The sequence below is a fragment of the Dendrobates tinctorius genome, unplaced genomic scaffold, assembly GCF_039654945.1.
Source record: "Dendrobates tinctorius isolate UK_male_01 unplaced genomic scaffold, ASM3965494v1 ptg000028l, whole genome shotgun sequence".
NCBI lineage: Eukaryota > Metazoa > Chordata > Amphibia > Anura > Dendrobatidae > Dendrobates > Dendrobates tinctorius.
The window spans coordinates 60670933-60743021 of NW_027361696.1; the positions used below are offsets into that span (position 1 = coordinate 60670933).

Here is a 72089-nt window from a genome sequence, read left to right on the forward strand (position 1 = left end):
CAGTGTATAATGTATAGTGTCAGTGTACAGGTAACACACTGACTCAACAGTGATGTCTCTATGTGAAGTCCTTCATCTTCGCTTTTAATCTTCATCCAGCAGAGACCGCCGTCACTTCTTCCAGCCAGGGCTCGTCTCTGCAGCAAATAACACAGTTATCTAGAGCAGGGTTCCCCAACTCCAGTCCTCAAGGCCCACCAACAGATCATGTTTTCAGGATTTCCTTAAAATTGCTCAGGTGATAATTGCATCACCTGTGCAATACAAAGGAAATCCTGAAAACATGATCTGTTGGTGGGCCTTAAGGACTGGAGTTGGGGAACCCTGATCTAGAGCACCACTTGCAGAACACATTACTTATTTTTTTCCCAAATTCTAAACTACACCACATGAAGAAAAAAAGGAGACACTGCAGTAATAATATCCATTAATTAGCCCCTATGGTATTAATATCCCCCATCCTGGCCCGCGTGTATCTCATTCCTTGCTTCAGCCATATGTTCTCCCATCTTGCCCCCATGTTATGTCCCATCCTGCCCCATATGATCTCCCCATCTTGCCCCATCTGTCCTATGATCCTGCCCCATCTGTCCCATGATCCTGCCCAATTTGTCCCATGATCCTGCCCCATTTGTCCCATGATCTTGCCCCATTTGTCCCATGATCCTGCCCCATTTGCACCATGATCCTGCCCCATCTTTTCCATGATCCTGCCCCCATCTGTCCCATGATCCTGCCCCATCTGTCTCCATTATATCCATCCTGCCATATAATCCTTCACCATCTGTCTCCATCCTTCCTCATGTGTCTCCATCTTGACCCATGATCCTGCCCCATCTGTCTACATCTTGCCCCATCTGTCTCCATCCTGCCCCATGATCCTGCACATCTGTCTCCATCCTGCCCCATATTCCTGCCCCATCTGCCTCCATCCTGCACCATGTCTCCATCCTGCTCCCTGTGTCTCCATTCTGTCCCCTGTCTCCATTCTGCCCCCATGTCTCCATTCCGGCCCTTGTCTACATTCTGCCCCATGTCTCTAATCCTGCCTCTATGTCTCCCATCCTACCTCCATGTCTCCAATCCAGCCCCCTGTCTCCAGTCCTGCCCTCATGTCTCCAATCCTGCCATGTGTCTCCAATCCTGCCACCTGTCTCCTTTCTGCCCCCATGTCTCCCTTCTGCCACATGTAGCCAATCCTGCCCCGTGTCTACATTCTGCCCCCATGTCTCTGATCCTGCCCCCTGTCTCCATTCTGCCCCCATGTCTTCATCTTGCCCCCATGTTATGTCCCATCCTGCCCCATATGATCTCCCAATCCTGCCCCATCTGTCCTATGATCCTGCCCCATCTGTCCCATGATCCTGCCCAATTTGTCCCATGATCCTGCCCCATTTGTCCCATGATCCTGCCCCATTTGCTGTATGATCCTGCCCCATCTTTTCCATGATCCTGCCCCCATCTGTCCCATGATCCTGCCCCATCTGTCTCCATTATATCCATCCTGGCACATAATCCTTCATCATCTGTCTCCATCCTTCCTCATGTGTCTCCATCCTGACCCATGATCCTGCCCCATCTGTCTACATCCTGCCCCATCTGTCTCCATCCTGCCCCATGATCCTGCACATCTGTCTCCATCCTGCCCCTTATTCCTGCCCCATCTGCCTCCATCCTGCACCATGTCTCCATCCTGCTCCCTGTGTCTCCATTCTGTCCCCTGTCTCCATTCTGCCCCCATGTCTCCATTCTGGCCCTTGTCTACATTCTGCCCCATGTCTCCAATCCTGCCTCTATGTCTCCCATCCTACCTCCATGTCTCCAATCCAGCCCCCTGTCTCCAGTCCTGCCCTCATGTCTCCAATCCTGCCCCCTCTCTCCCTTCTGCCCCATGTCTCCAATCCTGCCATGTGTCTCCAATCCTGCCACCTGTCTCTTCTGCCCCTGTGTCTCCCTTCTGCCCCATGTATTCAATCCTGCCCCGTGTCTACATTCTGCCCCCATATCTCTGATCCTGCCCCCTGTCTCCATTCTGCCCCCATGTCTTCATCTTGCCCCTGTGTCTCCCATCCTGCCTCCATATCTCCCATCCTGCCTCCAAGTCTCCAATCCTGCCCCGTGTCACCAATCCTGCCCCCGTGTCTCCTATCCTGCCCTGTGTCTCCAATCCTGCCCCCTGTCTCTATTCTGCCACCGTGTCTCCAATTCTGCACCTCTGTCTCCAATCCTGCCCCGTGTCTCCATTCTGCCCCATGTCTTCCATCCTGCTCCATGTCTCCCATCCTGCCCCCTGTGTCTCCATTCTGCCCCTTGTCTCCAATTTGCCCCATGTCTCCCATCCTACTCCCTGTGTGTCCATCCTGCCCCCGTGTCTCCAATCCTGCCCCATGTCTCCAATCCTGCCCCTTGCCTCCATTCTGCCCCATGTCTCTATTCTGCCCCTGTGTCTCCATCCTTCCCTTGTGTTTCCCATCCTGCCCCCATGTCTCCCATCCTGCCTCTATGTCTCCACACTGCCCCCGTGTCTCCATTTTGTCCCCTTTCTCCATTCTGCCCCCTTTCTCCATTCTGCCCTTGTGTCTCCCATCCTGCCCCCTGTGTCTCCATCCTGCCCCCGTGTCTCCAGTCCGGCCCCCATGTCCCCAATCCTGCCCCCATGTCTCCAATCCTGCCCCTTGTTTCCATTCTGCCATTGTGTCTCCATTCTGCCCCTTGTCTCCATTCTGCCGGTGAAACATATTGCAGCTTGCAGCTTTCAATAAAAACAAAAAAACCCACCTTTCTTCTTACCTAACTGTGCTCCTGCGGCAATGATCTCTCCCAGTGACGTGCGCGCTGACATCAGCTGTCAGCCTCCATTTGGCTGGCGGCTTTAACTATTGTTGTGCGTGTCACAGGGGCCCGCGTGGTAATAGAGTAATTGAACCTGTGTCTCGGACACATGTTCAATTACTGCACTGACAGAATCCTGCCACTGGGGCCCGATCAGCAGAAGAGATGGGACCCGATGTGGGCCCCCTCTGTTGATCGGGGCCCACACACCAGTCAGGGCAGTAATGCCCTGATGGCGGCCCTGTATGTAAGTACTTGGATAAAAATACAGTAATTAACCAGAGACTGCATGGGTTTGTAGCAAAGAAGTCATGCCAGACAAATCTGTTTTCCTTTGATGATAGAATCACTGACTGGGTGGACCAGAGAAATACAGTAGATATAATATATCTCGACTTCAGCAAAGCATTTGATAAAGTATATCATACTATCCTTACTGGAAAAATTAGCTAGTATGCGATTGACAAGGCGTTAGGAGGATCCATAACTGACTTAGTGATTGTACTCAAACAGTGGTAATAAACGGTTGCACATCCAATTGGAAGAGTGTTTCAAGTGCGGTACCACAAGGCTCTGTCCTGACTCCAGTGTTGTTCAACATTTTCATAAATGATCTAGATAAGGGAACTGAAGGTAAACTAATCATATTTGTAGGTGATGCAAATCTAGGAGGGATAGCTAACACTATAGAAGACAGAGAAAGGATTCAGAAGTATTTAGACAGGCTTGAACAATGGGCAATGTTTAATAGAATGGTATTTAACAAAGAGAAATGCAAGATTCTACATCTCGGCAAGAAAAACAAAAATTATATCTACAGAATGGGAGGATTAGAACTAAGTAACAGCACGTGTGAAAAAGACTTGGGTATACTAATAGATCACAGACTGTACATGAGTCAACAGTGTGATGCAGCAGCAAAAAAGGCCAATGCAGTTCTAGGATGTATTAACAGAAGCATAGAGTCTAGATTATGTGAAGTAATTATCCCCCTCTACTCCTCCTTGGTCAGGCCTCATCTGGAATACTGTATCAACTTCTAGGCACCACATTTTAAAAAAGACATTGGAAAAACTGGAACAAGTTCAGAGAAGAGCTACCAGCATGGTGAGCAGACTGCAAAGTATGTCCTACGAGGAACAGTTAAAGGATCTGGGAATGTTTAGCTTGCAAAAAAATGGCAAAGAGGAGACTTAATAGCTGTCTACAAATATCTTAAGGGATGTCACAGTGTAGAGGGATCATCCATATTTTCACTTGCACATGAAAACACAAGAAGCAATGGAATGAAACTGAAAGGGAGAAGATACAGATTGGGTATTAAAAAAAAATTTCTTTTTGACAGTCAGGGTGATCAATGAGTGGAACAGGCTGCCATGAGAAGTGGTGAGTTCTCATTCAATGGAAGTCTTCAAACAGAGGCTGGACAGACATATCTCTGAGATGGTTCAGTGAATCCTGAATTGGGCATTGAGTTGGACATGATGACCGTGGAGGTACCTTCCAACTAGTGATGAGAGAGTATACTCGTTGCTTGGGTTTTTCCGAGCATGCTTGGGTGTCCTCCGAGTATTTTGGTGTGCTCGGAGTTTAGTTCTCATCTGCATGATTTGTGACTGCTAGACAGCTTGAATACATGTGTGAAATGCCAGTTTGTTAAGGAATTCCCACATGTATTCAGCCTGTCTACAAGTCACAAATCATGCAGATTAGACGACAAAAACTAAATCTCCACGCACGCCAAAGTACTCGGAGGACACCCGAGCATGCTCGGGAAAATCCGAGCAGCGAGTATACTCGCTCATCACTACTTCCAACTCTAACATTCTATGATTCTATGAAAATCAGCATGGCCAAAAATTTGTGCAAAAAATAGGTACAAATAACCTGTTCTTGGAGTTACTAGGTCAACTCTAGTGTCATCAAGCATGAGCCGCAGGTTCGGGTCAATTTAAAGCCCTGTAGGCTCTGTGTGTTGGCTGATGGTGCTCAGTCCTGGACTTTGGGCGTGGTGGGAGGAGGAGTTATGTAGCAAAGCTGTCACGACTTCCACTCTGTTTCTGTCTTTTTGTTGCTGCAATCACTTGTGTTCATTTTCCTTAATCAGGCTTCCACTTAAGCATGCTAGTTCCTCCCCCCAGTGTCAATCGTACACTTGCTGTTGCCTATGTAAAATTGAGCACTCTGCGCTCTGTGCCTGACCCAGATTGACTTGATTCTCTTCCCGGACTCAGACCCTTTGCTTGTGACCTGACTTTGCTTGTGCCTGTTTTGTCTCTCTGGCTTTCCTGACCTCGGCTCATTTATTGGACTGCCCCATTTCGTGGACCTGCCTGTCGCGGCTCCTGTGCAGGCGTACGTTATCTGCCCTGTTGATGGCAGAGCAAAGTACTGCAGTGCGCAGGCACTGGGCCTCTCTGACCTTTCCCGGTGCAAGCACACTGCAATACTTTGCTCTGCCCTAAACAGGGCAGATAAAGTATGCCTGCGCAGGAGTCACGACAGGCAGCAAGGAAGAGGACGTCATCGCATGAAGATGGGAGGCACCGGACTGGAACGTGGCACCCATCGGACCGGACCCTGGGTGATTATAATATAACTCATTTTTCTTATCTTTCAGGTTACATCGGGGGCTTTTCTACAGCATTACAGAATGCTGCTTTACTATTTTTCCCCCTCCCCTTATTTCCACCCACAGCGACACTACATTTTCATTAAATTCACATATATTATCACGTATGATGGGTCTTAGGCTATGTGCCCACATTGCAGAAATGCTGGGGAATTGTCCACAGCATTTCCGCAACTCCCTGCCGTGGGTAAAATGCATGCGGAATCTGCATGCTTTTTCCTGCAAAAAATAAGCGTTTTGCAAGCATAACTTGGAAAAGTTGTGGTAATAGCAGGTACGCAGGATACAGTGACGAGACGCGGGACAGAAATGACTTTAAACGTTAACTTTTATAGAGAAATGCCATTAGGGCTATTGTTACGCAACCAACAGGATAACAGCAGTTGTCCTCACAGGGAGCCAATACACATAAACAAGGATTGGGAGAACACGACTAATCCGACAAAGACCGGTCACTATATGGCCGCGGAATGGCCAACTACGGGTCCTTAGTCACTATGTATCACTTATCCGTCCTGACGTCCCTCGGCATTCTGTTCCATGGTGTGTCTGCTTCGCAGCCACTAGACCCAGCCGCTGAAGATCTGGCGTAGTCTTCGGGCGTTCTGATGCCCAGGAGGAGTAGAGGCACAACAGGCCCGCGGAGAGTTCTTTCGCGGGATGTCCCCCAGCGGAGGCAGCGGGATACTGCCTGGGAGTGGGAGAGGGGAGGCCACAACTCCCTGACAGGGACTGGCAGCAGCGGTGATAAGTGGCGGTTGATAGGCCACAGGCGCAGTCTGAGGCCACACTGGAGGATCCGCAGCGGGCACAGGCCCAGTCTCTACCACGGACTGGAGCGGGGCGGTGGCAGCTGCGGGCGGCAAAGGAGGAGTCCCCGCCGTGGTCAGGAGAGAAGCGGCGGTGGCTGCGGGCAACAGCAAGGAGGCCGCAGCCGCGAGCTGGAGTGAGTCTTCCTTTGTTGGTAAGCTCGGCACCGTCTCCCTGCGGTCCACCGAGAGTCTCCCTCCTGTCGCTGTCCTCCTCTCTGGAAGCTGCTCGTGGCTCTCGCTCTCTGGCCCTCCCCAAGTCCCCACCTCCTTCTCCCTTGTTCTGCTGACTCACACAGTTTGGCCCTCTCCGCCCCTCTTCTCTGGACTCCTCCCCCAACTGCCCAGTCAGTCTCAGCAGTCCATCGCCTAGCTCTGCTCCCTGGAAACAGATACCCCTGGAAGACGGTCCCCTCGGTACTCGGCGGAGGCCTCTCCTCCTACAAAGTAATTGACAGGTTGGTTACACTTGTCAAGCATAGTGCTTGACAAGTGTGACCAACTTTTTACTATTGATGCTGCCTATGCGAGACCGCTACATCATCAGAGGACATTTGCGCAATGCATCCCTGGGAACGGAAGTTGCCGCAAGCACCGCTGAGGGTCGGGAGGACTCCGGGGGCTGACAAAGGGTAAGTATAGCCCTGTTTTTTATTTTAATTCTATTTTTTACAAGAATATGGTACCCAGGGCATGGAGGAGAGTCTCCTCTCCTCCAGACCCTGGGTACCATCCGCACATGAAGCGCTTAATTCACGCATGGTGGGCATAGCCACATGCGTAAAGTGAGCGTTTCAATGCAATTCAATGGCGGCGGAATCGCCGTGATTCTGCAGAATTAATGGATATGCTGGGGATTTTACTGCTATGCGATTCCGCAGCGGAAAAATCTGCAGCATTGGCACAGCCAGGGTCGGCGTTAGGGGCAGGCAGACCAGGCAGGCAGACCAGGTAGCTCCCCCAGGGGCCCCAGCCAGCAGCACATCACGCAGCCGCTATGGGGTCCCTGTGAGGCAGGGGAGCCCGCCTGCCCCTAGTGCCGACTCCCGCCGACTGCCACCGCCGCTGCATTGAAGGAGGCAGTGATGGAGAGAGAGTCAGCTGATGCTCCCTCTCCCATCATTCCCCGCTCTGCCTCTGACACAGCGGGGGCGCGATGACGTCATCGCGCTCTCACTGTGTGCCAGACAGAGCAGGAGGAGACAGGAGCAGCCAGCAGCGCGGGCACGAGGAGAAGGTGAGGAGTGATTTTTTTTTTTTAATTCAGTGTGAGTACTGGATTGTGGGGCCACTCTGGGGGGACTATATACCATGCTTGACTGTATCATACCATGCTGGGGGGGCTATATACCATGCTGGGCTGTATTACACCATTCTGGGGGCTATATACCATGCTGGGCTGTATTATACCATGCTGGGCTGTATCATACCATGCTGGGGGGGGCTATATACCATGCTGGGCTGTATTACACCATTCTGGGGGGGCTATATACCATGCTGGGCTGTATTATAGCATGCTCGGTTGTATCATACCATGCTGGGCGGGCTATATACCATGCTGGGCCGTATTATACCATGCTGGGCTGTATTACACCATTCTGGGGGGCTATATACCATGCTGGGCCATATTATACCATGCTGGGCTGTATTACACCATTCTGGGGGGCTATATACCATGCTGGGCTGTATCATACCATGCTGGGGGGGGCTATATACCATGCTGGGCCATATTATACCATGCTGGGTTGTATACACCATTCTAGGGGGGGCTATATACCATACTGGGCTGTATTATACCGTGCTGGGCTGTATTATACTATTCTGGGGGGGCTATATACTATGCTGGGCTGTATTATACTATGCTGGGCTGTATTATACCATTCTGGGGGGAGCTATATACCATGCTGGGCTGTATTACACCATGCTGGGCTGTATTATACCATTCTGAGGGGGCTATATACCATGCTGGCCCGTATTAGACCACGCTGAGCTGTATTACACCATTCTGGGGGGGCTATATACCATGCTGGGCTGTATTATACCATGCTGGGCTGCATACCATGCTGGGCTGTATTATACCATGCTGGGCTGTATTATACCACGGTGGGCTATATACCATGCTGTGCTGTATACCATGGTGGGCTGGGCTGTATACCATATGGTGCTGGGATATATACCATGTGGTGCTGGGCTATATACCATGTGGTGTAGGGCTATATACTATGCTGCTGTGTTATATACCATGGTGGGTACAATTTACATTATATTCTATAGGGGGAGGCTGTGATATATAAAATGGGGGGCTACATTATATTCTATGGGGAGGTGAGCTGTATTATATTCTATTTGAGGCTACATTATATTCTATGGGGGGCTGTATTATATTTATTATATTCGATGGGGCTGCATTATACTATATGAGGAGTGCTACATTGTATTCTATGGAGGGGCTACATTATACTATATAAGGGGCTGCATTATATCCTATGAGGGGGTTGCCATATATTCTATGGAGGGGCTGCATTATACTATATGGGGGGTGGGGCTGCATTATATTCTATGGGGGCTTACATTATGTTCTGTGGAGTGGCTGCATTATACTCTGGGGTGGCTGCATTATACTATAAGAGGGGGGCGGCATTTTATTCTATGGATGTTACATTATATTGTATGGTGGGGCTGCATTATACTCTGTGGGGTGGCTGCATTATGCTCTATGGGGTGGCTGCATTATACTATATGTGGGCTGCATTATACTGTATCGAGGACTATGGGGAATACATTATATGAAGAACTGTGGGGTGCATTATGCTATGGGAAGTGAATTGTACTACATGGGTGACTATGGCAGTGCATTATACTATATGGAGAACTATGAGGAGTGTATTATACTATATGGAGGACTGAGCAGTGTATTTTAATATATGGAGGGTTTTGAGGAGTGTATTATACTATATGGAGGACTGAGGAGTGTATTATACTATATGGAGGACTGAGGAGTGTATTATACTATATGGAGGACTATGGGGCAGATTATATTATATGGAGGACTATGGGGTGTAAACTGAAGATGTGCTGCTGATAACATGACACTGTATGGTGATCCGTTAGGGTGTGTGCACACGTTGTGGATTAGTCTGCGGCTTTTTCTGCAGAGAATCCATATCCATATCTATCAGAAACCGCAGGGTAAAATACATGCATTTTTCCTGCGGATTCCTAGCATGTGTACAGCGGATTTGATGCAGGTTCTAGTGCGGTTTGTCAGTGCAGATGAGAGAGAGAGATTGATTGATTTGTATGTCCCAGAACGTACACTGCAGCTGGGGTTCCACAAAAAAGAAGTAACCTGCTGCGGAAAATAAACCTCAGCAAATCTGCGCGGAATTTTCCGCAGCATGTGCACAGCGGATTTGGCTATCCATAGGTTTACATGGTACTATAAACCACATGGAAACTGCTGCGGATCCGCAGGACCAAATCCTCTGCGCATCCGCAGCAAAAACCGCAATGTGTGCACACACCCTTAGTGGTCCATTAGTGATCGTTCTGTTCCCATCATTCTTTCTCAGACGGTGGAAAGAGGCCGGGAAATCAGTGTTGAACGACTTCAATATTGTCGATCACACTCATTTAGCGTCCTGAACTCAGCGCATGTAAATACAATAAAAATGCTTCTGTGTGATGTGCAATATGTTAGTATTTGGGGCCCCATTTTAAACTTTGCCTAGGGCCCCACTTTGCCTAAAACCGGCAACTGCGGAATCCCATAGGATTGCATGGGAATGCGTTTTGTTAGCGTTTTTTAAGCGTTTCCGCTGTAGCAAAAAAACGCAACGTGGGCACACAGCCTTGAGGATGATTTTACATACAGACACCCCCCCCCCCCTTTGCTTATTTGTATGGTCATTTCTGAACAAACTCTAGCCCTGTAAATTAACAGCTCAGTCATGGCTCTCGTCCAGCCATGTCTCAGATATCCCCACCATGTCATAATTATGTTCCAATAAAGTTAATTCTTATTCCTCTATTTTGTTGGTGAGGCTTCTGGCTTTTGTATACATGCACTTTATGTATCTCTCTGTACCTCTATTCTTCCCTAAAATCTTAACTGTTCTAACACCAGGCCCCACGCTACCCCCACTTTCTTTATTTGTGCCCAGGTCACTATCTGCAATATCGTCCCTTCCTATAAAATGAATACCCTCCCCCCAATCCCTAGTTTAAACACTTCTCCAGCCTTCTAGCCATTTTCTCCCCCAGCACAGCTGCACCCTCCCCATTGAGGTGCTGCCCGTCCCTAGCAAAGAACCTGTAGCCAACCGAGAAGTCAGCCCAGTTCTCCAGGAACCCAAACCTCGCCTTCCTACATCAATTCCTGAGCCACTTATTATCTCCCTAATCTCCCGTTGCCTCTCTGGTGGTACAGGCAGTATTTCAGAGAATACCACCTTGGAGGTCCTTGCTTTAAAGGGAATCTGTCACCCATTTTTAGTGATACTGGAGCGCCCGACCAGGGCTATCGGGGTACTCGGCACCGGGCCCGTTGATCTCAATGGGAGTTGTCACGGAAGCTGTGACCCGGTCTGTGGCCCTGGGGCTCCATGGCAAAAGTGGGTGAAAGAACAATGAAATAGAATTGATGAATAGTTCGTGACGCCACCTGTGGTGTTCGGCAAGGGAGATGTTAAGCCGACGCTGCATGCAGATCCTCTGGGACTGGTGGTGTGTTGCAGCCAAGATGGTGAAGCTCCCCACAGGTAGAGCTGTAGTCCCAGGACAGTGTAGATGTAGGGGTAGCTGAGAGGCGCAGGCAGTGTAGAAGCTAGTACCCAGATGTAGCGGTACCAGGTGTGTTGGCGCAGGAATGACTGGAGGACACCAGGGCTTGTAGTTCCAAAGCTTTACTCACAGTCTGTAGTACACACAGGTGCTTGCCTCCGTGCTGTGTCCTCCGGGTCAGGGACTCAGTCGACCTCCAGGCAAGATAGGACGCTCCCTTCCAACACTCCGCCAACATGTGCCTTTCTGAACGTCTCCTCTATAGCGCCGTTAAGTGTGAAAAACTCCTAGTACTGAGTTACACTGGAGTTCCTCCTGACAGATGTTCCCAAGAACTCTACTTGTACGGCAGACAGCTGTAGCCTGCTTCGGGGACTCCTTACTCATGAGTCCCGGCTCACTATCACTGTTGCTGTTGTGCCCCAAGTCTTAGATGGGAGTAGTGCATTTACAGCCCACTACTCCACCGGTGTCTGCTGCAGAACCATTAGTGTCCATACAACCTTGGGGACCGGGCCCCAGCCTTGCGCTTAGAACTTCTAGGCATGGTTCTTCCTCTAACCCACGTCCTCTGTTCCCTTTTACTCCTACGTTCTGTACTTGTCTTTCCTTTTTATGGAAGATCAGGTTTCTGTTCAATGTCTTTCTCCTTCTTTCCTTTCCTGTGCCAGCTGGCTCAGATCACTGAGGCAGCTGCAGCACTCCTTCCTCCATCCCTCTCTCAGGGATCCTCTTTCCTCGCTGACTGACTCCGAACTCTGTGAAATTCACTCTTTTATGTATTCTAAACTCCACCCGCCTCCCAGCACGTTTCATGCTCCAAGCAGGGAGCCACCAAAGGTTCTCTGCTACACTCTAAGCAGGGAGCCGCAATGTGGCTTTGCTGAACTACCGTGTTGTGTGGGATGCGAGTGTTGGAACGTGGTTAGAAGCCTCCAACTCACCTGGATGGTGGGGCACCACATCTCAGGAGGAGGTGCAGTACCTCTGTGGCAACTGAACCCTCAGGGGCGCCACACATCATGTAAAGATATCATTCAATTGTGTGTCACAAAAGGATTCTATTAGTACTTTTGATTCTGCCTGACCCCACAACTTTGATGCATAAATACCTTTTTTATCTCGGTTGAAATGTATGTAAATTGCCGCGGTCCGGTCCGATGGGCGGGGATTATTCGCCTTCTCCCCCCCTCCCTGTCTTGCTCTATGCAATTCTTCGTTCTTCCTGCGTTCACGTAGTGTTTCCGCACTTGCGCATTGAAAAGGCCTCCGGCGCCTGCGCAGTATGCTTTGCCCAACTGTGGGCAAAGCATATAATCGGTACTGCACATGCGCCGGTATTTTTCAGTGCGGTCTATGCCCCGGAAGTCTTCATATGCAGGACACACTTCCTGGCTGCCAGATGCATTGTATAGCCCTGCGCAGTGCTGAGGAAGCCATAATGTGCACGCGCCGGAGGCCTTTTAAATACGCAAGCGCGGAAAACTACGGCATCTGTGATATTCACAGATGAAGTTACGTTCAGCAAGCCGAGGAGGGGGAAGGTGAATAAGCCCCACCCATCGGACCGGACCTCGGCGATTTACATACATCTCAACTGAGATAAAAAAGGTATTTATGCATCAAAGGTGCGGGGTCAGGGGGAATCAAAAGTACTAATAGAATCCTTTTGTGACACACAATTGAATGATATCTTTACATGATATCACTAAAAATGGGTGACAGATTCCATTTAAGCTTGCAGCCTAATTCCCTGAAATCATCTTTAAGGACCTTCCACCTACCTCTAACTTTGTCATTTGTGCCAATGTGCACCATGACCGCTGGGTCCTCACCAGCCCCTCCCAGTAATCTGTCAACCCGATCAGCGATGTGTCGGACTCGAGTGCCAGGTAGGCAGCACACTGTTCGACGATTCCTGTCTTTGTGAGATTGCCCTATCTGTCTGGCCTGCCCTGCTCTCCTATTTCTCCCAGAAAGATGTGGAGGGGGCAATCTGCAGTGAAGAACTAGAATTGGCCAAAAAAGGATAAATTTAAAATTAAAAATGATAAAAAATAAAAAAAATAGAATAAAAGAAAAAATAATGAACAAAATGAAAATGTGAAAGGACCTAAGTAAATAATTACCAAAAGGTTAATTTCATGTCACAGACTCAATAAAGGCTATAGGTGACAAAATTTAGCGTAGTATTCTACTGTCACCATAAAAATAATACTAGTCATGGCATAATGTATCCATTCCCAAAGATCCCATATCATTCGAATAAAAAATAATTAAATCATTCCAGGGTAAAACAAGAAAAAAGGGGAGAAAAATAGTCCACAGTTTGCAGGAAAAAGAATCCTTGAAATAAATAAGCTAGCTAGGGATCCAAGTGAAATAAGTGGATATCTCTTGGCCAAAACGAAGTTGAACATATTGGAGCCATGGGGTCATCTGAATAAAGAAGTCTCATCGGATGATCTGTTATATTCAGGAGGTGTAGTCCTCGAAGAATGGTCCATAGGGAAATCAGATATGAAGTACACCATGAGTCAAAAGCCATGATTCTGGCCAGGATGTCCTCAAAACAGGTTTGTATGGAAGTCAAGGATGGCACATCACAAAAAACACACAGGACGAGTTATCTAAGGATAGAGAATAACCAATAAATATCATGTATTAATAGATTGAAAAATAGATAAAACACTTAAAATGTTGCATGAGATTAAAACCCAAAAACAAAAACAACCAAAAAATCTCACCCCTAAAAAAACATGCAGAATACCCTAAAGAAAAGAGCTAAAACAAAAATTTTCATTAAGACCCACTGGAGCAACGGTGCCGAGTCGGTAGATCCAGCGGCTCTCAACATGAGCAAGGGCCCTGGATAAATCCCTCCACCTGTGGAAACCTGATCAATTGCCTTGATTTTAAGCTTACATGGATCACACCCATGAAACAATCGAAAATGTCTAGGTAGAGTTTTAAATTAATCCAATTCTTATGCAGTCTTAGCCTTTTTGATGTTTCGAACATGTTCTCTCTGTTATGAGCAGTGGAACGCACTAAATAAAATTAAAATAAAGTGCGTTCACCGCTCGGGGTCCACCGTGCAGTAGATGGGGTAACCGCTGGTAAAAGAGGCAGGGCACTCAGGCGGTAATGTGCACAGGGTTTTAGCTGCACTCCGTGCACTAAAGCAGACTCTGTTATATGCACAGAGCTGCCAACAAAAACATAAATACAGCTGAGTCTGTATAGGGTCACAGACTTCAGCGATGTGGACACGGTATTAAAGGTCACAGAAATAGCCTTAAACACCAGGACTATCCCCTCTAGACCTACCGTAAAAAATAAGGTACGAGGTGTCACAACTGCGAACACCCGGGAGGCTGCAACCGCAGCGCAGCGTGAACAGAGCCGCAAGCAAGGCGCTGCAAAGACGCTGGCGCAATGCAGGACGTTTAGCTGCTGCAAAAGGTATTGCTGGAGCGCGCTGGCACTAGCGCTGCTACTGGCGGCTGCCCAATCACTCACACAATCATAATATCAGAGGGAAGGGGTTTCATAATAAGTCATTCACCAGTCCAAGCATCCAATACCAAACACACAGCAGCAAGTATGAAAAATACTAGCGCATGGCGGAACAGCCATGCGCATTTTTTATAGTGACCGGGACCTTCCGGAAATCTCCAGAGCCCTGAGCTGAACCAATGGAATCAGGAGCAGGACCTGAGCACCTGACTCCTGAACTCCAATGGGAGCTCAATCCAGGAGCATGCTCAGAAGCTGGCTGAAAGGGCTTAGCCTCTGGAGACAAATGTGTGGATCTGGATCTCTGCATAAGTATGGCAGGACACAGATTCCTAACATTAACCCCCTCCTAAGGCCCCCTCCTCCCCGAGCCCTCCGGGCGCATACCCTGTGCCCTACGGTGGCATAGGGCTCAAACTCGTCCGAGAGCGAGCTTGGTGTCCAGGTAGGGGTTACCGTAACCCGAGACACCTGGAAGGCATCAGAGGAACCAAGGTCACCAGGTTTCAAGAGGGACACTTGGGAGATAGTAGGAGCGGGAGTGACAGAGGCAGGCTGCCGCGTGTCGGCAGATGTCGCCACCCTCTGCCTAGGAGGGTTAGACTGAGCACATAAGGTGCAAGCCTGAATAAATTTCTTTATGTCCCGAGCTCTATGGGGCAACCAATACGCATCAGCCAACATTTTTGAGACCTGCATATAGCCCCGATGGTGGTGCGTGTTAGGCGCATGCGCCCAGGCGAGCACCTGAGCCCTGAGATGAGGAGGGACAAAGGTCTCGATAGCCGGTTCAGACTCCGACCTTTGCGGGGAGCCAGCTTCCGGAGAAACCGCACAGACATGGTGACAACCGCAGATGGATTCCTGGTCAGAGTCTGTATTAAAGTTGGTGCGAGACACCTCCATGGGCTCAGGAGGTAGAACTTCCGGCTCGTCTAGCTCAAGGGGTACAAAAAATTTGGGAGCAGAAACGAATTTGCGCTTGGAGTGAGCTCGCTCCATACCGCGCTCCGAAAAACGGAGATCGATGCGTGAGGAGACTGAGATTAGCTCTTCCAAGCTAGTGGGAATCTCTCTAGTAGAGAGAGCATCCTTCACATGCTCCGCTAGACCTCGCCAAAAAACGGACCATTCCAACTCGGACGCCAGTGTCCGAAAACGGACGGCATACTGGCTAACCGAGAGTGACCCCTGAGTAAGGGCGAGTAACTGCAGGGACGTATCATGCGTGACCCGAGGACCGAGAAAAACTTGCCTGATGGCAGTTAGCAAGTTAGCCGCGGACCGAATCTCGGGGTCACCTCGCTCCCACAGAGGCGTAGCCCATTCCAGCGCCTTGCCCGACAGTAGGGAGATAACAAAAGCCACCTTGGCCCACTCCGTAGGGAATTGCGCAGCCAGCAGCTCCAGGTGTATCGAGCACTGGCTGATAAAACCCCTACAGGAGGCGCCATCCCCAGCATATTTATCGGGCAACGGGAGGCGGGTAACTGTCGGTGCAAGGGCGGACATGGACATACGTCCTACCGCATCTGTGAGTGCCTGGACGGCAGCATCTGTAGCCTGCGCAGCTGCAAGAGACCTCTCAAGAGTAGCAAGACGAGCCTTGAGCTGACGCACAAGCTGTAACAGCTGCTGCTGATCTGCCATCTCTAGCCAGACCCTGGCGCTAGTATTATGTTATGAGCGGTGGAATGCACTAAATAAAATTAAAATAAAGTGCTGGCGCAATGCAGGACGCTTAGCTGCTGCAAAAGGTATTGCTGGAGCACGCTGGCGCTAATGCTGCTACTGGAGGCTGCCCAATCACTCACACAATCGTAATATCAGAGGGAAGGGGTTTCATAATAAGGCCGGGGTCACACTAACCTTCGCAAAATACGGTCCGTAGATTACAGACGTAATACTGATGAATGACCCCTTAATAGTGCTCCGTAGGTCATCCGTAAGCAAGGTGCGGTCGCGTATTTTGCGCATGTGTGCATCCGTATGTAATCCGTATGGCATCCGTATGCAATCCGTATGGCAAGATTTTCTCGCAGCCTTGCAAAATGGACATTTAACGGTTTTGAGGCCTGCTAACAATTTAAATCATTAGCCTCCACCCTATTTGTTGGCTCAGGAACAGGTGGCTGCCTCCATTCTGTCCATTTGTGACCTTGCCTTCACTAGGTGTGTTGTTGTTGTATGTGCAACATGGCAGAGGGTCTGAGTTTCAATACAACTGAGCAGGTTCTCTTCAACTGGCTTTTGTCACGGCGCTTTGGGCAACCATAACCAGTGATAGTGGATCTGCGAAGGAGGAGACGCATGTGGGTACATCCACTTTTGAGGCAACGACTCACAAGAGGTCATTTTCACCGCCTCTATTCTTCTCTGCGGGAGCATCCACTGAAATTTTACCAATACTGTCGCATGAGCATTTCCACATTTGATCAACTCTTGGAGACAGTGCGCCCTGGGATAACCTTTCAGGACACAAGGATGCGCAAAGCTATATCTGCAGAGGAGCGACTTCTACTCACAATACGGTATGTACTACACTACCACATTCTCTATGTTCATAATGTGTTGGCTAAAGTATGTTTTTTTGCCTTCTTGGTCTAAGTTTAATGCCCTCATCTTACTCCAAATATGGTTCAACTTAAACAACAGAATGTTAGGTCTAATATGTACTCCATATCACTTAGTCATTGTGCAACCAAATATGTGTGTGTTATTCTATCTCAATTCCTACCAAGTTTGGTCGGCATGTAACTGATGTTTTTGGACTTTATGCATTCTAAAATTATCAATTTCTGTTATTCTACAGCTTCCTGTCCACTGGCCTGTCTTATGCCGCCCTCCACCATGAGTTTCTCTTTGGAAGATCAACCATTTCAGGCATAGTGAGGTCTACATGTATAGAAATCTGGACAAGACTCCATCAAGTGGTCATGCCCGAGCCCAGGATGGAAGACTGGTTGAGGATATCAAGGGACTTTGAGGAGGACTGCCAGTTTCAAAATTGTATTGGGGCCCTGGATGGCAAACATATCCGGGTGCGTAAGCCACCGAACTCTGGCTCCCAATTCTTCAATTATAAACAATACTTTTCTGTTGTATTGTTGGCTCTGGTAGACCCTCAATACAAGTTTATAATTGTTGACATTGGGGCCTATGGAAGGACGGGAGACTCTAGAGTCTTCAATACTTCCATAATGGCTCGGCGGCTACGCACCAACCAGTTGGATCTACCACCACCACGCCAGCTACCAGGCTCCCCTGAAGAATCAGTCCCTTATGTCCTTGAGGCAGATGAGGCGTTTCAGTTATCGCGCAATGTCATGAGGCCATATTCCCGGCGCAACCTTGACCACAGGCGCAGAATTTTTAACTTGCGCCTATCACGTGCTAGGCGACTGGTGGAGTGTTCCTTTGGGATTCTTTGTGCCAAATGGCGGGTACTCCAGTCTGCCATTCAGTTGAGTGAACAAAATGTGAATGAAGTTGTGAAAGCCTGTGTGGTTCTTCATAACTTCACCAGGATACATGATTGTTCCTCCTCTGCTGGTGTTGTGTGTAGGCCGGACAATGTGCGCAGGGTGAGACCACCTATGAACCCTCAACGTAGACCACTCTCTGGCCTCAAAGTGCATGATATTTTCACTAATTACTTTATCTCACCTGAGGGGGCAACTTCTTGGCAAGAGCATGCTGTGTCTATGTTATAATTTGTTTCTTTAATTGTGTCTAAATATATATTACTCAACCCCTTATGATTCTATGACTGTTTCATTGCATTGGTTAGTGTATGTCAGTATGTTGACAGGGTTTTTGAGAAATCACACAGAGACGTTAACTATAGTAGACAAATTTTTAGTTTTGCCTTTTTTTTTTGTTTCTTAAAGGCAAACTTAATATTGCCATATGAACATTTTGGCAATGGGCAAAATGGCCCTTTTTGCCTTCTTAAACTTTTTTGAAAAGTAACATTATATAACATAACCCAAAAAAAATTAGGCAATAACAACATTGCTGCATGAGAATATTTAAATACAAAGGAAAAAATAGGTGAGCTCCATCAACAAAATTAATGCTAAAAGATAACACTCACATTTCTTCAGAATGTTTTCCAATCATAGAAATATTCCACCATGACAGGCAAGTCTACCTCACGGCTTTCAGACAGATATTACCTGTCTGTAGAACAGAGAATATTTAACCATGCTATACTGGAAAAGATGAAAAAACAAAACTCACATAGAGAGAGCGTGATATTCTGAAGGCTGGTCGCCTTGATTTGTTACTATAGATTGCTAGCATAAAAGGTGACTACTTCACTAAGGCCAGCACACCTTTCCTAGGCATTAGCAAGTGAGTAGTGTATTTTCATCCTATGACTTTACAGTATAGCGCGTTTAAATATTCTCTTTTGTACAGACATGTAATATCTGTCTGAAAGGCGTGAGGTAGCCTTGCCTGTCATGATGGATTCTTAATATGATTTGAAAACATTGTTAAAAAATTAGAATGTTAAATTTTGTAACAAAGTTTGGTGATGGAGAACACCTGTTTTTTCCTTTGTATTTGGAGCACCAGTGAAACCGCACTGGACATCTACGGCCATCAGACTTATAAATCCTCATAGGTTGGGGAAGGGGAACATGGAAGAGCAGCCTGTGGGTGCTGCTGGACACTGTGGCCAACATCGCCCTGTGTTGGGCCATACTGTTGCCCATGATGTGGGAATTGTCCTGGGACTGTTGGGGATACTGGCCAGAGTAATGTTGGGGAGGGGCATCTTGTTGGCTGTGGTAGGCACGTGGCTCATACCCACCAAGATAGCCATATCGTCCCCAACCAGGTTGGGACCAGCCTCCAACACTGGGTGGGTACAAGTGGCCATATTGGTGGGGTTGGCTAGAGGCTGACATTTGTGGCTGCTGAATAGAAGGTTGGGTAGTGGGAGGAAGGGGGTGAGGTGTAGGCCCACGTATTAGAGGATGTTCGGACCCTGCTTGAGCAAGCATCTGTGTGGATGGTCTCATTCGCATTAGATTTCTGGGGGAAAGCTGCCACCTCTCCAGATATTCGAAAAGCTCATATGGGGTATTGGGGGGGTGCTTGCATCAAGCAGGATCTGAAAACATCCCCTAATACGGAGCCTGACCTCACGGGTAAGGGCACGGAGATAAAGGGTGAGGCTACGTGAGTAGGCCTCCTCCCCATCATCTGTAGTTACTCTTGATAAGTAATTTAGCACCCCTGTGTTCACATTGATCCTGCTCTCTTGAACAGTGACCTGGCGCCTTCTTCTTGTTCGCCGGGATGTAACAGCAGCCTGTGGGGATCCCCTGATATGGCCAGTTGGGCTCTTCCAGGATGGGTGATGGGGCAGCAGCAGACCGTCCTGGTGGTGTTGTGTGTTGGGCAGCCAATGGGTTCTCCTGTGATGCCTCATCTTCTGCCATCCTTCTTGTAGGGGGAGAAGATGGGCCAGCCACCTCATCCCCTACAGGATCAATTATGGGCTCTGTCTCTGAGGCCGTTCCTCGATCCGTAAGGTTGGATTGAGTTCTGTTATGAAATAGAACAGAGGCAAAAATACATCAATATTTTTAGCCCTGTAAAGTATTTGTGTAATGTGGTGTGAGGTATCTACTTACGGTCTCAGATCCAGAATTGGGGCGAGGAAGGAGAGCCGGTCGTAATAAATATATTTCCTTTTGACGTATCCCGCATCCCCACTCCTGGACGGCTGCTGGCGTACACGGCGGTATTGGTCCCGGATGCTTCGCCAGCGTTTCATCACATCTTCCACTGCAATGTGACAGGAAATATTGTCAAATTCACATATTTGATAGGTCACATTTGCTACCAGTAGTCTAGGCATGGGGCCTTCTGGGGTGTGCTTTCTACCCATGGTGGCATATCTAATTGGGCAGATACACAGGGTCTCTTTAGCTACACTTAATAATTGGTTTGTCTAGGAGGATGAGGAGCTTGTGGCCTAAACCCAAATTATGGCTGTGTGAATCCACGTGTCACATCCAAATCTAACAGCCTCATGAGGCAAAAAGTACATGCACAGGAAGGGGGGGTGCTGATTCTATATTCCTTTTTTGTTGTGCGCTAAGGTTACTCATGTTTTGCCTTGTACTTACGAATTTTATGCTGCTCCTCACGTGGTCGGTCACCAAAGTCATGGTACATCTGGCGACAGATGCGCCTCCATGACGCCTCCTTTCTTGCCTGGTTTGCATAATTGGCATCGCGTTGGTCCCAGATTTCGGGACGCTCCTGCACCAGGACAATGAGCATCTCCACATTTATGTAAGTGGACGCCATGCTGCTGCTGTACTCCGTGGAGGCGTACTTCCGGGATGTCTGGAGCGCTTTTTGAGCTCATTTGCATGTCTAGGCTTCCTGATGATGGATTGGCCCATTTCCTGTCACCAGCCAAAAAGACCTGCGTATTGCTCGCATTTCACACGTCTGGTCCGTGTGTAATCCGTATTTTTTGCGTACCCATAGACTTGCATTGGCGTACTACGGGTGTAGTACGCTGACAATCGCAGCATGCTGCGATTGGCACGGAGCGTAGAATATGGATGAGAAATATACGCCTGGTGCGAGTGACCCCATAAAGAATCATTTGTCCGTGTCTAATGCGTGCTTTTAGCGCCTCTCACTTGGCCGTATTCCTCGCTAGTGTGACCCCGGCCTAAGTCATTCACCAGTCCAAGCATCCAATACCAAACACACAGCAGCAAGTATGAAAAATACTAGCGCATGGCGGAACAGCCATGCGCATTTTTTATAGTGACCGGGACCTTCCGGAAATCTCCAGAGCCCTGAGCTGAACCAATGGAATCAGGAGCAGGACCTGAGCACCTGACTCCTGAACTCCAATGGGAGCTCATTCCAGGAGCATGCTCAGAAGCTGGCTGAAAGGACTTAGCCTCTGGAGACAAATGTGAGGATCTGGATCTCTGCATAAGTTTGGCACGACACAGATTCCTAACATTCTCGTTCTGACCTTGAGTTTCCATGTTACGTCACAAAATCGGTGACTTTACAGCGATATTGCTAGCGATATCGCAGTGTGTAACGGGGGCTTTACACAGGCAGTAGCAAGTATACGATTGACACAGGGTGGAGGAGCTAGCATGCTCAAGTAGAGGACTAATCAAGGAAAGTGAACACAGATGATTGCAGCACAGACCCAGCACAACCAAAACAGACTGACAGCCCCTATACAAAGTAACACATCAGACAGGAACAGAGTGGAGATCATGACAAGTGATAAGGAGTTTTGTCGGGAGAGTATTTTTAAACACTGAGTCAGTTAGGAGGATATCCCAATGTTTAAGAATAATGTCTGTAAAGGCATGCCATTGGCTATTATATGAAGTGATCAGTCGAATCTGTGAGTCAGTGGGATAGGTATCTTTTTTCTGGGTTTGGTAGAGGAGATCATTTCGGGGAATGGAGAGTGCACGTTTGTACCTGTGGCAAATTTGTCTATGACTATAACCACGTTCTCTGAATCGATGGTATAAATCTTTGGCTTGGCGATCAAAGGCTTCATTGATGGAACAGATATGTCAAATTCTTAAATTCTTAAGTTCTGGCCAATCGGTATACCATTGATTGTTGATGAGAGATGTGACGAACTGACGAATGTTTGCAATATTTGCAATATTTACGTAGATTAACTGTTTTGGCAGCACTTACTTGCTTGTTGAATATCTGTGCACATCTTTTGCACTCCATATGGTAACTTTGGCTCGGCATTTTGGTGTCTAGCAGTCCTTTTTTAATCAATCCTTTATATGTAACTAGCTGAAGAGCCTGGTGTTGCCTGGGCAGAGTAACTAACTACGGTTAGTTATAGCAAATGATTGCATCTATATATATATATATATATATATATAAAGCTGAGTGTAGAGCCCTGCCCATTCCGCATAGCCACATTCACTATAATATCCCACATCATCCCGACAGCCAGAGCTACCGGACTACTACCCTTAATTTCCCACATCATCTTGTCAGAGCCACTGGACTACTACCCCTAATATCTCATGTCATCCCGTCAGAGTCACTGGACTACTACCCCTAATATCCCACATCATCCCATCAGCCAGAGCCACCGGACCATAATATCCCACATCATCCCGTCAGAGCCAACATTGTCAGGTTGGCGCTGTAAAGGGGCCTTTACACATAGCGATATCACTAGCGATATCGCTAAAGCGTCACCGATTTTGTGACACAGCAGTGATATCGTTAGCGATATCGCTATGTTTGATACTTACCTCCGACCGGCTCCCCCGCTGTCTGTCACTGATCGCGCGAGATCGTGCAGCTCCATTTCTTGTTGGGTGCTTTCTGCTGGGCTTCCTGTTGGCGCCGACGAGCGACGCGTGGACGCGGGCGGGAGGACGTCAGGTAAGTAACGCCCGCTGCTGTGTCACTACATCGCTGTGAGATCTGCCTGTGTGGCAGCTCACTAGCGACCATTTAGCGATGCACCAGGGATCCTGACCGGGTCGTATCGTTGTCGGGATCACTGGTTCATCGCTAAATGTAAAGGGGCCTTTACGCCGATTAAAATGATACCTGGGTTGGAGAAATCCATCTTGTTTTTCTTTTTTAATCTGTGTTTGAAGTTTTAAGGTAATGAGATGCTTCATGCTAGACAAAGAGAAGTTCCCGATTCTGGGCTCCCCCTGAAGTCTGTGTCAGAGGGTGATCTGTGTCGGCACGGTAATAAATTGTGTTATTTCCAGCCTTACAGAAGGACGATATCACCATAGAAATGATAAGAATAATAGGCGTCAGTTACCACAACTGTCTACTGGGAAAACTGTTGCTCAAAGCAACCAATCACAGCTTCATTTCTTTGAAATGAAAGATGCTTAGTGATTGTTTGGGGCTATGTGGAGTGGGCGTCGCTGATACACACACATGCTTTTTGATTGGTTGGGGCTATGTGGAGTGGGCATGGCCGATACACATATATTCATTTTTATATACATAGATATGTGTTTAAATAAAGATTGAATTGTTTGGATTATACTCTGTAGTGGTGGTTCATTCCTCCCTGATCTTAGTCTTAGGCTACTATCAGACTTGCGTTATGAGGTGCAGCACAGGGCTGCCGCTAAGTTCTGCCCCCAGCCGCACCTCATCTGGTCAGCACCTGCATGCGACCTGAGTACCCTATATTTAGCATTGGGTACGCTGGCCGTGCTCTGGTATGCTTTTTCCAGGGCATGCGCCCTTTTGGCGCATGTTGGCACAGTGCCAAAAGGGCGCATGTGCTGGCAAAAGCATACCAGCGCACAGCCAGCGTAGCCAACTCTAAATATATTGTACACTGGTCGCATGCAGCATCATGCGCTCATAGGAGGAGCTGACCAGAGGGGGAACTGACCGGTGGAGGCGTAGCCGGGGGCGGAGCTTAGCGGCAGCCCTGCGCTGCGCTTCATAACGCAAGTCTGAAAGTAGCCTTACCTACATGGTCAAAATTGTTGGTACCCCTCGTTTAATGACAGCACAATGGTGTCAGAAATAACTTAAATCTGACAAAAGTAATAATAAATCAAAAATCTATGAAAATGAACATATGAAATTCAGACATTGCTTTTCAATCATGCTTCCACAGAATTTAAAAACATAAATAAGATAAAACTCATGAAATAGGCCAGGACAGAAATGATGGTACCCCTGAAAATAATGTGACAAAAGGGACATGTTAAATCAAGGTGAGTCCACTAATTAGCATCACAGGTGTCTACAATCTTGGAATCAGTGAGTGGGCCTGTATAGAGGGCTACAGATACTCACTGTGCTGTTTGGTGACATGGTGTGCATCACACTCAACATGGACCTGAGGAAGCGAAGAAAGAGTGTTCTCAGGAGATTAGAAAGAAAATTATAGACAAACATTTTAAACGTAAAAGTTATAAGACCATCTCCAAGCAGCTTGATGTTCCTGTGAATACAGTTGCGCATATTATTCCAAAATTTAAGCTCCATGGGACTGTAGCCAAACCCCTGGACGTGGCCGCAGGAGGAAAATTAATGACAAATCAAAGAGACGGATAATATGAATGGTAACAAAAGATCCCAGAAAAACTTCTAAACAGATTAAAGGTGAACTTCAAGCTCAAGGAACATCAGTGTCAGATTGCACCATCCGTTCTTGTATGAGCAAAAGTGGACTTCATGGGAGACGACCAAGGAGGACACCATTGTTGAAAAAAAAATCATAAAAATGCCAGACTGGAATTTTCCAAACTACATGTTGAAGACAACAAAGTTTCTGGGAGAATGTCCTATGGACAGATGAGACAAAAATGGAACTTTTTGATAAGGCAGATCAGCCTATGTTCACAGATGGAAAAATGAAGCATATCAAGAAAAGAACACTGTCCCTACTGTGAAACATGGAGGAGGCTCTGTTATGTTCTGGGGCTGCTTTGCTGCATCTGGCATAGGGTGTCTAGAATCTGTGCAGGGTACAATGAAATCTCAAGACTATCAAGGGATTCTAGAGAGAAATATGCTGTCCAGTGTAAGAAAGCTTGGTCTCAGTCGCAAGTCATGGGTCTTGCAACAGGATAATGACCCAAAACACACATCTAAAAACACTCAAGAATGGCTAAGAGGAAAACATTGGACTATTCTGAAGTGGCCTTCTATGAGCCCTGACGTAAATCCTATTGAGCATCTTTAGAAAGAGCTGAAACATGCCGTCTGGAAAAGGCAACTTTCAAACACGAGACAACTGGAGCAGTTTGCTCTTGAGTAGTGGGCCAAAATACCTGTCGAGAGGTGCATAAGTCTCATTGACAGTTACAGGAATCGTTTGATTGCAGTGATTGCTTCAAATGTTGCGTAACAAAATATTAAGTTAAGGGTATCATCATTTCTGTCCAGGCCTATTTCCTGAGTTTTATTTTTTTTAAATTCTGTGGAAGCATGGTTGAACAGTACTGTCTGACTTTCATTTGTTCAATTTCATAGATTTTTGATTTATTATTACTTTTGTCAGATTCAAGTTATTTCTATCACCAATGTGGGTTTTCTGTCATTACACAAGGGGTACCAACAATTTTGACCACGTATGTAGCTACTGTGTTTTCTCTTTTTAAATCATAATGACAACCCAAAACATCCTAATGACCCTGATCAAAAGTTCACATACCCTGGTGATTTTGGCCTGATAATATGCACAGAAGTTGACACAAATGGGTTTGAATGGCTTCTAAAGGTGATATCCTCACCTGTGACCTGTTTGCTTGTAATCAGTGTGTGTGCATAAAAGCTGAGTGAGTTTCTGGGATCCAGACAGACTCTTGCATCTTTCATCCAGCCACTGACATTTCTGGATTGTGAGTCATGGGGAAAGCAAAAGAATTGTCAACAGATCTACAGGAAAAGGTAGTTGAACTGTATAAAACAGGAAATGTATATAAAAAGATGTCCAAGGGATTGATAATGCCAGTCAGCAGCATTCAAACTGTGATTAACAAATGGAAAATCAAGGTCTCTGTAAAAAAAATGCACAGTCAGGTAAACCAACATAACTTTCGTCCACAACTGCCAGGAAAATTGTTTGGGATGCAAAGAAAATCCCACTAATAACATCAGCGGAAATACTGGACTCTCTGAAAACTAGCAGTGTGACTGTTTCAAGATGCACAATAAGGAGTCACTTGAAGAAAAATGGGCTGCATGGTCGAGTCGCCAGAAGAAAATCATTACTGAGCAAATACCACAAAGTATCTCGCCTACAATACGCAAAACAGCACAGAGACAAGCCTCAAAAGTTCTGGAACAAGGTAATTTGGAGTGATGACACCAAAATTAAACGTTTTGGCCACAACCATAAACATTACATTTGGAGAGAGGTCAACAAGGCCTATGACGATAGGAACACCATTCCTACTGAAAAGCACGGAGGTGGATCGCTGATGTTTGCGAGATATGTGAGTTGCAAAGGCACAAGAAAATTGGCCAAAGTTGAAGGAAAGATGAATGCAGCACGTTATCAGCAAATACTCAAGGGCAAATTTGCAATCATCAGCCCAGAAGCTGTGCATGGGACGTACTTGGACGTTCCAACATGACAATGATCCAAAACACAAGGCCAAATCGACCTGTCATTGGCTACAGCAGAACAAAGTAAAGGTTCTGGAGTGGCCATCTCAGTCTCCTGACCTCAATATAATTGAGCCACTCTGGGGAGATCTCAAGCACGCAGTTCATGTCAGACAGTTCAGGAATTTACAGGAACTGGAGGCTTTTTGCCAATAAGAGTGGACAGCTTTACCATCTGAGAAAATAAAGAACCTCATCCACAACTACCACAAAAGACTTTAAGCTGTCATTGATGTTAGAGGGGGCAATACACGGTATTATGAAATGGGGTATGTGAACTTTAGATCAGGGTCATGTGGATGTTTTGGGTTGTCATTATGATTGATAAAGAGAAAACTCAGTAGTTTCACAATAAATGGCTTCACCCAACCACTAGCCATGAGTGGAGAAAAAGTTTTCGAGTTATCATTCATATTCTCTGAAAAAAAAACAAGAAAGCAAAAAATTATGCAGGGGTATGTAAACTTGAGAGCACAACTGTATATACATGAGTTTTTGTCCTCAATTAATTTACTCTTGGGATTTGTTTGTGTTAAATAATGTGTAGAAAATGACTATAAAGAGCAAGTCTCCAGAATTTTTCTGAGTAACCCAACACAGAAGAGCAGTTCTGGTTGTGCATATACTGGACTTGGAAGTGGAGAGATAAATTAAGTAAAGTAACCTGGGGATAGATGATCTGCAAGTCTTGGAGCTGGATGTAATGGTGTGGTGGGAATGTGTGATGCAGTCTGTATGAGGTCTACGAGGGCCAAAGGGGTCTGACAAGATCAGTGCAAGATAAGGGATGCAAAGTTTTATCAAAGTTACTGATTTTTTTTTATATCCTTGTCCATGTGAAACTTTACATCTTTTTGAGATGTCCTTTGTTCGAGGGACACGTTGTTCTCTTCACCCTCCATGTGAACAAGGGGTGTGAATTCCTGGGGAGGGCATGCTGGGGAGGGGACTGGGCTCATAAGAGGTTGTCTGCCTATAATCACAGGATCAGAAGCTTTTTGTCGTCTGTGTGCAGGTGAGTTTGCTTCCAGTACTTGTCCGAATATTCAGGGGATGGCTATATTAAAGATTTTAATTACATAGCAAGCCTATGAATAACATTTATTTTGATAATTATTTATTCTGTCCTGATTTATAAGATACATTTATTGGATAGTGTTCTTTGTTAGTCCCAAATATTGAGAATTGAGGGATTTTTTTTCTTATGGATGAGTGTATTATTATTTGCTATTTTGCTTAGTTTTGCAAAGTGTTAGTTCAAAGTTTAAGAAAAAGCCAAATCTGTTTGCTCTCGCATATTTCTCATTTACTAAAGAAAGCAGTCAGCCGAATGCCTGTTCGGTCGGCAGCTATTCCTACTACTTCCCCTGTATACATGCATGCTCATTTCAACTAAGTATGCATGCTTTTAAGTGAGAAGGATGCAAGTCACTACCAGACATCTTTGGCCATAACTTTACTCCCGTATGTAGAAAGGATCAAGTATACTAAATACTAAAATTAAACATGTCCAATTTTTTCTCTGCCCTTGATGGACAGTTTCCATATGGTTGGCCAATAACTCCAACTCTTGAAAAATTTTCAATGTCAATCATTCACTCCATATGAAACCCAATAGATGGGAATCATAACCTAATTTGCTCATCTTATAACTGTTAAAAGTTTGCATCTGTTTTATTTTTATTGTCAATGTGAAAAATCGACCTTTTTTAACATTTTTTAAAATCTCTATCCATCATAAAATGACTGAGATGAATGCAACTTGTGCATAGAAGCATAACAAATTGATGTAATTAACACTGCAAATCTGGACAATAAACAGGCAAGAAAAAATAAGAAAAAGAACCAATGTGTAAAATTGCAGCCATACACTAGAAATTTTGCCTGGTCGAAACGGCTGATTTCGAAAATTTTCTGCCATCCATTGGCGAATCGTCACCTTTGCTACATAAATTATGAAGAAAGTTGATGGATCTGTTGAAAAGTTAATCGGCTGGGTTGGATCTTTTTAATCAAGGGGAGTAGTTTAAACTTCCTTTACATCGAAAAATGTAATTCACTATGTCTTTCTGTACAGTAAAAAGACGTCCTAACATATAGCGACCTAGTGAAAGTCATAGAGGACACTTTTTTGGCTTCTTGGACTGTAATGTGGCGTAAATGAGGCACAAAATACTCTAAAAACACATAAAACACAAAAATACCAAGCAGAACCACTTCTGTCTGACCAGTAATTAAAAAAGTTATCCAAAACTCCCTGATTATGGCCAATTTGGATGTTCTAACGTATATAATACTTTGCAAGATGTTTCCCCAAGGAAGAAGTCAGTGACAAGCTTTGATATACCTTCTAGAGATGTTGGTTGAACATACGTTGGGTCGATAGAGTTGAGCGAATATGGTTGGAATTGGTTGCCAAATCTGAATTTGCCATATTCGTGCCATATTGGTAACCTCTTTGTGCCGAATTTATGTTTGATGATCGGTTTCGAACATATTCGGTAAATTCTACTGCCACTGACTTCAATGACAGCGACTAATGCAAAAACAATCAGAACCGAATTTTGAGAAAATGTGCTCAACTCTAGTTGATAGTCATCGCATGTTTCAGGTGCATTTCTTTATATATAGAGTATTTTTTTGGACAATATGTTTGATGGACCATGTGTTGTATAGTCAATGAGGTTGACCATAATGTCTTTTGTTGGGGTTATTTTCTACTCTTGATAAGTTCAGAAGGTTCTTTTCCAATAATCATTTCTTGACCTGTTATATCTGAAGCTCCCAGAATCTCAAAAGCCTCTACATCAGGTGAACGCTATGTTGACAAGTTGCATAATCAAATATCATAGGTCGCTCTTGGCTTCATCGATAAGACACGCTCACAGATAATCCATGCAAACAAACATTACTTTGATCACTTGTTTTTTGTACATGTAAATTCAAAAGGTCAATATACAAGGCAGGACTTCTCCAGAACACACAAACAAGATCTGGAATTTGTAAGCTTCAAATACCAGAAGGGCTAATCCACCATTCAGGAAACATGTAAAGGGGAGGTTTGACCTTTCTAAAATACTTAAGGCTCTACAGGATTCAGACTATGAGCAACTGGTTGTAAACATGGGTCAGGCTCATTGTGTCAACAGAAACTGATGGTTGATGCCATTATCAAAGTGTTTGTGATAGTTGTGTGATTCACAATATTAGGGAATCGCATGAACCCCTTTGAGAGAATTTGCTGAAAGATGAACCTTCTCGGAAGTAAACTTAACACTTTCTTGTCAACTATCCCCAAATACCTTGGAGGCTTCCAACAATGGGGGCAACCTCCAAGACTCCAAAAAAGTTGGCAAGTCTCTTGAGTACCTAACTAATGTCTTAAAAGGCAGCACTTCCTCAACGTCCAAGCACATATTCAGGGGTATCAACAGGACGTGGGATATGCATGGGCATATCTTGAAAAAATTAGTGTCTATTAAAAAGGGTTTGATCGTATGAAAACATTTTGGCAGTGTACTTTCTTTCAGGTCAAATATTTTAAAAGCTGGTAAATATGTTTTAAGGCAGTAATAAAATGATATTCCTCATTGTTACTGAGTTGTATTGGCATTTGAGATCATTTGACTTTGTGTCCTTTAAAGAGGACCTGTCACCAGGTCAAAAGTTTCCAGATTTTGCTCTTATTTTATTTCTGCTGCTCACCTGATTATTTTGTTTTGGTTTTTTTTGGAAATACACCATATGGTTCAAGAAATATGGATCATTCTAAATAGTGGAATTTTTTAAATCTTTATAAAAGGGGCGTTTCTCACAGAGTAATTATATACAGCAGTCTAAGAACACACCCCTGAGGATCCCGTGAGCCATGCCCCTTGTAAAAACCATACAAATTTGCACTAAATACAAAAGCTAATATCTCTGGAACTTTATGGAAGATTTTCAAAAATCACACATTGGAATACACAATGAAGCAGCAGGAATAAAATAACAGAAAAACTGGACACTTTTGACCTGGTGACAGGTCTTCTTTAAGTCCTCCTCGTATTACTGATAGGCTATGAGGACATGAAGCCTTGAGGTGGAATTAAATGGGATCCAGAGGTGCAAAACACGCAAAAGGGCCCAATTATGATAATTTGGAATTTCATTAATTCTTCCATAGCTGATCAGGAACTGAAGTCATATCTTTTGAAATAACCACATGAATTGGTCTATCTTACTATTTCCTTTTGTAGGTGTTTTCTCTATTTGTGGTGAAGATGAGGCTGCTACTCGCACTTTCTGTTGTCCTGATTGCTCTTGCAGTTTTGCCGGGTACGTTTCATTTCTTATATGACTGAACGCTCTGATAAATTTATCTGCAATTTAGCATTTTTAATTGCCAAGGTAAATGTACGGTGTGATCCTTTTGATGTCGATCATAATACAGCGCTCCATGTAACTTACTCTTTGCATTAGAGGGTGCTTGGGTGCATACATGTCCATTATGGAGTTCAAAGAAAATTGACATGTATGCAATCAGCTCCTAAGCTCCCCCTATTAGTGACTGCAGGAAGACAGAAAGTTATAATTAGTCTCTGAAAATTTGAAGACCCAAATCAGAAAACATAGAAATTTTAAGAAAATATCCAGCACATGACATGACATGACATGGATCTAAAAATGACCTGCCGTTCAAACATGGACGTTTACCTAGAGGTCTCAATAATATCACTTGTGGTCATAGATATTCTATATACATATAAATATATATATATATATATATATATATATCCAATAATGATGTTATTGAGATCTCTAGGTAAATGTTGATGATTTAACATTCAACAGCAGGTCCTTTTTAGATCCATGTCATGTGGTGATATATGTATGTATATAGTTTTAAGGGAGAATTGCACAAGAACCGTTGACAAATAAATATCATTTTTGAGATTAAATCACAAAAAATATTTCCAGTATTTACGAGCAATACCCAGTATCTTCACACTGTAATAGTTGTATGTCCACCATGGACTAGTGCTCTCCAATGTGCTGCTTCAACTCTGATAATACCACCCAAAGGCTGTCAAGACGTGATGGAAAATGCAGTTTTGCAACATCCGGAAATCCATAGGTTGGAATCACAATCAAAGCTAAATGGACCATATTAACCCACAATCACCATCACTAATCATCTCGTACACTGTCTTTTCCAACAATAGAGTCCAGCTCAGCACAGGAGGAGCCCTCTCTTAAGGATCGTTTGAAGTTTTTTGGAGAAAAAATCAAAGCGACAGCTGTGTCAGTGGGGGAAGAGACTAAGGCTGCATTTGAAAATCTGCACAAAAGTGAATTTGCCACAAACGCCAGGTATTTACACAACTTATTACATAATGATTGCTTATGGTATCTATATATTGGACCAAAAATGGGGACATCCAGAAGATGCCAACAAAATAATGCAAAGAGTGTCAACTATTACTCTTTATCTGTCTGATAGTGTATATAGTATTTACCTTACCCCCCCAAACTACTGTTTTTGTGCCCTGCATAACGGCCACTGGGCAGCTTAAAAATTTGAAATGTAACTGTGTTATCATAAAAGGGGTAGCTTGGATTGCCTACTATACATCATCATCCAGAATACAAGCTTACTGAAGCAAAAAGGGAAATTATCCTTCAACAACATGACGAATCAAAGATACATAATTTACCTCCGCATATTCTCTCTCTTTTTTTATAAATTAAAATGTTGCCTCCTCTCTAGTGATTGCCGCCTTAGTCAAGGATCTTAATCTGCAATATTTATAGTACATCCCATGACCTTACAATAGTAGGTTACCTCCTTGTTTGGAAGTAACTTACCACATTACAAAAATGTAATACATAATTTTTTTTTCTTTCCAGGAAAATTTTCACTGATGGCATTGAGAAAATCAAAAGCAAGTTTTCTAAGTAATTACAGAATAAGAATCTCTACAAAGACAACCTCATAAAGCCTGCCTAAAAAAATGTAAACCTGCTTAAAAATATGCAAACGTCACCCCTATGATCATAGAGAAATCCGTATACCTATCATGCCAATCTAATAAAATATGTGTCCCCCCATCTCCGCCTTTGTGTCAATTCATAGTCTTAAGATTTGAAACATGATGCAAAAGTTTATAATCCCAATACAAGACTTTCAAAAAAATCCTAAAAGTGTCAAAATAATGCAATTCCCCATTGGCCTTTATATGATGACTTTACTCTGTATGTATTCAAATTTAGGAAACTGCTTGCTTTTGGTGTAAAGTGTCTGAAACGTGGAGGTCCAATATCTAGGATCAGCGATGAACTTCAGGATGGGAGTCTCCCAGGCCATGTCCTACTTGGTGTGGTGGGAACTGAAATGTATAGGGCCCTTTCTATTCATTTGTTTGGAAGTTATAGAAAAACCCAAGTCACAAAGAGAGCCCAGAAAGGCCACCAACCAGGCATTGTGGGGTTGAAATGAACAAGATCGAGAGTACAAAAACACTAGCAAACTATTACACATCATTTCTAGGACTAATCTCTTTATACTTTCATCCAACAGTCCAGTAGACCTTTTACTTAATAAAGGCAGTCCCTTATCATGATCTTCGTTTAATCCCATTCCGATGTGGCCAGTTTTCACTGTTTTTTGCGCTTCTTCCCAGAGACATAACTTTTTTTATTTTTCTGTCCACATAGACATATGAGGGCTTGGCTTGGATTTTTTGCGGGACGAGCACCATTCATTTTATCACATAATGTACGGTACTGGAAAACGTGAAACAAAATTCCAGTTTTTTCAATTATTTCAGTGGTGAAAAAAAAATCAGAAATTTTAAAAACAAAAAATTTTTGGGGTGTTGCCTTTTTCTGAGACATGCAACGTTTTGATTTTTCGGTCAATGGATCTTTGTGAAGGCTTATTTTTTGCGGGGCAAAACAATGTTTTTATCGATACTATTTTTGGATATTCCGTATATGACATTTTGACTGATTTTTGCAGCATTTTTGGCGGTACTGCAAAGATGAAAATTTTGCCGTTTTTGAATTTTTCCTTTTTACAGTGTTTGCTAATCAGGTTAATTATTTTTATATTTTGATCGGACTTTTCTGTATGTGGAGAAACAACATATGTGCATTTTTTTCAGTTATCTTTTGATGGGGAAAAAGGCAGGTGATTTGATCTTTTTTTTCTTCAAAACATTTTTTTTTTACTTTTCACTGTTCTTATTAGTCCCCTTAGGGGACGTCGAGAAGTGATCATTTGAACACTTGTGCTCTATGTAAAAATACTATAGCATTTCTGTATATAGTGAAAATCGCAGTCTCATTTGAAGCCTGGCCACAGGCAAGGTTTCAAGGGAGATCCATAAGGACAAGCATGGAGGTCTTCAACAGACCCCCAGCTGTCATAACAACCCATCAGTGACTCATGATCACATCATGGGTGCACCAATGGGGAAATAGAATGACACGCCCCCTGCCACCACGTGTTAAATGCTGCTGTCAAAATTTTGGTTTGGGCTGTTGAGGGCATTTAACAAGTTCAGACTGTTTGGGTAGTGTCAAAGAACTTCCAACTTTCTGGCCCTCACTCCTTATCTCCTATCCGGCATCTGGTTCCTATGTTTGATTGACAGGTCAGTCCAACGTCTGACACTGCCAGCACTTGTGTGAGATCACGTTCAATGGTTTCAGATGACAGCCTGGACAGAACAGTCCTTCAAATGGATGGACCAGACAGGAACTAAGAAGAAACAGCAGGAGAGCGAGCATCACCTGTATGTTAATGGAGTGCTAGCCGAAGTACGTGTAAGACAAAAGCAATTGAAAAAAAAAGAGAAAAAGAAACGTACAAAAGATCGGTTGTATTTCCTAAATTCGAACAATGTTAATATTCATTTAGTTAAGAAAGAAAAAGTCGAGACAAGATAAATAAAAACATTTAAAATCTGTTTCCTAGGCTAAAAATTGGCACTGAGATACAACATATATGTCCGTCATGATTACCAATAGAGTCACGTAAATGTGGTGGATATCCATGATAAGATCGAATGGAGACTATTCCTAAAGTGCCGCCAAGTAGTATTCAGAAAAGAAGAAATATGCAGTGCACATGTACAGACAGTAAATAATGCAATATCAAAAGAACATATAAAAGAAAATAAGCAATAAAAATGTGCAATGGGAGTAGTCGCCAGGTCAGTTGGCTCATAGTAAAAGCATCATATGGGAGAGAGGACCCCACGCATATCGCCACAGGATACAGCTTCCTCAGGACCTGCGTCTCCCACATATCACCACAGGAGATGGCTTCCTCAGAGCCTGAGCTCCATGTATATCACCACAGGAGGTGGCTTTCTCAAGACCTACATCTCATGTTTATCGCCACAGGAGGTGGCTTCCTCAGGACCTGCATACCATGTATATCTGCATCCCATGTGTTTCACCACAGTAGATGGCTACCTCAGGACCTGCATCCCAAGTATATCACCACAAGAAGGAGGTGGCTTCCTCAGGACCTGCATGCCACGTGTATTGCTACTAGAGGTGGCTTCCTCAGGGATAAGGTTCAATTGCTAGGGTAGTGCTTTATATACCAAATAATTAAAACAATGTATAATTATTGAAAATTACCTGATCTGCATGATGGTGGGTAAAGATGGACTTAGCATTCGAAGCTATCAAGATGCACATGTGCTGGGTGCATAGTGAAGAAATAACAGACCTTTATAATACTACTCAAAAATGGCTACAGTTACTGAGTGCTGGGATTGCTCCAATCCCAAATGATCTTCATTGGTAAGAATGCATAGCACTACTCCAAAATGGCCATAGTCTATAGGTATACATTGTTCTACTTCAAAATGGCCACATTTACCATGCATGTCTTGTTTTATTAAAAAAAAACACCTAACATGATAGATGATCATAAAATTGCAATACTCAAATTATATTATTCTCAAGATAGCCACAATCTGTTTGTCAAAAGATGTCTACAATTGGTAAATGTGTGTGATATTCCATAATGGTGACAACTGACAATCTATATATAAAAATGAGTATATGTGTGCATGTATGTGTGTATCAGCCACGCCCACTCCACATAGCCCCACCCAATCACTAAGCATCTTTCATTTCACCAGAGCTGTTTAAAAGAAGCTGAGCTGTGATTGCTTGCTATGCGCAACAGTTTTCTCACTCCACAACACCTCAGCAGACACTGACCGGGTGGGGGAAATCTAGCATCCCTGGGAACATAAGCTCCCAGCCATTGTCTGCCCCCCAGAAAGGAGCAAAGAGCACATGACAGAAATGAATCCCCCCTCCCTGGCCAGGCCTCTCTTAAAGGGATCCCCGGTATGGAAGTCAGGGCAAATCCACTATGTGCTCTGGTTCTGACCCCAGGCCCCTCTTAATGGGATCCCCAGTATGGAAGTGAGGGCAAATCCATTCAGCGCTCAGGCTCTGATGCCAGGCTATCTTAAAGGGATCATTGGTATGGAAGTTAGGGCAATTCCACTCAGCGCTCTGGTTTTGACCCCAGGCCCCTGTTAAAGGGATCCCCGGTATGGAAATGAGGACAAATCCACTCAGCACTCTGGTTCTGACCCATGGCCTCTCTTAAAGTGATCCCTGGTATGGTAGTTGGGACCGTTCCACTCAGCACCCTGGTTCTGACCCCAGGCTGATGGGATGATGTGGCATATTAGGGGTAGTAGTACAGTAGCTCTGACAGGATGATATTATTGGTAGTAGTCTGGTGGCTCTGGCTGACTGGATGATGTGGGATATTAGGGGTAGTAGTCCAGTAGCTCTGGCTGGCAGGATGATGTGGGATATTAGTGGTAGTAGTCCGGTGGCTCTGGCTGATGGGATGATGTGGGATATTATAATGAATGTGGCTATGCGGAGTGGGCAGGGCTATATACTCAGCTTTATATATATATATATATATATATATATATATATAATCATTATAATTTGTTATAAGTAACTAACCGTAGTTAGTTACTATGCCCAGGCAACGCCGGGCTCTTCAGATAGTAAAGTATATTGTGAAGATCTGAGATTGAGTGATATAATAATCATCTAGGCAGGCTGATGGGATGATGTGGCATATTAGGGGTAGTAGTACAGTAGCTCTGACAGGATGTTGTGGGATATTATTGGTAGTAGTCCAGTGGCTCTGGCTGACTGGATGATGTGGGATATTAGGGGTAGTAGTCCGGTAGCAATGGCTGATGGGATGATATGGGATATTAGGGGTAGTAGTCCGGTGGCTCTGACGGGATGATGTGGGATATTAGTGGAAGTTGTCCGGTGGCTCTGGCTGACGGAATGATGTGGGATATTAGTGGTAGTAGTCCGGTGGATCTGGCTGATGGGATGATGTGAGAAATTAGGGGTAGTAGTCAGGTTGCACTGGCTGGGGATGATGTGTGATATTAGGGGTAGTATTGTGGTGGCTCTGACGGGATGATGTGGGATATTAGGAGTAGTAGTCCGGTGGCTATGGCTGACGGGATGATGTGGGATATTAGGAGTAGTAGTCCGGTGGCTCTGGCTGATGGGATGATGTGGAATATTAGGGGTAGTAGTCCGGTGGCTCTGGCTGACAGGATGATGTGGGATATTATAATGAATGTGGCTATGCGGAGAGGGCAGGGCTATATACTCAGCTTTATATATATATATATATATATCATTATAATTTGTTATAACTAACTAACCATAGTTAGTTACTATGCCCAGGCAACGCCGGGCTCTTCAGATAGTAAAGTATATTGTGAAGATCTGAGATTGAGTGATATAATAATCATCTAGGCAGGTTTACAATGCAGCTATTTTTTATTCCTTACATCCATGGTTTTACAACAAATCTGGATAGATGGCCAAAATACAATGTGCATAGGAAAAAATTCCTAAAAATTCAAAAACCACATTTGAAAGGTAGACTCACCAAACCCTGACTAATGCACTAGCAGGATGCAGCAGACTTCCATTGATAAAGGCTGGGGCAGCACAGGTGCAAACCACTGATGAAGACAGCCAGTAACCCACGAGGGTCTGGCTGCCTAGTGGAAAAAATGCACACAAAAAAGGCTTGCATAGGACATCAGTCACACAGATAAGTGTGGTGCAAAGTGTCTGAACAGCCTATTAATGACACCCATAGTATTAGCAGGTGGGCTGCTCAGCACTATATATATGCATCACACAGAAAAAACCAAGCCAACATAAAGAGGCCTAGCTGCATCCTGCAAAAATGATAAAAAGTGCAAAAAGATAAAAAGATATGGGGTATTAGTTACTATTTTGGCCAAAGCAGATAAGCTCGCAACCCGAACGTCAAGAGTCCCCAAAGTTTGCGAGTCCCTAACACTTAGCTCACAGATTTCGTATCTCTTGCCAGCATAGTCTTCAGTCACAGCATGTATCTGCGAAGGACATCACATGTTTACTAATTGTGCCCATTTTAGTGCAATTGCATACACTTAATTGTTGGCATTATGGAATAGTGGTTTGGAATATGTTTGTTGGTTATGGCCATCTTTTTATTATATATGTGAGGAATTTGCACGGACTAAAGACTTGGACCAATGCGAGAGGATCCAGGCTGCGGTGAATGGATGGCCTACAGAGTTTTGGAGATTGGTTGTCGGCTGTGGTGGATCCCCCTGCTATGGTCGATGGATCTGTTGTCTGGATTTAACAAATTTTCTTAAGGATTTTTGGCCCTGGATACATGGACCCCGGTTGTGCTATTTGTCATTTGGAGGAGCCTGGGACAAGGTAAAAAAGTAAAAAGAAAGTTTTTAAAAATTATAAAAATATATATATTTTTTTTAAAAATCACAAAATAGAGAACAAAAAGAATAACCCCCCCAAAAAATACATATATTTATTTAAAAGCAAAAATAAACAAATAATGTACACATATTTCCTATCACTGCATCCGGAATGACCTGACCTGTAACACTAAGCTCTTCAGTGAACACCATAAAAAAGATAATATAAATTGTGGCAAAAAACGAAGCTTTTTCGTCATACCACCGAAAAAAATAGAAAAATAAAAATACGAGCAAAAAGTTGCGAATCAAAAATATTTTTTTTTATAAAATTAGTTTTAATATGTAAAGCAGCAAAACATAAAAAAATAGTATAAATGAGGTATCGCCGTAATTGTACTAACCTGAAGAATAAAGCTGCCTTATCCATTTCACCATATGCGGAATGGCATAAAAAAAAATCGTGTTTTTGTTCATTCTGCCTCACAAAACCTGGAATAGAAAACGATCAAAAAATGTCATTTGCCTGAAAATGGTACCAATAGAAACATTAACTCGTCTCACAAAAAACAAGCCCTGACACGACCCTGTCGGCAGAAATGTGGAAAAATTGTAGCTGTCTAAATATGGCAATGCAAAACTTTGTCTTGCAAAAAATAAGTGTTTTCTAGTGTGTGACAGCAGCCAAACATAAAAATCCAATATAAATCTGGTATCGTTGTAATCGCACAGACCCAAAGAATAAAGTTGTGCAATCACTTGTACAGCACGAGGAACGGCATAAAAAATAAATAAAACCAATTCTTCACCTGCTGTTGGTTTTTTTCGTTCTGCCTCCCAAAGATCGCAGTAATTCTGGGCGTACATTTATCCTGTGCTGTATGCTGGGTGCTTACACTGGTGTTTCTGTGTAATTATGTGAAATATGTGATTCAGACATAACCTTTGGTGGAAGATTCCCTATAATGAGGCAGATGGAGGCACTGTGGACGCAGTCTGGCCAGTGATCCGGTTGTGTCTGTCTTTTTAGGTGTACATAAAAGTGCCGTCGCTCACAGTTTTGTGCACTTCTGGAAAGAAGGACACCACTGAACAGAGACCAGATGGAGTCCAGAGAAACTCTGCTGCCCCATTATAGTGAGGCGTAGCTAGGGTTTTGGCTCGGGGGGGGGCAAAACTTCTCAGTGGGCCCCTAACCAGGTAACCTTGATTACAGCTGGGTGATGCATCATAATAGTGGTGGAGAACCTCAGCAGATGACTGCCATGTTACGGAAAATAATCTCTATATAAAGACCAACATGAATATTACCGACATATGGTCAGTGGTAGATATCAGTGGTATCCTACAGACCATGTAAGAGATCACAGCAGAGTTACAGATATGACTTACCGCTGACGTTCTTTTTGATGGAATAGTTCACTTTTCACGTTTTTCCCACCTGGCCCGGACCGACATTACAACTTCTTCCAGCCAGGACTCGGCTGCAGAGAATACAACAAAGACACATTTCACTTCTCATATTTTCAGCACTGTCACCAGTGGGACTATTCCCAACCTGCACAAACTCCTTATCCTACTGATATCCCAATGCTGAGCCGCTGCTGCCGTATGTAATCCTATTACTGCACCTGATACCCCAATGCTGAGCCACTGCTGTCATATGTGTTCCTATTACTGCACCTGCTGTGATCTCTAAATTTTAAAGCAACCCTCTAGAATATAGTAATGCCATGTGCAAGTGTCCTAGAAAACAGCGCCCACATTTTGTCCCCTAAAAAGTAATATTGCCCTGTGTGTGACCCTTTGACAGTCACAGTCACCTAAGTTCCCCTATAACAATAAGTGCCCACTTTACATTTAATAATGTCCCAAGTCTCCCGCCTGCACAACTCCCCTATATACAGTATGATGCTCTCTTATACACAGTATAATGCCCCCTTACTGTATATATACTGACCCCTTAATATCCCCAAACTGTTAAATGGCTCCAACACTGTATGATGGCCATATCACTGTAATCTCCACACTGTTGGATGGCCCCCTAGATAGCCTCCATTAGCATAATACACCAGATAGTCCTCAATATAGTATAATGCATTCCCCATAGGTAGACTCTATATAGTATAATGCACTCCCATTAGGTCTCCATATAATATCATGCACTCCCCATAGGCAGACTCTATAGTTTAATCTACCCCCATAGGCAGACTCTACAGTATATTACACGCCCCATAGGCAGACTCTATAGTGTAATGCACTTCACATAGGTAGACTATAGTATTATGCACTTCCCATAGAAAGACTATATAGTATAATGCAGCCTCTATAGCATAATGCATCCCCATAGGCAGCCTCTGTAGTGTAATGCATCCCCATAGGCAGCCTCTATAGCGTAATGCATCCCCATAGGCAACCTCTATATGGAAGACTGTAAATCTGTCCCTAATCCCCTCTTCAAGGCATAAAAATGACCTCTCATTATACTCACCAACGGTGCTCACGAAGGCATAGCTGGTATTGACAAGATCACCATCCTCCATTACTACTTCATCTGTATGACACGTCCTATGTCATCCACACAGTGTCACCCATTGTGCTCCTGTGCAGCCGCACTTTTCTCTGGGCTGCTGAAAGCAGCGCTAAGTACTGTAGTGCGTAGGCGCTGGGAAAGGCCAAAGGGCGATGATGACCTGGAAGTAAAGTCGGTGCATGCGCACTACAATACTGTGCTCTGACTTCAGTATGGCAAAGATAAGTGCGCCTGCACAGGTGTGTGATAGAGGACACTGAATGCATGATGTAGAACGCATCTTCCACGTGAAGTGGGACAGCGATCACAAGAAGAGGGTAGGTGACCAGACCGTGCCGTCTGTGAGTATAATAAAAGCTCTTTTATGTGCCTTGCATAGAGGATTGGGGACATACAGAGAGCATTCTAGAACACTGTATGTGAGGACGTACAGATGCTGACCGGAAATTACATGTGGACAGCCTGCTGAAAGGCTCCCTTTAACCCCTTCCTGACATCAGACGTACTATCCCGTCCATGGGACCCGGGCCCCCATGCCCATAGACGGGATAGTACGTCTAGCGCGATCAGCAGCGCCCACGTGGTGAGCGCCGCTGATCGCGGCCGGGTGTCAGCTGATTATCACAGCTGACACCCGGCACAATGTGTCAGGGGCGGTCACGGACCGCCCCCGACACGTTAACCCCTTGCACACCGCGATCAAATATGATCGCGGTGTACCGGGGGTTAAAGGGAAGCATCGGCAGGGAGGGGGCTCCCTCCGTGCTTCCCTGAGCCCCCCACGGCAGCGCAATGTGTAGCGCTGCTGCGGGTGTCTCTTTCCCTACAGGCCCCCGAATCCAAGATGGTGACGGGGGCCTTCGGGGGCCTGCAAGGAGCTGGCTTCCTCAGTGCCTGCAAAGCGCAGGCATGAGGAAGTCTTCAGCACTGCCTGTGACAGATCGCTGATCTGTCACAGTGATCTGTGATGTGACAGATCAGCGATCTGTGACAGGACAGTGAAGTCCCACCTGGGACTATGTAATAAAGTAAAAAAAAATAAAAAAAGTGTTAAAATAATTTTTTTAAAAATCGCCAAATAAATTAGAAAAAAAAAAAATATTCCCCCAATAAATCCATTTTTTGGAAATAAAAAAAAAACAAACAATAAAAGTACACATATTAGGTATCGCCGCGTCCGTAACGACCTGCCCTATAACACTGTCCCATTAGTTAACCCCTTTAGCGAATCCCTTAAAAAATAAAAAACAAAGCAAAAAATAATGATTTATTTTCATACCACCAAACAAAAAGTGTAATAACGCGCGATCAAAAAGACGCATATAAATATCCATGGTACCGCTGAAAACGTCATCTTGTCCCGCAAAAAACGAGCTGCGATACAGCATCATCAGCGAAAAAATAAAAAAGTTATAGCTCACAGAATAAAGCGATGCAAAAATAATTATTTTTTATATAAAATAGTTTTCATTGCATAAAACCGACAAAACATAAAAAAGACCTAAATGAGGTATCGCTGTAACCGTACTGACCCGAAGAATAAAACCGCTTTATCAATTTTACCGCACGCGGAACGGTGTAAACGCACCCCCCCAAAAGAAATTCATGAAACGCTGGTTTTTGTTCATTCTGCGTCCCAAAAATCAGAATAAAAAGCGATCAAAAAATGTCATGTGCCCGAAAATGGTACCAATAAAAACGTCAACTCGTCCCGCAAAAAATAAAACCCCACATGACTCTGTGGGTCAAAATATGGAAAAATTATAGCTCTCAATATGTGGTGATGCAAAAACTATTTTTACAATAAAAAGCGTCTTTTAGCGTGCGACAGCCGCCAAACATAAAAAACGCCATAAATAGTAAATCAAACCCCCCGTTATCACCCCCTTAGTTAGGGAAAAATAATAAACTTAAAAGAAAATGTATTTATTTCCATTTTCCCATTAGGGTTAGGGTTAGGGCTAGGGTTAGGTCCAGGGCTAGGGTTAGGGTTAGGGCTAGGGTTAGGCTTAGTGCTAAGGTTAGGGCTAGGGTTAGGGCTAGGGTTAGGGCTAGGGTTAGGGCTGAGATGTGTGTTGGCGTTAGGGTTGGAGTTAGAATTGAGGGGTTTCCACTGTTTGGGCACATCAGGGGCTTTCCAAATGCAACATGGCATCTGATCTCAATTCCAGCCAATTCTGAGTTGAAAAAGTCAAATGGTGCTCCTTCCCTTCCAAGCTCTGCCATGCGCCCAAACAGTGTTTTACCCCCACATGTAGGGTATCAGCCTACTCAGGACAAATTGCAAAACAACTTTTGGGGTCCAATTTCTCCTGTTACCCTTAGGAAAATAAAAAATTGGGGGCAAAAATATAATTTTTGTGGAAAAAAATGATTTTTTTATTTTCACGTCCGAGCGTTATAGACTTCTGTGAAGCACTTGGGGGTTCAAAGTGCTCACTACACATCTAGATAAGTTCTGTGGGGGGTCTAGTGTCCAGAATGGGGTCACTTGAGGGGAGTTTCAATAGTTTAGGTACATCAGGGGCTCTCCAAACGCACATGACACCCGCAGACCATTCCATCAAAGTCTGCATTCCAAAACGTCACTACTTCCCTTCCGAGCCCCGACGTGTGTCCATACAGTAGTTTTCTCCCACATATGGGGCGTCAGCATACTCAGGACAAATTGGACAACAACTTTTAGGGTCCAATTTCTCCTGGTACCCTTGGGAAAATAAAAAAAATGGTGACTAAAAGATTATGTTTGTGGAAAAAATACGAATTTTTTATTTTCACGCCCGGGCGTTATAAACTTCTGTGAAGCACTGGGGGGTTCAAAGTGCTCACCACACATCTAGATAAGTTCCTTGGGGGGTCTAGTTTACAAAATGGTGTCATTTGTGGGGGGTTTCCACTGTTTTAGTACATCAGGGGTTTTCCAATCGCGACATGGTGTCCGATCTCAATTCCAGCCAAAAACGTCAAATGGCGCTGCTTCCCTTCCGAGCTCTGCCATGCGCCCAAATAGTGGTTTACCCCCACATGTGGGGTATCAGCGTACTCAGGACAAATTGCACAATAACTTTTAGGGTCCTGTTACCCTTGGAAAAATAAGAATTGAGGGTGAAAAGATCATTTTTGTGGAAAAAATATGATTTTTTAATTGTACGACTGTATGTTATAAACTTCTGTGAAGCCCTTGGGGGTTCGAAGTTCTCACCACACATCTAGATAAGTTCCTTAGGCGGTCTAGTTTCCAAAATGGTGTCATTTGTGGGGGGTTTCCACTGTTTTGGTACATCAGGGGTTTTCCAATCGCGATATGGTGTCCGATCTCAATTCCAGCCAAAAACGTCAAATGGCGCTGCTTCCCTTCCGAGCTCTGCCATGCGCCCAAATAGTGGTTTACCCCCACATGTGGGGTATCAGCGTACTCAGGACAAATTGCACAATAACTTTTAGGGTCCTGTTACCCTTGGGAAAATAAAAATTTTCCAATCGCAACATGGTGTCCGATCTCAATTCCAGCCAAAAACGTCAAATGGTGCTGCTTCCCTTCCGAGCTCTGCCATGTGCACAAATAGTGGTTTACCCCCACATGTGGGGTATCAGCGTACTCAGGACAAATTGCACAATAATTTTTAGGGTCCTGTTACCCTTGGGAAAATAAAAATTAGGGTGAAAAGATCATTTTTGTGGAAAAAAATGTGATTTTTTAATTGTACCGCTGTACGTTATAAACTTCTGTGAAGCCCTTGTGGGTTCAAAGTTCTCACCACATATCTAGATAAGTTCCTTGGGGGGTCTAGTTTCCAAAATGGGGTCACTTGTAGGGGGTTTCCACTGTTTAGGTACATCAGGGGCTCTCCAAACGTGACATGGCGTCCGATCTGAATTCCAGCCAATTTTGCATTGAAAAAGTCAAACGGCGCTCCTTCCATTCTGAGCTCTGCCATGTGCCGAAACAGTCGTTCCCCCCCACATATCAGGTATCAGCATACTCAGGACAAATTGCACAATAACTTTTGTAGTCCAATTTCTCCTGTTACCCTTGGTAAAATAAAAAAAATTGAACCTGAAGTATTTTTTTTGTGAAAAAAAGTTAGATGTTCATTTTTTTTAAAATATTCAAAAAAATTCCTGTGACGCACCTAAAGGGTTAATAAACTTCTTGAATGTGGTTTTGAGCACCTTTAGGGGTGCAGTTTTTAGAATGGGTCACTTTTGGGTATTTCATATCATATAGACCCCTCAAAGTGGCTTCAAATGTGATGTGCTCTGTAAAAATAAAATGGTATTGCAAAAATGAGAAATCGCTGGTCAATTTTTAACCCTTATAACTTCCTAACAAAAAAAAATTTTGGTTCCAAAATTGTGCTGATGTAAAGTAAACATGTGGGAAATGTTAGTTATCAAGTTTTTTGTGTGCCGTATCTCTGTGATTTAAGGGCATAAAAATTCAAAGTTGGAAAATTGCGAAATTTTCAAAATTTTTGCCAAATTTCCATTTTTTTCACAAATAAACGCAAGTTATTTGAATGAAATTTTACCACTATCATGAAGTACAATATGTCACGAGAAAACAGTGTCAGAATCACCGGGATCCATGGAAGCGTTCCAGAGTTATGACCTCATAAAGCGACAGTGGTCAGAATTGTAAAAATTGGCCAGGTCATGAACGTGCAAACCACCCTTGGGGGTGAAGGGGTTAATCTGTAAGACCTGTAGCCACCGTCTCTTAGCCACATTTAAAAGCTATCCTGCAAGATTCCAGCCACTCCCAAACTTAAGAAAATAATCATTCTCCTTCTTGTAAGCTAATCAGCAGCATCCAGTCGGATCAGTGTCTATGGTCCCTGCTCAGCACCTCCTCTGACCCCACAATTACCATCACCCTACCTTTAATGACGTGGCTGACGTCTCCTATGTCATCCAGTCTGTTGCGCTGCGCAGCTCCTGTTCCCTCCTGTGCAGGTGCGAGAGCTGGACAGTGGATGACATAGGAGACGTCTGTCATGTCAATCAAGGCAGGAGAGACAGTGAATCAGGCCCATAGTGAGCGACTGTTGACCACACAACCCCATGATGTCCTTGTGTCATTTGAGCAGTGTTTCCATCATTTTCAGACGTTTCTAGACCTTAAAAGGACCCCCGGGGGGGATCACGGTAAAAATGCTCTGGTTTCCCATAGACTTACATTGGGCTCGTTGTTCTGTCCGAGTACCCGAGTATTCCAATTTGCTCGACCCGAACAACGAGCACCCGAGCATTTTAGTGCTCGCTCATCACTAGAAATAAATAAAGCCTTTTTCTTTCTGCTGGATGTATTTCTGGCTATGTGGTCTGTGTACTCCAAAACCAAAAACTGCACGTGTTTAAAAAAAAAAAAATCCTATGGACGACTGCATTTCTTATGTCAAGCCTTTTATCAAGCTAACGGAAGCAAGGTGCAAGTTCATTTAGTGCATCTTTAGTAAATTTGCCACACCCAATCACACTAGTAAATGACATGTGCTAAGACACTCATCAGTCCTCATGCTGTGTCCAGTGTGTCCTCTGGACCTGGATGCTGCTCCTTGGCTGTCAGGCTCCTTCCAGGCAGAAGCAGAGGAGAGCACACTGTGAGCTCAGCTCACAGTCAGAGGCAGAGCCCACTGCGTCCAGGCTGCTGCTGGAGCTGATCACTTCTCTGCAGCAGGGAGCTTTGAAGGAGAAGGCGCTCAGCCAGGATTGGGTGAGTGACCTCCTTTCCCCCTCTCCTCCACAGACTGCAGAAGAGTGGTCACATGACTCACTCCCTGCACTCTGATTGGAGGCCTGTCATTCCTTCTCTCTGACTCCCCATGATCACGTTTGTACCGTGCATGTTTCTTTAGATACATGCGCAGTACAAAAGCAGGGGAAATAATAGATAATCAATGACCAGAGGCAGCTTCAGGTGGGCCACCTCACAGCGCAGTGCCCGTTGCGACTGCCCCCTCTGCCCCCCCAGTAGCTACGCTACTGGATTAGATCCTTTGGGGGTTCAGTCTGAATCATGTCATTTGGAGATTTAGATGGAAACTCTAAAGTAAGTGCTCAGCGTAGAGTGCTGGATAAATGTGAGCGCAAACGTTATGTAAAATGTTCCAAAGAAAAACTTCAACTCAAGCCACAAAAAAGCAAGTCCCCACCGAGGTCTGTCATCTGTCAATGGAAACATAGAGGGATGTCAAATTACTGGTAGCACAGAGGCTCTGGAAAGGCACTATGGCTCCTTACCCCCAAAATTTGCACATTAAATTTCCCAGAGAAACATTGAAAGGCGAAAAATCCTCCTTACCTTGGCATGCTAGAGCCGCTATGTCACTCTCCACAAGGAGAAATGTTACCCTTTAGACTTAAGTTTAGTACCTCTCACCTAGCCAAATCAGTTCTCATTCTTTGTACCGATGAGGGACAATGCCCCGAAACACAGAGATTGCAAACTGAGATTCTGATTTGGCTTTGGTGCTGTCACATTTCAAGGCTTGTTATAGGGTCAATATTGAATTGTAGGAATGCTGCATCCAACAGGTGGCGCCATAGAGTTCAAGTCCTCTTCCTCTCTGTAGAGAGAATTTGCACCCCCAAAATCCAGCAAATTCTGCACTCCCAAAGTCAAATGCTCCCCTCCCTTCTGAGCGCCAATTTGAATAAACCACAGTTAGCACCTACATGCTTGGCATTTCTATAGTGATGAGATCCTGCTTAATTTATGGGTACATGTATCCAGAAGCACAAGCTGGTCATAATGCATGGGCACTACAATGTACTGGGCATTACAATAGCAGATTTGCAATTTTCACTCAGCAATATCCACTGGTGCTTGTTTCTGGAAACCACCCATGGAGTCAAAATTTTCACTACACCTGCAGATAAATTCCTAGAGGGGTGTAATTTCCAAAATGTGGTCACTTGAGGTGGGATTCTGCTCTTCTAGAACTTAGGAGTTCTGTATATAAAGTTTATTTTTTAATTTTCTTGGCTCAATGTACTGTATTGTAGTAAATGATATTTATTAACTATTTTGTGTGATACAATTATCTAGTTTAACCCCTTAGTGACAGAGCCAATTGGTATTTAATGACCAAGCTAATTTTTACAATTCTGACTGTCAGTTTATGCGGTTATAGCTCTGGAATGCTTCAACGTATCCCACTGATTCTGAGACTGTTTTTTCGTAACATATTGTACTTCATGTTAGTGGTAAAATTTCTTCGATATAACTTGCGTTTATTTATGATTAAATTTTGCAATTTTCAAACTTTTAATTTTGTACACTTAAATCAGAGAGTGGTGTCACACAAAATAGTTAATAAATAACATTTCCCACATGTCTACTTTATATCAGCACAATTTTGTAAACATAATTTTTTTCGTTAGGACTAGAGTTGAGCGACTTTTGCTTTTTTAGGGTCGCGTTTCGTTTCGTGAAACCCGACTTTTCCAAAAGTCGGGTCGAGCAAGATCGTCCGATTATAGGGAAAAGTCGGGGTCGTCCCGAAACACGAAACCCAATGTAAGTCAATGGGGAATAAAAGTCGGCAGTGAGAGGAGGACAGGAAACACACCTACAGTGCCCATTTGAATGCCAAAAGCATCAATTCTTCTTACTTAAGCTTGTCAACCTTAATTAACTTCATAATACAAGTTACGCACTGAAAAATGGGGGTTATTTGGCTAAATTTGTGGGGGGGGGAGGGCTGGCTGCAGGTTTTCATGTGCCCTGGGCGAAAGAGCGCCCCTTTAACACATACCACAACTCATCATGCTCCGATACGGCAGAGAAATAGCGGTATAGTACAATGAAAAATACCTCACTTTTTACATCTCATGACGAGGCCCATCTATTTCTCCATACAAAATCATTGGTCCCATATAATGTTTGAAACAGTATATGATGAGCTCCACATAATGCTACAGTAAATGTTGGTCCCCATGGATGAAGCTCCACTGTCTTATGGACCCAAATAATGCTCCAAACATAATGGGCCCCATTTCTACTGCTCTAGTGTATAATGGGCCCTGTAAATGCTGCTCCAGTGTCTGATGTCCACCTTTGGAATGTTCCAGTGTATGGTGGGCCCCATCTATCATTCTCCAGAGTATAGTGCTCCCCAAAAATTGCTGTCCCAACATAGAAAACAATCAAATAAGTCTCCTCGCTAGGGAATCCCTGTACTTGTCTGGACAGGTGCAGTAGCTTGCTTAACAGCTCGCCAGCCGTTCTCACGCCCAGTATGGATTGCACGTGATTGCACAAAGGTTAGAAAGGGTACCGTATCCCTGGATAACATGTATGGATAGCGTACACATTCAAAATATATGTCTATACAGCATGAGGCAGGCTCAGACGGTGTTAGGCCCAGTATGGATTGCACGTCATTGCACAAAGGTTAGAAGGGGTACCGTATCCCCGGATAACATGTATGGATAGTGTACACATTCAAAATATATGTCTATACAGCATGAGGCAGGCTCAGACGGTGTTAGGCCCAGTATGGATTGCACGTCATTGCACAAAGGTTAGAAGGGGTACCGTATCCCCGGATAACATGTATGGATAGCGTACACATTCAAAATATATGTCTATACAGCATGAGGCAGGCTCAGACGGTGTTAGGCCCAGTATGGATTGCACGTCATTGCACAAAGGTTAGAAAGGGTACCGTATCCCTGGATAACATGTATGGATAGCGTACACATTCAAAATATATGTCTATACAGCATGAGGCAGGCTCAGACGGTGTAAGGCCCAGTATGGATTGCACGTCATTGCACAAAGGTTAGAAGGGGTACCGTATCCCCGGATAACATGTATGGATAGCGTACACATTCAAAATATATGTCTATACAGCATGAGGCAGGCTCAGACGGTGTTAGGCCCAGTATGGATTGCACGTCATTACACAAAGGTTAGAAAGGGTACCGTATCCCTGGATAACATGTATGGATAGCGTACACATTCAAAATATATGTCTATACAGCATGAGGCAGGCTCAGACGGTGTTAGGCCCAGTATGGATTGCACGTCATTGCACAAAGGTTAGAAGGGGTACCGTATCCCCGGATAACATGTATGGATAGCGTACACATTCAAAATATATGTCTATACAGCATGAGGCAGGCTCAGACGGTGTTAGGCCCAGTATGGATTGCACGTCATTGCACAAAGGTTAGAAGGGGTACCGTATCCCCGGATAACATGTATGGATAGCGTACACATTCAAAATATATGTCTATACAGCATAAGGCAGGCTCAGACGGTGTTAGGCCCAGTATGGATTGCACGTCATTGCACAAAGGTTAGAAAGGGTACCGTATCCCTGGATAACATGTATGGATAGCGTACACATTCAAAATATATGTCTATACAGCATGAGGCAGGCTCAGACGGTGCTAGGCCCAGTATGGATTGCACGTCATTGCACAAAGGTTAGAAGGGGTACCGTATCCCCGGATAACATGTATGGATAGCGTACACATTCAAAATATATGTCTATACAGCATGAGGCAGGCTCAGACGGTGTTAGGCCCAGTATGGATTGCACGTCATTGCACAAAGGTTAGAAGGGGTACCGTATCCTCGGATAACATGTATGGATAGCGTACACATTCAAAATATATGTCTATACAGCATGAGGCAGGCTCAGACGGTGTTAGGCCCAGTATGGATTGCACGTCATTGCACAAAGGTTAGAAGGGGTACCGTATCCCCGGATAACATGTATGGATAGCGTACACATTCAAAATATATGTCTATACAGCATGAGGCAGGCTCAGACGGTGTTAGGCCCAGTATGGATTGCACGTCATTGCACAAAGGTTAGAAGGGGTACCGTATCCCCGGATAACATGTATGGATAGCGTACACATTCAAAATATATGTCTATACAGCATGAGGCAGGCTCAGACGGTGTTAGGCCCAGTATGGATTGCACGTCATTGCACAAAGGTTAGAAAGGGTACCGTATCCCTGGATAACATGTATGGATAGCGTACACATTCAAAATATATGTCTATACAGCATGAGGCAGGCTCAGACGGTGTTAGGCCCAGTATGGATTGCACGTCATTGCACAAAGGTTAGAAGGGTACCGTATCCCCGGATAACATGTATGGATAGCGTACACATTCAAAATATATGTCTATACAGCATGAGGCAGGCTCAGACGGTGTTAGGCCCAGTATGGATTGCACGTCATTGCACAAAGGTTAGAAAGGGTACCGTATCCCCGGATAACATGTATGTATAGCGTACACATTCAAAATATATGTCTATACAGCATGAGGCAGGCTCAGACAGTGTTAGGCCCAGTATGGATTGCACGTCATTGCACAAAGGTTAGAAAGGGTACCGTATCCCCGGATAACATGTATGGATAGCGTACATATTCAAAATATATGTCTATACAGCATGAGGCAGGCTCAGACGGTGTTAGGCCCAGTATGGATTGCACGTCATTGCACAAAGGTTAGAAGGGGTACCGTATCCCCGGATAACATGTATGGATAGCGTACACATTCAAAATATATGTCTCAGGAGGCAGGCTCAGACGGTGTCAGGCACAGTATGGATTTGACGGCCCAGATTACACAGCGGAGGAGCAGGGAGAGGTAAAGATTGCAAATGCTGGGGCCCTGGCCAAGCAAGGGGGGCCCACTCGTGGGCGTCGGTACTGGCACTGGGCCCCTCATAGTACAGCGGTGTGTCTGACGGCGGGTGTGCACCACCGCCGTCAGAGACACTTGATTGCACTATGAGGGACCCTGTGCCAGTGCCCGCGCCCAAGAGTCGGCCTACCCACCTGTCCAGGGCAACGGCACTCGCACGGTGTCGTGCGCTAGGTGGTGACCCCAGCCATGGGGGGGAGGCAGCACAGTTAGGGAGTTTTAGAAAGTGGCATATGTTGATGTTGGACATTCAACTGATGCAAAAGGCGAAATAGGTGAAGTACCAGGAAGAGGTGGACCAAAGCAAGCCATTTTTCTGTCACCCTATGTGTCATCAGGGGAAGGTGGGACAAAATCCTTGGAAACCCATGCGTGGTTCATTTTAATGAAGGTTAGATCATCCACATTTTGGGTTGACAGACGGGTCCTTTTTTCTGTTAGGATTGATCCAGCTGCACTGAAGACTCTTTCGATAGCACACTTGCAGCTGGGCAAGCGAGCTCCTGTAAGGCATATTGGGCCAATTCAGGCCAGGTGTCCAGTTTAGCGGCCCAATAGTCAAAGGGGAATGTCCTGTGTGGGAGAACATCGATATGGGAGGAAAAGTAGTTTGTAACCATAGTTGACAACTGCTGTCTCCTGTCACTTTCCATCGATGCAGTATTACCAGTTGTGTGAGCGGTATTTGAAAAATCAGTCCACAACATTGTCATGAAACCCCTGTCTCCAACGCCACTTCTGCTGTGTGCACCACGAACACCTCTGCCAAGCTGCCCCCGGCCCGTACGGCTCGTGTGAGAACCATCACCGCTGCTGTGTGCTGGGAATGCCTCAAGCAACCGATTTACCAGAGTTGCTTGTTTATTAGCCAATATTAGGTCAAGGTTCTCCTGTGGCATGATGTTTTGTAATTTGCCTTTATAGCGTGGATCCAGGATGCTGGCCAACCAGTAGTCGTCATCGTTCATCATTTTGGCAATGCGGGGGTCCCTTTTTAGGATCCGCAAGGCATAATCTGACATGTGGGCCAATGTTCCCGGTGTCAATGATACACTGCGAGTGCAGGGTGGAGGAGCACTTTCTGGCAAATCCACATCCCTCCAGTCACGCACAAACCCTGTACCAGACCTTGCCACGCCAACATTTTCACTTGCCCCACGAGATGCATCCTCCTCCCCTAAGTAATCATCCCCATCATCCTCCTCCTCCTCCTCCTCTTCTTCCTCCACCTCGTCCAGGAGAGGTCCCTGAGCAGACAATGGCTGAATGTCATCAAGGATTCCCTCCTCCTCTTCCTCCTCATCAACATTGGCTGCAGACGCCTGCTCCTTAAGGTGCGTCAAAGTTTGCATGAGCAGACGCATAAGTGGGATGCTCATGCTTAGGATGGCGTCGTCTGCGCTTACCAGCCGTGTGCATTCCTCAAAACACTGAAGGACTTTACAAAGGTCTTTCAGCTTCGACCACTGCACGCCTGTCAACTCCATGTCTGCTCTCAAAGTGCCTGGCCGTGTATCCTCCCACAAATGCATTATGGCCTGCCTCTGCTCGCACAGCCGCTCCACCATGTGCAGGGTGGAGTTCCACCTTGTTGCAATGTCGATAATGAGGCGGTGGTTGGGAAGGTGGAGCAATCGCTGCAGCTTCTGCATACGAACGGAGTGTACAGGCGACCGGCGGATGTGCGCGCACAGTCTTCGCACCTTCTGGAGCAGGGCTGTTAACTCCGGATAATTTTTGAGGAAGCACTGCACCACCAGGTTCAAGGTGTGAGCCAAGCAAGGTATGTGGCTGAGTTTTGAAAGGGCTATGGCTGCCACAAAATTACGGCCGTTATCACTAACTACCTTGCCTGCCTCAAGATGTACACTGCCCAGCCATGACTCAGTTTGTCGCTTCAAGTACTCGGCCAGCACCTCGGCGGTGTGTCTGTCGCCCAAACACATCATCTGCAACACAGCCTGCTGACGCTTTCCACTAGCTGCTCGATAGGGGGACACATCGTGTGCAACAGTGGCAGCTGCAGATGGAGTGCTCGTACGACTGCGCTCTGTGGACGAGCTGTCGCTTCTGGAGGAGGAGGAGGAGGAGGAGGGTCGAACGCCTACAGCCAACTGTTTCCTATACCGTGGGCTAGGCAGCACTGTCCCACCACCGCTGTCCCCTGTGGACCCTGCATCCACCACATTAACCCAGTGCGCAGTGATGGACACGTAACGGCCCTGGCCATGCCGACTGGACCATGCATCAGTTGTGATGTGCACCTTTCCGCTCACTGACTGCTTGAGTGCATGGACAATGCGGTCTTTCACATGATGGTGGAGGGCTGGGATGGCTTTGCGAGAGAAGAAGTGGCGACTGGGTAGGTCATAGCGTGGTACTGCATAGGCCATGAGTTCGCGGAAAGCTGTGCTTTCCACCAACCGAAAGGGCATCATCTCAAACGAGATTAGTTTGGCAATGTGGGCGTTCAAACCCAGTGTACGCGGATGAGAGACTGAGTACTTTCTTGACCTACTCATAGTGTCTGGGAGGGTGAGCTGGACTTGAGAGCTGCATATGGTGGAAGTAGCGGTGGACAGGGCGGACTGAGAGAGGGCTGATGATGGTGATGGAGTTGGTGTTCTTTCTGATGGCCTAGAATCAGTCTTTCGTTGATATAACAGTGGGATTCCCTGACTGCTGTGGCCTTGCAACGACACCTCAACATTTGCTGCTGTGCTAACCGGTGGGCTTACAGTGGGGGAAACAATGTAGCGTTGCTGACTACCTTCGTTGTGATCAGTTGCACATGTGGCACTTGAGGTTTGGTGTTGTGTCCACGCTTGCAAGTGCATGCTGGTTAAATGTCTAAGCATGCAACTGGTAATCAAATTTTTCAGATTTTTCCCTCGGCTAAAGGTCTTTGCACACTTCTTACAGATAACCTTGGCCTGATCATGAGGATTTTGTTCAAAAAAGTGCCACACTGCACTCTTCCTACTTTGGCAGACATTTTGCGGCCTAGCACGCTGTGATCTTTTGACCCTCTGGACAAGCTGTCCAGCAACTCTTTTGATGTTTGGAACCTGTCTTTGGAGTGCTCCGGGCCTGCCAGATAACAGCTGTTGCGATGTCGATGTCTGCTGTGGATGCTCCTCATCTGAGCTATTGGAAGCAGCACCCTCTTCCCCCAATGGATGCCAATCTGGGTCAACAACTGGGTCATCCATCACCTCCTCTTCTATGTCATGTGCACCTTTCTCTGTGTCACCGTGTATGGTGGTATAGTGTGCGGGAAGGGGCACCTGAGTCTCATCAGGGTCAAAATCTGGCTCTGTACACTGCGAGGACAATGTAGTGCTCTGAGTGAATGTACCAGCAGAATCATCCATCAGCGGCTGTGCATCAGTGCACTCCATGTCAGATTCATCTTGGCCTGGGTAATTCACCATTTCACTTGATAATCCAGGCATGGTATGTGAAAACAGCTCCATGGAGTAATCAGTAGTATGGCCTGCGTCATCCTTCAATCTTGGTTGGGGTGAAGGACACAAGGAAAGGTGTGGTTCATGAACATGAGCCTCCAATGACGACTCAGTGCTTTTACTTTTTACAACTGAAGAAGAGGAGGCGATAGAGCTGGAGGCTGAGTCAGCAATGTAAGACAAAACTTTTTCCTGATGCTCTGCCTTTAAAAGCGGTTTGCCAACTCCTAGAAAACTAAGCGTTCGAGGCCTTATGTAGCCAGACGATGACACAGGGTCAGCACCTCCTGCATTCGGTCCTATTTTGCTCTTGCCACTACCATCAGATCCACCACCAACACCATCATTACCAGCTGCCAACCCCCGCCCAATTCCACGGCCTCTTCCACCAGCCTTCCTCATTTTTGGTAGAAATGTAGACAAAATCCAACAAACTATATAGTAATGTAAAACAAGGTACAAGGTGTCTATAGGACAGGGGAGTTTTAGAATTTCTGCACACACTTGTGGACAGTGGACACTTGTGGATTGTGTGCGGCCCACTGATATCTGAGCGCTATGTGACACGCTCGATGGCACAGCTGCCTGTGACCAAAGTGACGAGAGGATAATGGAGATTTTGAATCTCTGCGTACACTTGTGGACAGTGGACACTTGTGGATTGTGTGCGGCCCACTGATATCTGAGCGCTATGTGACACGCTCGATGGCACAGCTGCCTGTGACCAAAGTGACGAGAGGATAATGGAGATTTTGAATCTCTGCGTACACTTGTGGACAGTGGACACTTGTGGATTGTGTGCGGCCCACTGATATCTGAGCGCTATGTGACACGCTCGATGGCACAGCTGCCTGTGACCAAAGTGACGAGAGGATAATGGAGATTTTGAATCTCTGCGTACACTTGTGGACAGTGGACACTTGTGGATTGTGTGCGGCCCACTGATATCTGAGCGCTATGTGACACGCTCGATGGCACAGCTGCCTGTGACCAAAGTGACGAGAGGATTATGGAGATTTTGAATCTCTGCGTACACTTTTGGACACTGGACGCTTGTGGATTGTGTGCGGCCCACTGATATCTGAGCGCTATGTGACACGCTCGATGGCACAGCTGCCTGTGACCAAAGTGACGAGAGGATAATGGAGATTTTGAATCTCTGCGTACACTTTTGGACACTGGACACTTGTGGATTGTGTGCGGCCCACTGAAATCTGAGCGCTATGTGACACGCTCGATGGCACAGCTGCCTGTGACCAAAGTGACGAGAGGATAATGGAGATTTTGAATGTCTGCGTACACTTGTGGACAGTGGACACTTGTGGATTGTGTGCGGCCCACTGATATCTGAGCGCTATGTGACACACTCGATGGCACAGCTGCCTGTGACCAAAGTGACGAGAGGATAATGGAGATTTTGAATCTCTGCGTACACTTTTGGACACTGGACACTTGTGGATTGTGTGCGGCCCACTGATATCTGAGCGCTATGTGACACGCTCGATGGCACAGCTGCCTGTGACCAAAGTGACGAGAGGATAATGGAGATTTTGAATCTCTGCGTACACTTGTGGACAGTGGACACTTGTGGATTGTGTGCGCCCCACTGATATCTGAGCGCTATGTGACACGCTCGATGGCACAGCTGCCTGTGACCAAAGTGACGAGAGGATAATGGAGATTTTGAATCTCTGCGTACACTTTTGGACACTGGACACTTGTGGATTGTGTGCGGCCCACTGATATCTGAGCGCTATGTGACACGCTCGATGGCACAGCTGCCTGTGACCAAAGTGACGAGAGGATAATGGAGATTTTGAATCTCTGCGTACACTTTTGGACACTGGACACTTGTGGATTGTGTGCGGCCCACTGATATCTGAGCGCTATGTGACACGCTCGATGGCACAGCTGCCTGTGACCAAAGTGACGAGAGGATAATGGAGATTTTGAATCTCTGCGTACACTTTTGGACACTGGACACTTGTGGATTGTGTGCGGCCCACTGATATCTGAGCGCTATGTGACACGCTCGATGGCACAGCTGCCTGTGACCAAAGTGACGAGAGGATAATGGAGATTTTGAATCTCTGCGTACACTTTTGGACACTGGACACTTGTGGATTGTGTGCGGCCCACTGATATCTGAGCGCTATGTGACACGCTCGATGGCACAGCTGCCTGTGACCAAAGTGACAAGAGGATAATGGAGATTTTGAATCTCTGCGTACACTTGTGGACAGTGGACACTTGTGGATTGTGTGCGGCCCACTGATATCTGAGCGCTATGTGACACGCTCGATGGCACAGCTGCCTGTGACCAAAGTGACGAGAGGATAATGGAGATTTTGAATCTCTGCGTACACTTTTGGACACTGGACACTTGTGGATTGTGTGCGGCCCACTGATATCTGAGCGCTATGTGACACGCTCGATGGCACAGCTGCCTGTGACCAAAGTGACGAGAGGATAATGGAGATTTTGAATCTCTGCGTACACTTTTGGACACTGGACACTTGTGGATTGTGTGCGGCCCACTGATATCTGAGCGCTATGTGACACGCTCGATGGCACAGCTGCCTGTGACCAAAGTGACGAGAGGATAATGGAGATTTTGAATCTCTGCGTACACTTTTGGACACTGGACACTTGTGGATTGTGTGCGGCCCACTGATATCTGAGCGCTATGTGACACGCTCGATGGCACAGCTGCCTGTGACCAAAGTGACGAGAGGATAATGGAGATTTTGAATCTCTGCGTACACTTGTGGACAGTGGACACTTGTGGATTGTGTGCGGCCCACTGATATCTGAGCGCTATGTGACACGCTCAATGGCACAGCTGCCTGTGACCAAAGTGACGAGAGGATAAGGGAGATTGGATTGCTTTTAAAAAAGCAGTTTGCGGAGCAGTGGGTAAACAGCAATGCCAGCCTGTCAGGAAGCCTTAAAAGGCAGCCCAACAACCAACACCACTGATACACCACAATATAGCCTCCCCTTGCACTGCACACACAGTGACTTGTGTGTTGTGCAGGCCAAATCGCTAGCAGCAGAAGCAGTTTTTTTGTCTTCTTCCCTGCCTAACGCTCTCCCTACAGAATCAGCAGCAACCTCTCCCTATACTAAGATCGGCAGAAGTAAGATGGCGGTCGGCGTGCACGCCCTTTTATACCCCCTGTGACGCCCACCAAAGCAAGCCAATCACTTGCATGCCCTTCTGAAAGATGGTGGTGACCCGTGCCTATGTCATCACGTTGCCCACAGTGTCCGTGGATCCTGATTGGCTGAAAAAGAGCGCAAAACAAACTTTTGAAACGCGACTTTGGCGCGTAAGTCGCCGACCTCGTGGCCGACCTCATCCTAGGGTCGGGTTTCGTTTCATGAAACCCAACTTTGCCAAAAGTCGGCGACTTTTGAATTTTTTCGACCCGTTTCGCTGAACTCTAGTTAGGACGTTATAAGGATTAAAAATTCTAAAGACTGCACCCCAAGTGCGCAAAAACCACATTCAAGAAGTTTATTAACCCTTCAGGTGCTTCAGAACAAAAGCAACTAAAGAACTAAAGCAATGTGGAAGGAAAAAAAAAGAACATTTTACTTTTTTTCACAAAAGATTTACTTTGGAACCATTTTTTTGTTTTCACAAGGGTATCAGGAGAAAATGGACCACAAAATTTGCAGTGCAATTTCTCCTGAGGCACGCCGATACCCCATATGTGGGGAAAAGCCACTTTTTGGGTGTATGGCAGGGCTCAGAAGCAAGGGAGCACCGTTTGACTTTTTGAACGTAAAATTGGCTGGAATCAATGGTGGCACCATGTTGCGTTGGGAGACCCCCTGTTGTACCTAAACAGTGGAAACCACCCAATTCTAACTCCAACCCTAACCCCAACACCCCTCCCAACCCAAATCCCAACATAAACCATAATCCTAACCACAACTCTAACCCCAACACACCCCTAATCCTAATCCCAACCCTAGCGCTAACTTTAGCCCCAACCCTAACCCTAACTTTAGCCCAACTCTAGTCCTATTGGGAAAATGGAAATACATACTTTTTCAATTTTATTATTTTTACCTAACTAAGGTGGTGATAAAGGGGGGTTTGATTTGCTATTTTCTTTATTTTGATCACTGTGATAGGGTCTATCTCAGTGATCAAAATTAATCAATAGGAAAAATTTCCTATTGTTGCTGGGTGCCGGCCGGCAAATCTTGACAGGCGCACTGTGCATGCACCCACCATTTTTCTCCCGGAAGAAGACACTGGAGGCCCGAGACACTTCACGGGGGCATGCAGGAAGATACCAGAGGGGGGGTGATCCGGGGACCCTATTTCTCTCTCCTCTGATGTGCGATCAGATCAGAGGAAAGAGAAATTAAATTGAAAATCTGACTTTTTTTTGCGGTCACCGTTATACTATTAATAACGGCGATCGCAACACCGGGGCCGGTAAAAACCGACCCGGATCATGTTCTCTGGGGTCTCGGCTACCCCGGTAGCCGAGACCCTGGAGAAATTCCGACTCTGGGGGGGCTATACCATTATTCCTCAACACCATCAAAAAGCGGTGTTGTGTTTTAAGTAAGCTTAACTGCCGCCATTAAAAGGCGTATCGGCGGTCGTTAAGGGGTTAAAGGAATAAAAATCCAAACTTTGAGAATTGTAAAATTTTCACAATTTTCCCACAAATTCTGATATTTTCACAAATAAGCACAAAAATTATCGGCATTTATTTACCAATAACATAAACTACATCATGTCACGAAAAAACATTTTCTGAATCACTGTGACATGTTGAGGCATTCTAGAGCTATTACCAGATAAGGTGACACTAGTCAGAACTGTAAAATTTGGCTTGGTCAGGAAGGTAGAAGCCAAAAGCACTGAACAGGAATATACAGTAAGTTGGTGTGCATGCAGCGCTTAGCAAGGAGCTTTAAAACATAATGTCCAGCTCCAAGAAAAGGGAGACTACTCCATTTTTTGCACAGAGTGGAAAAAGTGAAACAGAAACCAAAAACACTGAAAGGAAATATACATTGGTGTGCATGCAGCATGTAGGCACATGTTCACACTGGCCACTAAACAGACACTGCAGGATATTTACTCATTTTGTTCTCATCTTGGGTTTTGTCTGGTCAGGAAGGTGAAAACAAGCTTTGAGGTGAAGGGGCTAGTGAACAATATTTCCCTAACATGTAATATAAAAAGATCAGATATATAATTGTAGCATCTGTCTATTCATGCACTGCCAACCCACAAAACTGTAGTCTCGGTGCATTCTAATGAGATGCAGCTTCAGCTTGTTTTTTCAGCCTCCTGCTTGTGATAAGTTTCCCCTCTGAACTCTTACAAGTAGGAGGCAGGATGAAATTGCAACTGATAGCATGCACTGTAGACTTTACAGAAAGTATACACATACTCGAAAAAAGTTACTAATCTAGGCCTGTACAGCTTTGTCAAGACTTATGCAGAATAGCTTCAGGAACCTTTGCTAAACCCTGTAGATCAACAAATACAATAGATACATTTATCCTTTTTTTGTTCACATTGATTTCTAGGATGAAGGTGTCCATACACATTCAACTTTCTCCTGTCCTCTTACCCACAATCACGATGAACACACCCCTACTTTTGTTATATCTTCCCGGAGATTAAAAATTACTGTGCATGGTTAGAGGGCTCCCCTGTACACATGAAATCACTGGTCAGTCCCAATGAAATTGGTGGGTTTGGCTTATCTTCCTTTACAGATGTGAGACACTCTGGTGCTTGTTTATTCCCTTTAACATCCAGTGATGTACTTTTTTTTGTCAAAGGCCATGTGTGGAGGGAAGGGAACGGACTCAGGAGTTGAGCCCGCTTTATACCAGGCAGACTCTGTTTGTGTTACACAGCCGACATCTGCCTCAAACAGCAATGACTGGAGATGGCTCTGATTACTATTGATTAACCATTTAAATATTGCCATCATTACAGAAAGTGGCATTTACATGGCTTGAACGCTGGTGCACTCAAGCACTGATTCTCACCAGGCTCCATACTACATGATCGCTAGGAGCTGATGGGTTGGAGTGGAAGTATGGGGGCTGCAGAAAGTCCCCATGGTTCCCATCCTAGTCTTCCTTTGAAGCTCAGTCATGCACTGGGCTTCATAGGAGAATGTCAGTTACCCTAAGTACTGTAATACTGTAGAATTGCAATATAAACCAGGAGTTAAAGTCGTCTAAGGGGATTTAAAAAATATAATGTTGCTAAAATGTAAATGTAAAAAAAATTGCGAAAGTTTAAATCATTTCCTTTTTTTGGTTCAAAAATATATAAAAAATACCCTAAAAACAATCATATTTGGTATCTTTGTCTTTGTCAAAGTCCAGTCAATCCAAATGTAAAATTATTTTAACAGTTTCGTAAACGTGGAAAAGAAATAAAGAAATTAAAACGTCAGAATTATTATTTTTTGGTTGCCGCAATCTACACAAAAAAAAATTGCATTAAAATTTAAAATGTCATGTACAACCAAAAATGGTGATAAAGATTATTGCTCTGTGTGCAGAAAAGAACCCTGACAAAGGTCAATCGTGAAAAATTTAAAAAAAATGATGGTTCTTGATAAAAATCAAAAATTGTTTGTCGCAATTTTGTAAGTTTGGAAATTTTTTAACCACTAAAATCTAAAATGAAAAATAAGTTTGGTATTATCCCAATCATATTGACCTTGAGAATCATATTTTCATATTTCCAGATATTTTTTTAACCAAACATTGCATGCTATAAAGACAAACCTCCTGATATAATGGTTTTCAACATTTCACCCCACTTGGCACTTCCAAAGGGTGTGTGATTTGTTTTGTTTGCTTTTTTTAATTGCAGTGTCACCAACTTATAAAAAATTTGGTACGTTGGATAGCCCCTTTAAAAATACACAATTATTTCTTAAAATAAATCAGACTGGTGTACAAGAAAACAAAAGCAAAAGAGAAAAAGCAAATTTCACAGGTATCTCTGGTACTCCCATTGTGGCTCTGCCCAAACACTTGCCGATGTCTACTTCTTGATAAAGCTATGATGTTTTGACTTATGGACATAAGAACGTTGCCTAAAAATACCCCTTTAAAGGGAACCTATCAGCATGTTTTTACCTGGAACTAATGGTACGGTTGTATAGACACTAATCTCCCTATAAAAATGATAGTTTTTTTTTTTTAGAGATCCGATGTTTCAGTTAAGAGAAACCTAGCATAGAATTCATATGCAAATGAGGCAGGAAATGCACTGGGGGCGTGTCACTGTACTTAGAAGAAACAGCATCGACACACCCCTCTTGCACTTCCACCCTGATTTGCATATGTCTTCTACTCTTCATTTCTCATGCCTGGCAAATTGGATCTCTACCAAAGAGGTGTCGTTTTGATTGGGAGGCAAGCCTCTATACAGCCAAACCATAATATTAAATCATGAGAAAAAACGAACAAGCTTCAATCAGTGATAATTCTACTTTTGTGCCTGATTTTTCTATGTGCATTAAAGGCTTAAAATTGCCTCAGACATTACAATATCCAGGTCCAGCAATTTGAACATTTCTCCTACACTGACTTAGCCTTACTCCAGTGTGGTCTTTGCCCTAGATCACCCCACCACACAGTCACAGGCGGATTATTGACGGTGCTACTATGTGGCAAGACAATTTGTCCTGTCTCGACAGCCAATATCTCTTCTAAAGTATATATAATAAGACTGCTGAAAGCCAGAACTGGCTCCCCCCTGATCTGTTTGTCGAGGTCAGTGACTGGACATTGACATAAATCTGCTGATGGTCCTGCAGGTCAAAGACTACAAGAGTCATTAAAAGTCATTAGATACAGATGAGAGACAGTGTCTGGCTAGAGGAGACAGGTGAGTGAAACATTTGTTTCTTCCATAAGATGACCAGATCTCATGAATATTTATTCTAAATATTTGCATGTTTTTGGCCAAAAATGATCAAGATGTCAATCCAGCTAAAATCTCGCTAAAAAATCCAGCTAAAATGTATTGTTTGCCATTGGACCCACAACATAGATGTTCTTGGGCTTTAAAGAGCATCTAAACTTTTATGAGCTTGTTCATTTGTTATAACCCCTGTTGATCGTGGGCGGGGGGGGGGGGCAGATCTTGAAATCTCCATTGATTGCTAAGATAACAGGGCAGAAGGATTCAGCTAATTCATGAGCACATGCTCAGCTGCCTACAGGCTCATGCCCATTATGGGGGGTATGGATGATCGGTGAAGATCTCAGGGCTCGGACCAGAATAAGGGTTATAACAAATTAAAAATTGCTAAAGTTTTAGTTAATTTAAATAAAAATAAAAATCTGTGATTGGATATGGAATATAGGACCTTAGCATTAGTGGAAGCACTGAGACATTACTGGTTTAGATGCCTAATTCCATGTCATCCCTTGCCCTCAAAAAAATTGTATGGAAGGTGTAGAAGTGTTCAGATACATTGAATACACATTTACTGTTTCCAGATGTGTTTTATGAGTATTGGATTTATTACTCGATGACATACATGACTGATTATAACTCCTAAAGCCTAGTTTTGGTGATTGGGGAAGAGCCACCATAATTAGGTGACTCTTTCCCGATGGAAACACTCTTCCCTACTGACATATGCTCCATGTTTCTTATTTCACCAAGATCGTTTTGTACTTTTGTGGATCTAAACCTATGACCAAAAGCTTTGTTCACACAAGTGTTTTTGCTTTACGCACAGTAGTCAAACCAATATTAATCGATGTGCTATTTCTACGGTTTGTGTGCACAAAAACCCCATAGCATAGCTCTTCCATTTTTCTGATGAAACTTGACAATCAAATTCAGTGGGAGGTTTTCAAAATATGGCTCCCATACTGATAACCGACCATAAAAATTCCATTTTGAATGTAAAAATTACAAAATGAATTGCGCTTTTTTTTTTTTGTGAATGTAGAAAACAGATGACAAGAAGAGTGGATGGATAGAAGACCATGTGAAGGGCAAAAAAATGTCTGTTCTGGATGGAAAATTAGTTATTTTTTATATACTCGTCTGAAATTTGCACAAAGCCTCAAAATTTTTTCACTTTTTCAAAGTTTTTCACTTTTTTATCAGTGAGCTGGATTCATTTTTCAGCCACTTTTTGTCCACATGTCAGTTTTTTATCATCTCTGTGTCATCTGTTTTTTGCATATGCAAAAATAAATAAAACTGATGGAAGTTTCCCAAGTTTCTCTCTTCATTCAAAGGGGTAATATTTCTACTAATGGAGAGTTACATGCCTGGCGTGGCAGTGTAAGGAGGCTTATAAGCCCTGGGAAATTAGCACTCAAACATCCGTTATTCACGGATGTATTATGTAAATTTTTTTCCATTACGTTAGGTTGTTTTCAAGGCTGGGTTTTTATTGCATACCTTGTGTCCATGGAAAAATCACAGAGACGTCCATTTTTGATCGGAGTCACAAAATTGCGCATGCTAATCAATGGCTCCACCAAAATCATGGACAGCAGCACACAGATGTCATCTTTGTGCAGTCCGTGCGCTGTCCGTTTTCAAACTTTGTAATTGGTAGGAGAAATTTATAATATATTAGTGAGCACTGCAGCCAATGAAAAATACTGACCATACACGTACGAGAAAAACTGACTTCTGAATGAGCTCTTAGGGTATCGATTCTTGGACTAACATATCACCAAGTATGCACGTTTGCATCCTCTCTAGTCTGTATTTTTTTATTGAGTCTTTATGATTTTTGACATTTTCCAATGAAAAGGTGAATGTAAAATCGCAGAATTGCATTTGTCCACAAGAGGGAGAGAAAGAATAAAGCATCGCTCAATGAAAACCTCAAAGGACGATTCATAGCTGGGAATGAAGTTGTACAGTATCTGCTCAGTTTTTGTGCACCATCTTCTTCAGCATTTCCAAAAATGTAGTGATGAAAACTTCTTGATTCCATGTTGCCCTTGACCCTATGGTAAATTCAGGAGCTGTAACACCTATGTAAAACTATGAGTTAGAAGAACAAGATAAGGGTAGAAGGAGAGAAGGCAATTGGGCATCTGTCCGAAGTTCCCCATACCGGGAGAAGGACAGCTAACCATTCTTGACCATCTGTATTGTCTTGAATTGTCTTGGATTAACTTTAGAAACTTTTTTTCAGAGGATTAGCAAAGTGTCTGAATCTTCAACCAATTGTTTGGTGTACGGGAAAAACTAATAATCATATTTACTAGAAATATGTCATGGTTTAGTCTACATTTTTGGACTTTCCTGATCTTATTACATATGTGGAATATCTTTTATGTCACCCTTTTTCTCTCCTAGTTTTGGTAAACGCAAAAACTTTTTTTGGGCCGTTTTGTCTCTTTACATCATCTCTTCTTGACTGAATTTTTACTTTTGTCTACTAGGTGAAACAATGAAGACAGTCCAGATGTGGAGTGTGGCGCTCGTGTGCTTTTTGGGTGAGTATAATACCAATATTCCGTATGATATTTTACAAAAATACGGATCAATTGACTGCATAGCATAGAAAATCCCATTAAAATTATTTTTTTTAAGGGGATTTTCCATGTTATACACACATATTTCCATATGAAAGTATCTGACATGCCAACTGTTATAGAAAGAAAGGGGATAATGTCTTCACAGCTCGCAAACTGAATGAATTCTGCTATTTGCTTTTATGCAAGAACTGTCTAAATTTATGTAAGGAATACCCATATTCAGGTAGGGTATAAAATATATGAACATTCTGGGAAAGCCTTGGAGATTTTTGGAAATCACAACAAGCTTGTTTATTTATTTTGTTCTCACGGCTGGAATCCCTGGAACTACTAAGTTGTCGTGAAGATCTAAATCAGACATCAATGGAGCCTATGGGTCCCGTTTCACTTAGCGATGCACCAGCGATCCCGACAATGATACGACCTGGTAGGGTTTGCTGGTGCATCGCTAAATGGTCGCTAGTAAGCTGCCAAACAGGCAGATCTCTTCAGCGACGCAGCAGCCGTCCAGCGATCCTCGACGGTCGTTGGTACCTTGTCACACAGCAGCTTTTCTGAATGATTCCAGCCTGCGTCCCTGAGTTCTGCGTCGCCAACGAGGTCGCTCGTCGGGTCAAACACAGCGATGCACACTGGCCAGCGGGACGCCGACGATGAACCAGGACATTCGAGCACGATCAGCGATATCCAGCGGGGGGCAATCGCCGCTGCATGTCACACGTAGCGAGATCACTGGCGAGGTCGCTGTTGCATCACAAAATCGGTGATGCTTCAGCGATCTCACTATGTGAGACTGGGGCTTATCACCTATAAACACCAATAAGTTGGTGTACAACCTTCATGTGTAACTTGTGAACATCAGTAGAATAATGATTCATTTACCCTGTGTCTATAGTCTGTGTATATGTCTTTATATCATATTCAGCAATGGACATATTGGATTTCAGAGCCTTTTACAAACAAGGATGGGACCTATTGGATTTTACATGCCCAATCCTGTAATCTCGGAGATGACTAACAGCTTTTTCCCATAGTTTCCATTAAAATAAACCCTTATGATTGGTCATTACTCGGAATCCCCTAGTTATTCCCTCTTATTTCCTCTTTTTCAGTCTCCCAAGTTTCTGGAACCCCAACAGAAATGCAATCTGATGACTGGAGCGCATCCACCATTCTGGAAAGTACAATCAATCAATACATAAAGCCATATACCGGAGAATTGGTGGAAAAGGTGAAAAGCTCTACAGCCTGGAACATATTTGGGTAAGTAGTCTAACATATGATTTGCTTATCACTACCCCCAACATTGTCATTTTATTCCAGTGCCTCTGAAAGAACCAACTTGGCAAGTGAGCTCTACTAGTCTAAGAGACGGATTAAAGGATATAATATCAAAAAAAATTTAATCATCACCAGATATTTCATGCATTTAAATATATTTTTCTAGTTTTAGTGCTTTTATCCATAGAAAATCCTTCCAGTCATAATAATATTTGAAGCAATTATTCTTTTAAGGTAGGTTTTAAAAAAGACTTTTGAAAAATCTAGCGCAAACTGTTTTCCCACAATATTGATCGAGAGAAAGTTAAAACAAGTGTAATAAATCCATTTTTACTAATCTTAAGGAAAAAGAGTATACTGACTCCAGATAAATCACTGGATCAACAACCATTTTCTGGTAATGTAATCATCATAACTTGTAATATTTGTTACTCTTTAGTAATCCATTCAGACCCTTATAAAATTGCTACAATAAATTAACCATCACAACATGATGTGGCAGATATTTGAATAGTTTAATTCCTTTTTCAGTAAAGAATCCTTTCTATAATCATTGTAAAAAATTATTTTCTTTAGATCAGTGTTCGTCATTGTCTTTGTACCATGCCTACAGTCATCTGGGTATGGTGGGATGTAGCTTTGCAAAATCTGTAAAACCACAGACTCGAAACCTCTGCTTTAGGTGGATTTTATATTGGTCCAAATGGGAAATTTTAGTATTATTTATTTAAATTCTATATTCTAGCTAAAGATGAGCAAATTGATCTGAAACAAATTGAATTTCTAAAAAATTCTCCCAAATTTTGGATCTCAATGAGTATGAATCTAATTAAACGTCAGCAAACCAGCTGGCATTTTACTGGATTTTTTTAGGGTCCGGAATGGGATAAAATGCAAAAAACACTATCTTAACCTGTCCTAGACCATCATCTGACTCCTTACACCATCTCCAGTGCTGCAGATCCAGTGTCATTAGCGGGTCCTTAGGTTCTTCCAGTGCTGAAGCCAATTTCAATGACTTGTGTTGCCCCTCAGGGGACAACATGAGGCCATTCACTGTCCTCAGTCTGGGAAAAACCAAAGACCTGTGCGGAGGAATGGGGAGCTGTGGCAGAGGCGTTGTAAGGAGTCAGGTAAGTCAGACTTACTGTGAAAATTATGACAGAATATGTAAAAAAAAACGTCAAAAAATGGAAACAATAGATGCCTCATCAGATGCAATCTGTCGGATTTCCGTCACCAAAAAACTTGGTGTGATAGCATTACCCTCTGTGCCACCTGTAAAAGCTCTCAATTTACAAGTATTGACCCAAAATAGAGAATCACTTTGATTTAGAATGATTTTCACATATTTTGGCCATTTGGTGTACTCACACATGAAAAATGAGTATATTGTAGTGCATTCTCCAATGATTCACAACGCTCTTTTATATTTTGCCGCGTTGTCTTTTCTTGTTTTATTTTGTTTTTATTTCCCCAGATGACACTAATGACTTGATTTTATTCATTTTTAGGAAAGCCATAAATGGGGTACAGGGAGCAATCAATATGACTGGTGGATACCTACAAGCGTACTATCAAGATCATCTAAGTGGGCCAACCCAAAAAACCTTGGAGTGGGTTGAGAATAAGACCAAGCCTATTGTAGATGGAATCCGAGAACGTTTTCAGAGGAAAGAACAATAGACTGATGTTATAATGGGCCCAGCTGTCGATACAAGTTTACAGCTCCGAAAATTTGCTACAAGGTCCAAATGGAAGCTTGCAAAGTCATAAATCATGGACTAATGTACAATAGATACAACCTGTATAAAAGAAGGAAACATCTACAGTGTAGAAATGATCATTCATTCATGTGAATTGGCCTCACTAATGATAAACCTCAACAAAAAAGCTATAATCATGACTTAATACGAATACACAGAAGAAAAAAATTAAATATTTGTGAAAGTAGAAAATACTTTATTAGCAGCAAATTGAATTATAAACAACATGAACTTCAAGGACAGAAGGATAAAAGTATTGCATAGACCCAGTAGCGATGTTGACATCACATTCCTACTACGCGTTTCACATAACTTCTTCAGCGGTTTACATGTTAATATTAACCTCCTGTTCTTGTGTTACATTTTGTTTTTAATTCAATTGGATGATCAATTTGCTGTTGATAAAGTATTTTCTATTTTCACAATAGTTAACCCTTTTTTAATTGAAGTCACCTGTAGGGATAGAAGTCTTTTTGTTTTGGTTTAAGTATAGAATTGAAGCAGCCAGAAAGTCATTCCTTGTGAAGTGCAATAAGACGTATACCGAGACCTTTGTGGATGGGGCGGTGTCACCATTTTTGTATATAGAAGTTCATGTTAATAAAAGAAAACATGAAAATCATCTGCATATCCAGTATGGCATTCATGATTAAGAGAGAGGAAAGGTCCCTTATTTGGGGTTTGTGTTAATTGGAAAAAAGTAATTACAAAAGTTTCTCTCTAGAGGACCATAGATTACGTAATCATGCTATTGATTTTAATACTACGGCTTCATTTCTTCTGGGGTGGCGCTGTTGGAGAATTGATCACCTTTGCAGATTACATCTCATTACTGAGCAATACTGTGATCAACTTATATTCAAGATAAAATTATTAGGTTGGTTCCGCCCCCCATCATATGCCTTTACTCTATAACTAGTAGGGGTCTGACCTTTGGGACTTCCACTAAGAACACAGTCAAACAGTCGTATAAATTGGACCAAGATCTGACAGTAGTGCTCAGACTAGCAGGCGGCTCTCCCGTACCATGCATGACAGCTGCAAAAAAATATATGAAGTTGTTACGCTTGGGTCAGGAGAGCCACCGACCAGTCCATGCATTACGATCTGATCTCGGTCAAATTTAGGCTGGTTTCACATTAGCGCTTTTTAAGCGCACGCACGGCCGGGGGTAGCTCCGCCCCCGAGCCGGCTCTCTGCCCGGCATGCCCGCCCCTTGCTTGCAGTGCCGCCTCCTAGCGCACAGCGGCGCCTGCGATCGGCGCACCCTATCTTTAGCATAGGGTGCGCAGATCGTGCGCAGGCCGTGCGCTAGTTGCGCTTTGACCTGCGCTGCGCACTTTTGACGGTGCGCCGTGCGCGCCAAAATCCGAAAAGTTTGATTTTGGCGCGCACGGCACACCGTCAAAAGTGCGCAGCGCAGGTCAAAGCGCAACTAGCGCACGGCCTGCGCACGATCTGCGCACCCTATGCTAAAGATAGGGTGCGCCGATCGCAGGCGCCACTGTGCGCTAGGAGGCGGCGCTACAAGCAAGGGGCTGGCACGCCAGGCAGAGAGCCGGCTCGGGGGCGGAGCTACCCCCGGCCGTGCGTGCGCTTAAGGCTGGTTTCACATTAGCGCTTTTTAAGCGCACGCACGGCCGGGGGTAGCTCCGCCCCCAAGCCGGCTCTCTGCCCGGCGTGCCAGCCCCTTGCTTGTAGCGCCGCCTCCTAGCGCACAGCGGCGCCTGCGATCGGCGCACCCTATCTTTAGCATAGGGTGCGCAGATCGTGCGCAGGCCGTGCGCTAGTTGCGCTTTGACCTGCGCTGCGCACTTTTGACGGTGCGCCGTGCGCGCCAAAATCAAACTTTTCGGATTTTGGCGCGCACGGCGCACCGTCAAAAGTGCGCAGCGCAGGTCAAAGCGCAACTAGCGCACGGCCTGCGCCCGATCTGCGCACCCTATGCTAAAGATAGGGTGCGCCGATCGCAGGCGCCGCTGTGCGCTAGGAGGCGGCGCTACAAGCAAGGGGCGGGCATGCCGGGCAGAGAGCCGGCTCGGGGGCGGAGCTACCCCCGGCCGTGCGTGCGCTTAAAAAGCGCTAATGTGAAACCAGCCTAAAAAGCGCTAATGTGAAACCAGCCTTAGTGGGAATAATAAATAAATAAAAACATTGGTGTAAAAATATAAAACCTTCCCTCTAAAAAGAAAGAACGGAAAGATGTTTCGCCATTTAAAACACATTTTTATGTGAAAAAAAACTTGTACATTTTTGATATCACATCCAGAACTACCCAGAATATATAACTGTCACATTATGTAACCCAGAAGTTTGAAAACTGTAAAACAAAATAATAAAGGAAAAAACACAGCAAAAACAAAATGCTTTTCCATCAGACCATGCCTCAAAAAGTAAAATAAAAAGTGATAAAAATTTGTATGCAAAGAAAAATGATATAGCTGAAAACAATAATTCATCTAGAAAAAAATGCCTTAGCCTAGTACTGTTGATGGAGAAATAAAAAAATAACAGTACAATATAGCAATGTAAAAAGAAATCATTTTTTTGAAATAAAAATAGTTGTTTTGGTATGCAAAAGAGGCAAAACTTAATAAATCTATAAATTTCGTATCGCTGTAATAGTACTGAACAGAGGAATAAAGTTTTCTTCGATAATAAGAGCTTACACTTTACAGAAGAGATAGAGAGAACATTGCTGATCATAAGAGTTTACACTTAACAGGAGGGAAGAGAACCACTGACCATAAGAAATTTCACTCTACAGGAGAGAGAGAGAACACCGCTGACGATAAGAGCATACACTCTACAGGAGAGAGAGGACCCCACTGATCATAAGAGCTTAAACTCTACAGGAGAGGGGACACCACAGTCAATAAGTGCTTACACTGTACAAGAAAGAGATAGGATCCCGCTGACCATAAGAGCTTACACTCTACAGGAGAGCTAGGAAACACCGTTAACCATAAGAGCTTACACTCTACAGGAGAGGGATGGCACCACTGACAATAAGAGCTTACACTCTACAGGAGACACAGAGAGAAAGATAGGACCCCGCTAACGATAAGAGCTTACATTCTACAAGAGAGAGAGGAACCCACTAACCATAAGAGTTTACACTCTACAGGAGAGAGAGGACCCTGGTGACCATAAGAGCTTACACTCTACTGCAGAGAGAGGATCCCACTGACCATAAGAGATTACACTCTACAGGAGAGAGAGAGAGGACACCACTGACAATAAAAGCTTACACCTGTAGAGTGTAAGCTTTTATTGTCAGTGGTGTCCTCTTTCTCTCTCCTGTAGAGTG

At 44.3% G+C, this 72089-nt stretch overlaps 1 protein-coding gene across 1 annotated transcript; it reads left to right on the top strand.

Moving 5' to 3' along the window:
• The first annotated feature begins 27676 nt into the window (after positions 1–27676).
• LOC141085446 (apolipoprotein C-I-like) lies at positions 27677–32817 on the top strand. Its single transcript, XM_073570810.1, has 4 exons — positions 27677–27742; positions 30966–31044; positions 31932–32079; positions 32617–32817. The coding sequence occupies exons 2-4, from the start codon at positions 30990–30992 to the stop codon at positions 32666–32668; spliced, it is 255 nt and encodes an 84-aa protein (XP_073426911.1). The 5' UTR covers positions 27677–27742; positions 30966–30989; the 3' UTR covers positions 32669–32817.
• The last annotated feature ends 39272 nt before the right edge of the window (positions 32818–72089 follow it).

Coding starts and splice junctions, on each gene's coding strand:
- LOC141085446 (XM_073570810.1), top strand. CDS start 30,990: ATGAGGCTGCTACTCGCACTTTCTGTTGTCCTGATTGCTCTTGCAGTT. Junction 31,045..31,931: donor TGCTCTTGCAGTTTTGCCGG/GTACGTTTCATT, acceptor TTCCAACAATAG/AGTCCAGCTCAGCACAGGAG. Junction 32,080..32,616: donor GAATTTGCCACAAACGCCAG/GTATTTACACAA, acceptor TTTTCTTTCCAG/GAAAATTTTCACTGATGGCA.